Raw genomic sequence first — 71,937 nt, 5'->3', positions numbered from 1 at the left:
TCACAGGTGCTTCTACCCGAGTTGACAAATATACCCGACAGCGTGCATAACGAGTTCGATAGCTTCGAGGATGTTCTTGACCTGTACGAAGGTGGAATCAAGCTGCCAAATGACCATCTGCTAAATGATACTAACAACCCCTTGGAGTTTCTCAAGGAGTTTCTGCCCACCGACGGCGAGGGACTCTTTAAATTTCCAATGCCGCAGGTGATCAAAGGTACGGTATTCAAATATTTACTCAGAAAATTGGTCATTAAGTTGTCATGTTTTTAATTTTCGTCACCTAAACTTGTCACAGAGGATAAATGGGCATGGAGGACGGATGAAGAATTTGCAAGAGAAATGCTGGCAGGAGTCAATCCTGTCATAATCACTCGTCTCACGGTAATTTGTTACCTTAAACAAATCACTCCCTTTCAATAAATTTTCGTATCAGTGTGTAATTATATTTTGTCCGTATGAAATTGATAAAAATAAATTAATCTTTGCTCTCTATATTTCAACGAAATCTTTTTGATGTTTGCAGGAGTTTCCTCCCACAAGCAAGCTGGACCCAAAAGTCTACGGGGATCAAACGAGTAAAATAACACCAGATCATATTCGTGATCAATTAGATGGGCTCACTATCGATCAGGTAATATTCAAATAGATGGAAATTGAGTCTTGTGAATCTATCTGTTTGCATTCTTGGAAAAAAAAGTACGATGAATTTTGTGTAATTTCACAAACAGGCAGTCCAGGCAAACAGATTGTACATCCTGAATCACCACGACTCTCTCATGCCGTATATAAGGCGGATCAACATGACCACGACGAAAACGTATGCAACGAGAACTCTACTTTTCTTGCAAAGCGACGGGCGTTTGAGGCCGTTAGCGATTGAGCTGAGCTTACCACATCCTGATGGTGACCAGTTTGGTGCCATTAGCAAAGTATGCACTCCAGCTAAAGATGGTGTCCAAAGTTCTATTTGGCAATTGGCCAGAGCCTATGTCACAGTTAATGACTCCGGAGTCCATGAGCTCATCAGCCACTGGTAATATACAATCTTTGGTGAAAAATTAACAAATGAAAAATATATTTTTTAGTATTTTTTGATGTGAAGTAATTTGTTCCTATATATTTATATACAGGTTACATACACATGCTGTGATCGAGCCATTTGTTATTGCTGCAAATAGGCAGCTAAGTGTGCTTCATCCCATCTACAAGCTTCTGCATCCTCACTTCCGTGACACCATGAACATCAACGCTTTCGCGAGACAAATCTTGATCAATGCCGGTGGAATCGTTGAAACCACTGTTTTCCCAGCCAAGTATGCTATGGAGATGTCTTCTGTGCTTTACAAGGATTGGGTTTTCCCCGATCAAGCCCTTCCAGTTGACCTAGTGAACAGGTGAGTGTAAAGTAATCGACAGCTTTTTAAGACAGAACACGCAGAGTCAAATATTATTTTATTATACTACTCTAATCGAGCGTGAACATAGTTTTAATACATTTTTGAGCCGTTTGAGAATTAAATTCGAGCTCAAAATAAATCTCTAAGCTTGACAAAATTTACGCTTAAAATCGTTTCATTTCGAGCTTCAAGACAGGTTTTCGATTCTTTACATGACATGAGCACTTGCATTTACTGCAGAGGAATGGCAGTGGAAGACACAGATTCACCACTCGGCATTCGTTTATTACTCGAAGACTATCCATATGCCGTGGATGGACTCAAAATCTGGTCAGCCATAGAATCATGGGTTGAGGAATACTGCAACTTGTACTACGAATCAGACGAGGCTATTCGGAAAGACACCGAGTTACAATCATGGTGGAAGGAGGTGAGGGAAAAGGGACATGGCGACAAGAAAAGCGAGCCCTGGTGGCCTAAAATGGAGACTCGAAAGGAGCTTATAGACTCCTGCACCACCATCATATGGTTGGCATCCGCCCTTCACGCGGCCACAAATTTCGGTCAGTACCCTTATTCCGGTTACCTCCCTAACCGGCCTACCATAAGTCGACGTTTCATGCCCGAGCCGGGAAGCCCCGAATACGATGAGCTGTGCTCCAACCCTGACAAGGTATTCTTGAGAACGGTCACGGCTCGGCTTGAGACATTGCTCGGTATCGCGATCATCGAAATTTTGTCGAGGCATTCCTCGGATGAGATATATCTTGGACAGAGAGACAACCCCGAATGGACGGAAGATGCACGCGCTCTCGAAGCTTTCGCGAAATTCGGCAACAAGTTAACTCAAATAGAGAAGCAAATCATAAAAATGAATGAAGATGAGAGGTGGAAGAATAGGGTTGGACCCGTGAACATGCCATACACTTTGCTCTACCCTACTAGTGAAACCGGAATCACTGGCAAAGGGATTCCCAATAGTGTGGCAATTTGAAAGTTTGTCAAAAATGGAGCTCATGCTCTTGCTATATTAATTAGTTCAAATTTGTATGTCGAAATCTACTTTCAAATTTATTTGGAAAATTGTTGATAACTGCATTATTGTATTTATTTCTTTGTAACTTATCACTTGTATCTATTCGTTTAAACAATAAAATAACGTAATAATATTTAATTTTATAATGTTATAGTCAATCAAATTCTGTCACGCCCCGGGACGGGGTTGGTTGACACCGGCGTTGCTCTCAAATTCACATTCGAAAACAACAAGCCTCAAAAATACAGAATTCAAAAACCAGTCTTTTATTCATAATACTTTATATTCAATGTCTGATACAACTCAATTAATAATGTTTTACAGCGGAAAGGTAAAACCAGAAATATAATGTCTGAACAGATGCAGCGGATATAAATTATAAATCAGAATTGAAAACAACGATCTTCATCACCAGCCCCAAAATTGAATCTGCTCTTCTTCTTCTAACTTTTCTTCATCGTTCTTATCTGAGATGTGTTTGGTGGGTGAGTGATATGGTTGTCACTCAGTAAGCAGGGGCGGGAATAACTCCCAGTTTTCGAAATCGTTTTCAACAGAAACAGTAATACAATAATATACAGAAACTTATATTTTCAGAACAGTAATCAGAACTCAGATATCACAGGTTTCAGAACAGAAATCACAATTAGTAAGCACTGAGCACGTTAGTGAATTTCATGGCTAAACTGATATAAGTCCCCTATATGTTCTCTCCTCTAAGGGGTGAGGCCAGAATCAGAATCAGAATTCAGAAGTGTTCAAAATATATATTCCTACCATTAGTTCACTAGGGAGTTTAAGTGCTTCAAAATCATATATCAGAAATCAAACATACAGAACTGAACTTTAAAACAGAATTATCAAACGGATTTCAAGATATTTATATATAAGCCCACTTACCGTAATTTGCTAGAGTTTTTCGGTTGAAGTCTGGAAATCTGCTTGCCTCGCTACTGGATTTTACAGCTTCGAAAAATGCATTCTCTTAGCTCTAATTTCAAGTGATAACTCAAGATTTTGGTAACATCAATTCAGAGATTGAGGGTGCTATTTATAGGCCAAAATATGACTGTTAGCCTTCCAATTAATGACCATAATCTGCCATTAACAGCCTTTATTCCATGTTAAATGCTTCAGTTACAAGTCCTGAGCAGAACCAGTAGCTATCTGCTTGAATCTCGCTACTGAACTCTTCTGCTGCTGGAATTGTTAGCTTCTGCTGAAATTTGCTAGCTGCTGCTACTGCTGGAATTTCAGGTTCTCACATCCCTCCCTCCTTATGAGAAGTTTCGTCCTCGAAACTTGGCTATGCATGATCTTCAAAGAGATAAGGGTATTGTGCTTGCATCTTTTCTTCCAACTCCCAAGTAGCTTCTCTTTCGGTATGGTTGGACCATTGTACTTTGACATATGGAATAGTTCGTCGTCTCAGTACTTGGTCTTTGTTATCCACAATTCGAATTGGAATCTCTTCATATTTCAGTCCTTCATTTAAATTTCCCTCAACCAACAGTGGTCCAGCTTCAAGAATATGAATAGGATCAGAAATATATCTCCTCAGCTGCGAAACGTGGAATACATTGTGAATTCTTGACATGTCGGGTGGAAGTGCTAATCTATAAGCAAGTGTTCCCACTTTCTCAAGAATTTCAAATGGTCCGACGTATCTGGGATTCAGTTTCCCAGCCTTATTGAATCGGATTACACCCTTCATGGGTGACACTTTCACATATGCCTTTTCTCCAACTTCAAATTCCACGGGTCGTCTTTTCTGATCAGCCCAGCTTTTCTGTCGATCTTGTGCAGCTTTTAATCTCTCCTTGAAAAAAAGCGACTTTATCCACTGTTTCTTGGATCATTTCGGGTCCAACAATGGCTTTTTCCCCTACCTCATCCCAATACAGTAGCGATCGACACTTTCGTCCATACAGAGCTTCGTATGATGCCATTTCAATACTGCTGTGGTAACTATTATTGTACGCGAACTCAATTAAGGGCAGATGTTCGCTCCAATTACCACTGAAATCTAGAGCACATGCTCTCAGCATATCTTCTAGAGTTTGAATTGTCCTCTCTGTTTGGCCATCGGTCCGAGGGTGATATGCCGTACTAAGAGTAACCTTAGTCCCCATAGCTTGTTGAAAGCTCTTCCAAAATCGAGATGTAAATTTATGATCTCTGTCTGATAGTATGCTAGCTGGTACTCAATGTAATCGCACGATCTCGTTCATGTACAAGGTGGTTAGCTTGTCCAAATTATAATTCATGCGGACATGTAAGAAATGCGCAGATTTTGTGAGTCTATCTACGATTACCCATATTCCGTCATGACCTTGTCTCGTCTTTGGTAAACCCACTACGAAATCCATAGAAATATGCTCCCATTTCCATTCTGGAATTTCTAGAGGTTGCAGAAATCCTCCAGGTCTTTGGTGCTCTGCCTTGACTTGCTGGAATACGTAACACTTGGAAACAAATATCGCCACGTCTTTCTTGATTCCAATCCACCAAAAATTTTTCTTCAAATCTCTGTACGTATTGGTACTGCCAGGATGGACTGAAAATTTCGACTTATGTGCCTCAGACATTATTTCTTGCCGAAGGTTATCGATGTTTGGTACGCACAATTGTCCTTTCATCCACAAGATTCCTTTGTTATCCGATTCGAAATCGGGTGATTTCCCTTCTTTAACTTGCTCTTTTAGTTTCATCAAAGCGGAATCTCTATCATGACTTATCTTGATTGTCTCTCGAAGACATGGTTTTGCTGAAAGTGAGGTCAGGATTGCCTTACTCATATTCTTTCGACTTAAAGCATCTGTTACCTTGTTGGCTTTGCCTGGATGGTAGCTTATCGTCAAGTCATAATCCTTCAGGAGTTCAATCCACCGTCTTTGTCTCATATTTAGTTCTTTTTGAGTGAACAAATACTTGAGACTTTGATGATCGGTGTAAATCTCGCACTTGGCTCCATAAAGATAATGTCTCCAAATTTTTAGTGCGAATACCACTGCAGCTAGTTCGAGGTCGTGTGTTGGGTAATTCTGTTCATACGGCTTCAACTGCCTTGACGCGTATGCAATCACCCTTCCCTCTTACATGAGTACACATCCTAAACCTTCTTTAGATGCATCACTGTAGATGGTGAAGTCTTTGCCTTCAGTTGGCAATACCAACACTGGTGTAGAGGTAAGTTTCCTCTTCAAAGTCTCGAAGCTTTTCTCACAATCTTCACTCCATTGAAATTTAGAGTTCTTCTGTATGAGTTTGGTGAGGGGTATTGCTATTGAAGAGAATCCTTCAACAAATTTTCGATAATAGCTTGCTAGTCCCAAGAAGCTTCGAATTTCTGTCACATTCTTTGGTCTAGGCCAATCTGAGATTGCCTCTACTTTCTTAGGGTCCACAGATACTCCTGCTGCTGATATTATGTGTCCCAAGAATGCGACGCTATCTAGCCAGAATTAACATTTTTTAAACTTGGCGTAAAGTTCTTTTTCTCTCAGCGTCTGGAGGGTGAGACGAAGATGTTCTTTGTGGTCTTCCTCACTTGGCGAGTATACCAGGATATCGTCGATGAATACCACAACAAACTTGTCAAGAAATGGTTTGAACACCCTATTCATGAGATCCATGAATACTGTCGGAGCGTTTGTTAACCCAAATGACATTACTATGAACTCATAGTGTTCATACCTTGTTCTGAATGCTGTCTTCGGAATATCATCTTTCTTGACCTTGAGTTGGTGGTAGCTTGATCTTAAGTCGAGCTTGGAAAAGACTGAAGCTCCTTTGAGTTGGTCAAACAGGTCATCTATCCTTGGAAGCGGATACTTGTTTTTGATTGTGATCTTATTCAGCTCTCTGTAATCAATACACATCCTCATGCTTCCGTCCTTCTTCTTTACAAATAGGACATGAGCTCCCCACGGAGATGCGCTTGGTCGGATTTGCTTCTTATTCAACAATTCTTGAAGTTGCTCTTTGAGTTCTTTCAACTCTGCCGGAGCCATTCGGTATGGTGCTTTTGAGATTGGTGTAGCATTGGGCACTAAATTAATCTCGAATTCCACCTCGCGGTCGGGAAGTTCGCCAGGAAGTTCTTCGGGAAATACATCCGGAAATTCTTGTACTACCGGAATCTCTTCTAAGGTAAGTGTGGTTTCTTTCTTTACCTCGCTTAACATAGCTAGGTAAACTTCTTCTCCACTTTTTATGGCATTCCAAGTTTGAGACGCAGAAAGAAGAGTCTTTCGTTCTTTTGTCTTACCATGAAATAAAAGTTTCTCTTGGTGTGGAGCTTGGATGGTTTCCGTCTTTCTATGACAGTCTACTAAAGCATGATTCTTGGCTAACCAATCCATTCCAAGAATTACATCGAATTCCACCATGTTTAGTTGAATCAGGTTTGCCTTGAAGTTCTGATCTTCTATGAGAACACTAATATCCCGATATAGAGTACGAGTTTCTAAAATTTGATTTGCAGGAGTTGCTACTCTATATGGTTCTTCTAAGTCATCAGGCTTAGCTCCTAACTTCTTGGCAAATCTTTTAGATATGAATGAAAGCGTAGCACCAGAATCAAATAACACATAAGCAGGTATATTATTGATTAGAATGGTACCAACTACAACATCATTTGAGTTGTCGGCCTCTTCTTGAGTGATAGCATAAACTCGAGCATTTGGCTTGTTCTCCTTATGCTTGTTTGGAGTTGTTCCTCATGCTGGTCCATTCCTTGGATCTGGAAGAGGACATTGAGCAATGCGATGGTCCATCTTTCCACAACGGAAACAAGCTCCAGAATTCCTACAACATTCACCGGTTTGTGTGAATCCGCAAGTTTTGCACTTGACTCCTTCTTTGCTTGGTTGAGAAGAAGTGGTTCTTTTGGATGAGGCACTGGTAAATTGATTGCTTGAAAACCTAGGCCTCTTGAATTGCTGGCCCGGTTGGTACTGAATTGGCTGAGGACGTTTGAGTTTGTTCTCACCTTCACGCCTCTTAATGTCATTCTCAGCTCTGATGGCGGCTCCCATCAATTCATCAAAACTAGTGGGCTCGATAACGACAAGAGCAGATTGAATACGGGTGTTCAATCCCTTCTTGAAGCGATGAATCTTCAAGGCCTCGTCTCCCATGATGGTTGGGGAGTAAGTTCCCAATGAGTGAAACTTGGACGAATACTCCACCACTGTCATGTTTGGTTCTTGAACCAAGCTTTCAAATTCTGACAGCTTCTGCACTCGAACTGCTGTCGGGAAGTACTGCCTCGGGAATGCCTCTTGAAACCTTTGCCAGGTGATAGGTCCTGCCCTTATCATAGCTGGTGAGACTCATTCCCACCATTTGACTGCTTTATCCACAAGAAAAGGTGTAATCACATCTACCTTGACCCCTTGTGGAACCTCAAGTAGTCGAAGATGGTTCTCCACCTCCTTCATCCATTTTGTCCGACCTCAGGATCGGAGCTTCCATCGAAGTTAGGGACTCTTGCTCTTCGGAGAGCCTCATAGTGCTGTTTCGTCCCATTCTGAGCTGGAGGTGGCGGTGGTGGCTGATTAGCATTAGGGTTGACCAACCCTTGTAGCGTGGTTGCCACAATCGTGGCTATAGCCATCAAGTCTACTTGACTGAGGCCAACCGCTGATAGTTGCTGTGCATCTTCGTCATTACGGTTGTTGTTACGGTTGTTATAACGAGGGTTGCGGTTGTTTCTCACAGGTCGTCCGTCCATTTCCTACAATTATGAAAGTTCTAAGGTTGATGACAGAATAGAGACTAAACAAAGGAAGCACGATGATAGAGTAATTGTTCAAAATTTAAATAAGAAACCAATGGATAGAATAAATTTTATTGATTTCTACAAAAGTGCAATTACAACTGAATTTCGAAAATTAGAACAGAAATGCAAATGGAACAAGTGTCATTACAAAGAAAACTACTACTGAAGTTCTAATCTATCACTTCTCCTAATCCCAAATCCATAGGATCCTCTTCGATTTCTTCATCTTCTTCGGGATCATCCTCAGGTTCATCTTGGTTGGCTATTACTGCTTGTAGGTGTTCAATATGACCATGCAGAACTACATTCTGTTCACTAATAACTTCAACAGTACTCTGCAACTCATGAATCTGTGCATCAGTCTGTACACTATACTGATTATGCTGGTGCACGAGTTGGTATTTTGATCCTTGAGTATTTGGATCTTCTCAACTAGTGTATCACGTAACTCGATGAATTCTGCCACAGTCTCTTGGGAGGTCTCAAACTCTTCTTGAGTCTTTCTATTTCTCTCTTCTGCTTCATGCAGATAGTGAGCATAACGTTGAACATCAATTTTGAAGTGTTCTGCTCGACGTTCTAAGTCATCTTTGTCCAGCTCTAGGCAGTAGTTATGTTCTTTTAGTTTCTCTAACTTCCTCTCTAAGCTTTTAATGTAGCTACTCTGGTCAGCCATATCCTACATCCTAAAACAAGAGAGTGAAGGCTCAGAAACGATATCAAGAATACAAGTCGAACTATAGACAATTACTGGAATTAACAGAATCAGTATGCCTATAACATTTAATAGAAGAAAATGGCTCAAAAATTTTCGGTCTCAGAATGGCGTGAAAATTTTACTAAAAATCCTTCACATCAAGAACATGAAGTGTACCAAATTTGGTGCAAAAATATTGAGCCGTTTGGAAATGAAAATTCCTCAAAGTTTAAAAAATCTGGAAAATTTTACGGAAATGATGATATCCCTATCTAAACGAAGGATTTTGAGGTTCGTCGGCAGGTGCTAAAATGATTAAATTGTTCTAGGATAGGTTTTCCTCGTCGAGATCTTTTCAACACCTACTTTTAATAGTAAAAATTCCTCCTGGATCAAAAGTTATGGCCGTTTGAAGTTTGCGCGAAAAACACCTCAACTTCCATGCCCTTTGCAAGGTCTACTGCATGCGCCTGCTGGAATACACTATCTACTGCAATTCTGATGCTTCTGCAATCAGTCTGCTGCTTTTCCAGCACTGTTAGAACCAATTTGCTGCATTCCGAGTCTACTGACCCAGTCTTCCGCATTCATATCTACTGGTTTCCCTCTACTGGTTATGGTTTCGGGCTACTGGTTTTGGGTCTACTGATTTTTTTTTTCTACTCATCTCGGACATGCTGCTTATTTCAGACATGCTACTGAAACAATCAGAGCTCTACTGTATTCTGATTTGTTTCCCTACTGATTTTTCTAATTGTACGTAGTCAGTCTATCATTTCAGTAGTCTATTACAGTATTTTATTTTCAGTAGTCTATTACAGTAGTTTTCAGAACTTATTTTCAGAAGTCTATTAGAACTTATTATTTCTAGTTCCTCCTCCCCAAATTATGAAACCTGGTTTGCTCTGATACCACTTCAATGTCACGCCCCAGGACGGGGGTTGGTTGACACCGGCGTTGCTCTCAAATTCACATTCGAAAACAACAAGCCTCAAAAGTACAGAATTCAGAAACCAGTCTTTTATTCATAATACTTAATATTCAATGTCTGATGCAACTCAATTAATAATGTTTTACAGCGGAAAGGTAAAACCAGAAATACAATGTCTGAACAGATGCAGCGGATATAAATTATAAATCAGAACTGAAAACAACGATCTTCATCACCAGCCCCAAAATTGAATATGCTCTTCTTCTTCTAACTTTTCTTCATCGTTCTTATCTGATATGTGTTTGGTGGGTGAGTGATATGGTTGTCACTCAGTAAAGCAGGGGCGGGAATAACTCCCAGTTTTCGAAATCGTTTTCAACAGAAACAGTAATACAATAATATACAGAAACTTATATTTTCGGAACAGTAATCAGAATTCAGATATCATAGGTTTCAGAACAGAAATCACAATTAGTAAGCACTGAGCACGTTAGTGAATTTCATGGCTAAACTGATATCAGTCCCCTATATGTTCTCTCCTCTAAGGGGTGAGGACAGAATCAGAATCAGAATTCAGAAGTGTTCAAAATATATATTCCTACCATTAGTTCACTAGGGAGTTTCAGTGCTTCAAAATCATATATCAGAAATCAAACATACAGAACTGAACTTTAAAACAGAATTATCAAACAGATTTCAAGATATTTATATATAAGCTCATTTACCGTAATTTGCTAGAGTTTTTCGGCTGAAGTCTGGAAATCTGCTTGCCTCGCTACTGGATTTTACAGCTTCGAAAAATGCATTCTCTTAGCTCTAATTTCAAGTGATAACTCAAGATTTTGGTAACATCAATTCAGAGATTGAGGGTGCTATTTATAGGCCAAAATCTGACTGTTAGTCTTCCAATTAATGACCATAATATGCCATTAACAGCCTTTATTTCATGTTAAATGCTTCAGTTACAAGTCCTGAGCAGAACCAGTAGCTATCTGCTTGAATATCGCTACTGAACTCTTCTGCTGCTGGAATTGTTAGCTTCTGCTGAAATTTGCTAGCTGCTGCTACTGCTGGAATTTCAGGTTCTCACAAATTCGATATGATATTTAATATCGAAGTGTCAATATATATTTATATATATATGTGTGTGTGTGTATTTTAATAGTTGAATTATTACAAGTTGGACCTATAAGTAATTTTAATAGAATAATATGTGTATTTGAATAAATATTTCATTGATAATTTCTAAATATTGTGAAATTTCTTAATTTACTAAGGTCAAACGTTGTGTAGATCCACTTATTATTTCTCAGCTTTGTGAAATTTCACAATGGTAAATGATTGAGGAAACACTGCAACATTAGTCTCATATATATGTTTCTTTTTTTAGATTTTATCTTGGGTTTTTTTTTTACCATCATGATCATTTTTCTGAGGTGTAACTGATGTAGCACATATATAAATCCTACCAGTTCCGACATGACATTGATATGTGTAATAAAATATTAATATCCCGACAAAAAATTACTGAAAATCCCATAAATAAAACCCAGAAATAAAAACACATTACTAAGATTATGTCAAAAGGGTTTGTTATTGGATAAGAAACCGGCCCATGTTTGCTTGCTTCATTTGTGCAAAATTTGAGATAATAAATATAAAAATAAAGAATAAATTGGACACCAAATTTATGTGGAAAACTCCTAAAAATTATTAGGGTAAAAATCATGAGAAAGATGAAAAAAATTTCACTATAATATTTTATAGTGTACAACTCATTCACCGTTTTTCCAAAACGAACACACACTCTCTTAATACAGGAGAACAAACACCTCACAAATATTATAAAATCAAACATTCAAATGCTATAAGATGAGAAAAAACTTGAAGAAGAGGCAATAAAATAATCGAATTATGTCTCTTGTATAATCAAATTTTGACCACATGCATTAATTGAATTACGTACGAAATTTCCGCAACCAATCATCTGCTACCAACTTTCGAATTTGACAGCACACACATTTGATGCATTTAATGGAAAACACGTTTCTTTGCCTACAATATATATATACGGCTGACTTATAAAAATATTTTTAAATAAAATTTAAAAAATACAAAGTGGTATAGTTGGATGTTATTTAGAAACATAATTGCTTGCGAGCTGCACATTCGTGTATAAAGTCAAGTAGTCGACCCTTTCTCTACCTCTTACTGGAAATGGGGAGAGTGACCAACCAAACCACGGCGGCGCCACTACCTTCTTTAACGATCAAACACTTCAGCCACCCCCATGACCTCCATCCACTCCCATCCAACTACCCACAAAATCTCGCTGGCCTTTGTTCAGCCTGCAAACTTCCATCCAGCGGGATGATGTACACATGCCCACCATGCAACTTCATCCTCCACCAATCATGTGCTCAGCTCCCGAAGCTCATCACCCACCCCGCCCACTGCAGCCACTGCAGTTATGATCTCCATGTCCGCTGTTCTATCAAGCCACTCAAGATCAGACACCGAGCCCATCCCTGCGATCTCAATCTCACGTTTCAAACTCCTTACGCTAATTCCAAGGGATTCTCGTGCGATATTTGTCGCATGATCGGAGAAAAGCAGTGGCTATACCGATGTGATTCATGCCAGTTTGATGTTCATATGGACTGTACGGCATCTCAGCTGCAGATTCTGCATCACCACCAGGCGCTACCAAGTTCAAATACTTCTCATTATCATAGTCAACTGATGCACAGCGCAAGTACCGCTGGGATCCCCAGTCACCATGGGTTTAACCAGTTCCAGGGCCCAGTAAATCCGGGTGGATTCAATGGACCTGTTCCGGCAAATCAACACTTGATGCAGAACAATCAGCAGCCGATTGGAGGTGGTTTTGGAAGCAATTTGTTGATGGATGCGATGGGTCGAGTGGTGGAAGGAGTGATGCAGCAGGTGGCGGCGACTGCCGTTCAAGAAGTCATCGGTGCGGGTGATGTTGGAGGCGGCGATGCCGGAGCCTTGTCCGGTGATGTATCTTCATATTAATTTGGATGGTACTGTTTTCGTTATTTTTTATGTATGTTTTTTGAAACATATGTTTTAAGGATTTTCGACGCAAAATAATGATTTTTATTTTTTTAAATTTTCAGTAAAAACTATGGTTTTGATCATAGAAAAAAAAAAGAACCGTTTCGTTCATCCATATAAATGTTTGTTCATTTTTCAGCAAGTGTTCTATTATATACGTTCCAACTTTTCATGTTCTCTCTTTTTTATTTAGGATTGGAAAAATGTTTTTTTTTTTTCCATTAACTTCTTTAATTTTGAGTTTCGACCCACATCAATTTTAAATTTTGGTTTTAGTGCAGTTGTTTTTAAATTTCAATTATTTTGATTCAATGACACCTAAAAATATTGATATGTCATAAAAAAATACTGATATGGCATAAAAAATTGCTGACTTATCAGATGTGACATAATTAATTATATCAAAATAGCAGAAAATAGGTGACAATATTTTTATCATTAATATAAATATTTTATAATTATACTTTTATTTATAAAAGACAATAAATAAGTCAGTACGTTAAAATATTTGAAACTTTTTGTATTTTTATAAAATTTAAATATATTTAAATTGTATCAAATTTATATCAAAATAGCGATGGCTGGAGATGATGGATTGGGACCTGGTATCAACAAGTTTAACGGTACAGATTTTACGTTCTGGCGACTACAGATTATTGATTATTTGTATAGCAAGAAGTTGCATCAACCTCTATCTGGAAAGAAGCAGGAAAAGATGGAGGATGATGACTGGAAGCTTTTTGAGCGACAATTGTTAGGTGTAATACGATTGACCCTAACGAAGAACGTGGCACATAACGTGGCGGAGGCAAAAACAACGGAGGAGATGATGTCCATTTTGTCGGACATGTACGAAAAGCCATCGGCAAATAATAAAGTACATCTCATGAAAAAGTTAATTAACTTGAAGATGAGAGAAGATGCATCTGTGGCTAAAGACATCAATGAATTCAACACGATTGTTTCACAGCTAACATCGATTGAAATTAAATTTGATAATGAGATTCGGGCACTTATTCTTTTGGCGTCTTTACCAAACAATTGGGAACCGATGCGGGCAGCGATTAGCAACTCTGTTGGAAAAGAAAAACTAAAATTCAATGATTTCAGAGATCAAATTCTTGCCGAAGAAGTTCACAAGATGGATTCTGGTGAAGGAACATCATCAAGTTCTGCTCTAAATCTCGAGAATAGAGGAAGGGGCAGGAGTGGCGAAAAGAGTTTTAACCAATGGCATGATAGATCCAAATCAAGAAATGGAAAAGACAATAACACATTTGAAAAGAATGTGAAGTGTTGGAGCTGTGGTGAGACTGGTCACTTGAAAAAGAATTGCAAATCAACAAAGAACGACACTAATGTTGTTACTGAGGAGGTACATGATGCTCTATTACTATCCATGGAAAGCCCGGTTGATTCTTGGGTTATGGACTCGGGAGCTTCGTTTCATACCACTGGTAATCGTGATGTATTCGATAATTACATAGTGGGAAATTACAGAAAAGTTTTCATGGCTGATGGAAAACCTTTGGAAATAATTGGTATGGGTGATATCCTGATGAAGATGACAAATGGATCTGTCTGAAAAATCAACAAAGTAAGGCATGTACCAAAATTGACACACGATCTAATTTCAGCGGGACAGCTTGACGACGAAGATCATAAGGTGACATTTGGTAATGGTTCTTAGAAAGTGAAAAAGGGAGCCATGATTGTTGCTCGAGGAAAGAAAACTGGAACACTTTATGTGACTTCCAGTTTGAGAAATAAATTAGCGGATGTGGATGCTGGAGCTAATTCAAGTCTATGGCATAGTAGGCTTGGGGATACAAGTGAGAATGGAATGAAAATGCTTGTTTCAAACGGAAAGCTACCGGAATTAAAGATCGTTGAACACAAGCTGTGTGAAGCTGTATTTTTTGGAAAGCAGAAAAAGGTGAGCTTTTCAAAAAAGGTTAGAGAACCGAAATCGACGGATTTGGAGCTGGTACATACTGATGTATGTGAACCATCTCCTGTGACATCCCTTGGAGATCACTCAAGATATTATGGCACTATAGTTGACAATTCGAGCAGGAAATTTTGGGTTTATTTTGTGAAAAATAAATCTGATGTTTATGAGACCTTTAAACAGTGAGAGTTAGCAATGGAAGATGTGATAGATTCATTGTCTTCCAATCACATGTGGGAGTTGTCAGAACTTCCTGCAGGTAAAAATGTTTTACATAGCAAGTGGGAGTACCGGTTAGAACATGACGGTAGCAAGCGGTACAAAGAAGTACTTGTTGTAAAAGGTGAAAAGGAAGTCATTGGTTACACTGATATTTTCTCTCTGGTGGTAAAGTTAACTACTATCAGGACTGTACTTGAATTGGTGGTAAAAGAAGATTTACATCTGGAACAGTTAGATGTAAAGACGACGTTTCTTCATGGTAAGCTAGATGAAGAAATGAATCAATCACAGGGATTTGAAGTACGAGGGAAAGAAAAAAATGGTGTGGAAACTTCAGAAGAGCTTGTATGGTCTCAAACAAGCTCCAAGACAGTGGTACAAGAAGTTTGATGGTGTAATGAATAATAATGGTTTTCTGAGGTATCAGGCTGATCACTGTTGTTATGTGAAGCTTGATGGTTATTATATCATACTACTGATATATGTAGATAATATGTTGATAGCATGAGCTTGTTTGGAGGAGATTGATAAACTCGAGAAAGAGTTATCAAAGGAATTTGCTTTGACGGATTTGGGTGCTACAAAACAAATCCTTGGAATGGAAATCCTTAGAGATCGGGTGAATGGAGTCTTGAAGCTTGAGAATATTCCTGGAAGCAAGAATTCAGCTGATATGCTCATGAAGGCTGTTATCATTGAAAACTGAAGTTGTGTTTGACTTCAGTTGGTCTCCTGGACTAACAAAGGAGGTATGAACTGCTGCACTGATTGTGTGAAGACATGATTGAAATCAAGTCTTCAAGTGGGAGAATTGTTAGGGGAGATTTATTAATGGGGTGGAGCCCACATTAAATAAAATAATATTAAATCACATATCCCACATCGAATGTTTACAAAAATTGCAGTAGGGAATTAGTTATAAATAGAGCTCAATTCCTTCAGTTATTGCATTCCAAAATCAAAAGCTTTTCAGCTTTGATAAAAAGAGCGTGCATAGAAAAATATAGTGTATTTTTTTGAGTGTGGGAATTTTCTTGTGTGAGTTAGAGAAATTATTTTCTCGGTATACTCGGGTTTGGGAGTGAGAAAATATTGAGTGTATTGGTGTATACACTTGTTGTAATATTTCTTCCAGTTATAAAAGTTGCATTGCTCCGTGGATGTAGCCTATATTAGGTGAACCACGTAAATCTTTGTGTTCTTGTTGGTTATTTTATTCTGCATTTTTGGGTACTATAATATCATCGTGGTCGGCATCGCTTCGGTATAATTTCCCAACAATTTTGACCAAGTTCCCGTCGAGCTTGAGCAGCATGAAAATCATTTGGAGATGGGCTCGAGTTATTGTCTTACAATTTCAAGTGTTTCATGAGGCCAATTTTTTTGCTACATTTAGTGTTTTATATCGTATTACATTTTGCTCAAAGAAGTTTTGTTTGCACAAATTATTAAAAATTAAACATATTAAATATAATAGATGAACAAAATACAATTGAATCATTAATAAAACATTTGATTAATCTCTTCAGTGCTCCATCCCGAATTTTCATGTTTTCTGAGTGGATCTCTAATAAGATGGTAGTAGAGTTTGAATTAGCTTTGATTTCAAGCATTGATGCTATGATGTCCGACCGATATTTTGCATTAAATCTTTGTTTCTTTCTATAACGACATCCACATTGATTTTCAAATCATGGCAAAAATTTGTGTGAGACGGTCTAATATGTCGTATTTTGTGAGACAGATATCTTATTTGGCTCATCCATGAAAAAATATTATTTTTTATGCTAAGAGTATTATTTTTTATTGTGAATATCAATAGTTTTGACTTGTCTCATAGATAAAAATTCGTGAGACCGTCCAACAAAAGACATGCTCTCGAATCAATGTGCCACATTCAAACCTCAAGGATTTTTTAAAAAAAAAAAACTCAATTAGGCACGTGCAAGCATGGGTCAGACCACATGGTTTTTTTTCGTTTGTTTCGAAAAATCTATGAAGATGGAATTAGGTCTCAACGAACAATTTAATGTTTTATAATAAGTTTCATGTTGGACACTATAGATACCGGGGAGTGGGGTTGGCCGACAGGTAGCACCCCACATGCCATCTTTTTCCTTTTTATTTTTTAAAAAATGAAATTTCCAATGTTTGAAATTTATATATAAAAATAACCTTTTTATTTAAAATAATATGAACGGTTTAAATTTTTTTTTTTGTAAATAAGTTAAAAGGCTAAGTAAATAATAAATATATTTAAAAGTATAATTATTATTATTATTTTATTTAAGTAATAATAATTTAAATTGTGTAAATAAAATTGAAAATGTATTTGATTAACGTAAAATAAGAATAAAGAAGAATGATCAGACAATTTTATTTACACAATTTAAGAATGATCAGACAATGAACCATACAAATAACAAGTGATAACGTTAAAATGCATATACGAGAGTGTAAGTATTATATAATGTATATATGACATGAACCTCACGATTTTTTTATGAAGTTTCTATTTGGAACAAGACCAAATATTTGTATATGACTTGATGGTTAGATAAAATCATATATATTTTGTTCTATGGATAGAAATCAATTTCATTTAAAATACATTCAAATTAAAACTTAACAATTCCATTCAATAGATACACATATATATAGACACAAACCAGACAAGAATTCGATAAACGTTGATTTCCAGTTCCGCTTTCTATAGAACCAAAACATTTTTTTTTGTCAAATCTGGACATGTGTGAAACGTCAGCTACTTTTTAAATCTTAAAATCCTACTATTTTTTTTTTGAACATAAAATTCGAAATTTATATTTAAAATAACTTAACATTCAAACATCTAAAAATTTAAAATACATAAAATCTCTAACTCGTTAATTAAGAAAAATCATACATCAACCATTAACATCGTAAAAACTTCCACAATTCAATTTGAACTGAATAGCATGAACCCATGAAAAAGTTGTGAAAAGAAGAATTAGAGACTCTCGCATGTGTTCAAACAAACAAAAATGAGCTGAGCTTATGAGGCACCAAAGACATAAAATCCTTCCGAGATCCGAGAATGGAGCTTTGGGATATTTAGCCATGAGTAGGTCTTTTATGAGATGGTCTCACGAATCTTTATCTGTGAGACGGATGAACCCTACCAATATTCAAAACAAAAAGTAATACTCTCAGCATAAAAATTAATATTTTTTTATGGATGACCGAAATAAGATATCTGTCTCACAAAATACGACTCGTGAAATCGTCTAACACAAGTTTTTGCGCCTGCGAGACAAAATACTCATCAGTTTGTTAACGTCATCTAGTAGTTCCTCCGAAGGTTCTAGTAGTTCATGAAAGTTACAGTGTGTTTGTCAACCAGGATTTGGTAAGATTTCATGGTATTTGGATTTTAAAATCCTATTTTTACTGTTTGACAATATGATTCAAAAAAAAGATTCGGATTTGTTTAGAATTTTATGGGATTTCATGGGATTTCAATAAGTATATCCAAATCCCATCAAATTTGATAAGATTTGATGGGATTTGGATTTTAAAAACATACAATTAATTTTTTATCCAACATATTACACATCATTCTCATCAACACATCATTCTCCACCAAAAGTTTCTACATGGTTAGACTTTTTTTTCCTTTTAACTTTTTTTAGAAGTTGAAAAATTTCGTTTAAGTTTTATAAGTTTCTTGTGTTATTTACTGATTAATATAATAAAAATTATAGTAATTACCAAAGCCTCTTTTTACGTTTAATAATTAATTGCATGTTAAAGTTTGAAGTTGTTTGATGATTTTTTAATTATTATTTTATGTGCACTATGATTAATAAATAATAATTAATTTTTGAATTTACAAATACAAATACTAGAGAAGAATTATTAATTTCTAAACTTTTTCGGGTTATTTATGTTTATATGATTTCTAATGGTAGCTTAGTAAAATTTTAAAATTCCAAATTCGAATCTTTTTCTCTCCAAACAAGAAATGAATTTGTAAATATCATTTTTAAATTTTAAACCAAACACCAAATAGAATTTCAAATATGTGAATTTCCAAATCCAATTCCAAATCTCACGTAATCCTCTCAAATCCTGGTTGCCAAACACACTGTTAATATCACTATTAAGAAGAGTAACAATGGCCATACTGAATCATATAGTTAATCATAAATCGAATACCAAACTCAATAAACAACTATGAATAGAATGATATTAGGAACAATTAAGGTCAATTTATCACCACCTTTTTCACTCTCTATATCATCGAATGCTTCAATTATCGCCGCATATCCAAGCCTTACCTAGCTTAAAGAAAGTAAAATTAAGCGTAGAAATTAATTTACAACAACTTAAAACTGAATTTTTTTTTAAAAAAAATGAACACTTCGAAAATTGGGGCAACATTTTGGTTAGATGAGCATACACGGAGAAAACATTGGCGGAGAGGCGAGCGGAGAGGATAAGAGGGAGACGAGAAAATCCTAAGCTAGCTGAAATGGCCATTAAAGTGGCATTCCGATCCCAATTTGGCGTTTATGATTTTATAAAATTTGAAATTAAAATTATTTAAAGTTTATGCAACCCTAAAATCCTCTGGGTTGATGGACAATACGCGCATATTCAAAATGAGTTTTCTTCAATTGATTTATCCGATTTGAGAACTAAATATTCAATGGGTTTATAATTATAAAATAATAACAATAAATTTAATGAATTTAGCGTTAAGTACAAAATAATCCTTGAACTTGGAATACTCCTTTGATGTAACTTTTGTTGGTCCCACGTGCGAAATTTGAGATAATAAAATCTGAAAATAAAGAATAAATTGGACACCGAGATTTACGTGAAAAACCCCTAAAAATTATTAGGGTAAAAACCACGGGCAAGATGAAAAAAATTCCACTATAATATTTTGTGGTGTACAACTCACTCACTGTGTTTCCAAAAAGAACACACACTTTCTTAATACAGGAGAACAAAACACCTCACAAATATTATAGAACTAAGCACTCAAATGCTTATAAGATGAGAGAAAACTCGAAGAAGGAATGATATCAGAATGAAGGGGGGAGCTCTATTTATAGAGCCTCTGTCAGTGTGAAGACGCGTATAAAACGCGTCTTCCATCTTTCCACGAAACCTTGCATCCCACGTTTTATAAACGATTTTGCCAACCATTTTTCTTTAGTCAAAGTTGTCTGCTGCAATTAATGCACCAATTGCCGACATTTCTCCCACTTGGAGATTTGATTGAGAATCAAACACATCTCCACACATCCTTTCAATCTTGCCATTCTTGCTGCTTACGTTTCCGCTAGGCCACTTGAGGATCTACACCACTCAAACTTATCAGTGTTCACTGGCTTGGTCAGAAAATCAGCCATGTTGTCCTTCGTATGGATCTTCTGCATATCCACGCTTCCTTCTTCTACTACTTCTCGTACAAAGTGAAATTGGACTCCAATGTGTTTCGTCCTGGAATGAAAAGCTGGATTCCTTGCGATATGCAAGGCACTCTGACTGTCACAAAACAAATATACTTTCTCTTGTTTGTGCCCGATCTCCTCCAATAACCTTTTAATCCATATTGCCTCCTTGCAAGCTTGAGTGGCTGCCATATATTCTGCCTCCGTTGTAGATAACGTCACAACTGTTTGTAGTTTTGAAACCCAGCTTACTGCTCCCCCTGCAAGTGTAAACACATAACCAGTAGTAGATTTCCTCTTATCAGGATCACCTGCATAATCTGAATCGACATATCCCCTGAGTGTAAAATCCGATCCTCCATAACATAATGCAGCATTCGAGGTACCCTTAATGTATCGAAGGATCCTCTTAACAGTGCTCCAATGCTCTCGTCCAGGATTCGCCATATACCGACTAACTGCTCCCACTGCTTGAGCAATGTCCGGTCTTGTACATATCATGGCGAACATCAAACTTCCCACTGCTGATGTATATGGTACTCGAGACATCTCCATCCTCTCTGCTTCACTGCTAGGACACATCTCGGAGGATAACTTGAAGTTAACAGGAAGATGGGTCGAGATTGGCTTACTATCTTGCATGTTGAAGCGTTGCAAGACTTTCTTCAAATAATTTCTCTATGAAAGCCAAATCTTTCTGTTACTTCTCTCTCGATGAACTTGCATCCCTAGAATCTTGTTTGCTGGTCCCAAGTCCTTCATATCAAACTCCCTAGCCAACTGTGCCTTCAATCTTTGGACCTGATGTTTGTTGGGGCCTGCTACCAACATGTCGTCCACATACAACAGCAAAATAATATAATCATCACCAGACCTCTTGAAATACGTACAAGGGTCTGCACTCAGTCTGTTGTATTCAAGGCTCATGATATAGGAATCAAATCTCTTGTACCAACACCTCGGCGCCTGTTTGAGACCGTACAGAGATTTCTTCAACCTGCAAACCAAGTTCTCTTTGCCTATTTCCGCAAAACCTTCTGGCTGGAGCATATAGATTTCTTCTTCAAGATCTCCATGAAGAAACGCCGTTTTCACATCTAGCTGTTCTAAATGTAGGTCAAACACCGCACACAATGCCAACACCACTCTGACTGTTGTAAGCCGAACCACAGGGAAAAATATCTCATTGAAGTCAATGCCTTCTTTCTAAGCATACCTTTTTACCACCAATCTAGCACAATACCGCTCCACTTGGTTATTGCCATCTCGCTTGATCTTATAGACCCATCTGTTACCGATGGCTTTCCTCCCTCGTGGTAGTGTAACAAGATCTCAAGTTTTATTCATGTCTAATGCCTCCAACTCTTCTTGCATTGCTATCATCCACAAGGATACATCCGAGCTTTGAGTAGCCTCGTGGAAACTCGATGGCTCACCATCCTCTGATAATAGACAATATGCAATATTGCTTTCAGTGACATAATCTGAAAGCCAAACTGGTGGTCTTCTGTCTCGAGTTAACTGCCTCACATTGGAAACCTCAGACTCAACATATTCTTGTTCTTCGTGCTCTGGTACTGCTTCACAAGAAACTTGACCTTCGTCCGTCTTATTTTCCACCTGAAAAATAGTAGTTTCTGAATTCAGTGTGCCTTTGTTTCCCTTTACTTTATCTTCCTCGAAGATAACATCCCTGCTGATGACAAGCTTGTGAACAGTAGGATCCCACAAGCGAAACCCCTTTACTCCATCAGCATAACCCAAGAAGATACATTTTCTGGATTTCGAATCCAACTTCGATCTTTCTTGCTCATTGTACAGAACGTACACCGGACTTCCAAATGTATGCAAATGAGAATAATCTGTCGGCTTCTTAGTCCACATCTCCATCGGAGTATTCAGATCAATCGCCACTGAAGGAGAACGATTGATAATATAACAAGCGGTTTTGACTGCTTCAGCCCAAAATGACTTTTCTAGACCCACAGTCCTCAACATAGCTCTTGTTCTGTCCAACAAGGTCCTGTTCATCCGCTCCGCAACTCCATTCTGTTGAGGTGTGTAAGCCGTCGTAAACCGTCTTTTGATGCCCTCATGTTGACAATATGCATCAAATTTGTCACTTGTATATTCTCCTCCATTGTCAGTCCTCAGACACTTGATTTTCTTTTCATAATAAAGTTCAACCCGCGCTTTGAAATCTTTGAAGACTTGAAAAACATCTGATTTCTTCTTGATTGGATACACCCAACATCTCCTAGAGAAATCATCAATGAACGAGACAAAGTATCTCGCTCCTCCTAGGGATACAACCGGTGCTTGCCAAACATCCGAATGAATCAGCTCCAATATGCTTTTACTCCTGGCAGTAGAAGTGCCAAACTTTAATCTGTGTTGTTTACTGGTAACACAGTGCTCACAAAATGGTAGTGACACTTTTGTAAGTCCCGGCAGCAGCTTCCGTTCTGAGAGAATTTTCAACCCTCGTTCTGACATATGCCCGAGCTTTCTATGCCATAACACTGTTAATTCTTCTCCTGAACCAATTGATGCAACAGCTATTTCTGCCTCTTTTTGTGTTTCTCCCAAAAGTACATACAGATTTGCAGCAACATTTTCCGCCTTCATAACCACAAGCGCGCCTTTCACAATTTTCATGATCCCGTTCTCGATACGAGTTTTGCACCCGATGTCATCCAATTGCCCCAAGGACAAAAGATTTTTCGTCAGTACTTTCACATGTCGTACCTCCTGTATGGTGCGAATGGTGTCATCAAACATTTTAATTTTGACAGTACCGAACCCAGCGATTTCCAAGGCATGATCATTTTCCATGAATACAGATCCTCCTGAGACTGGTTCATAATGATCAAACCATTTTCTTCGAGACGTCATATGTCACGTCGCTCCTGAATCCATAATCCATGTGTCACAAAATTTGTGCCTGCCTTCTGCAACAGTTGCTGCTTCGCTGAATAATATTTCACCACTGCCTGAAGTACTGGCCACATTTCCTTGAGAACTTTTATCGATACTCATACACTCTTTCTTGAAGTGTCCTTTACCGCCACATTTAAAGCAGTAAATATTTTTCTTCTTACTTCTTGACTTTGATCTACCTCGTCTTTGACTCTCACTGGAGTCACGGTCCATAAATCTTCCTCTTATCATCGGTAAAGCCTCTGCCTGCTTCGATGTTACGAACCTATCTTCCTTATTCTTGCGCCGGCTTTCTTCTCCGAGAACCGCAGTTAAGATATCGTCGAATCTTAGAAAGCCCATAAGAATATTGTTGGTAATGTTGATGATAAGTTGATCATATGAGTCTGGTAGACTTTGAAGTAGAAGCTCCGCCCGTTCATTTTCCCCTATTTTATGCCCCATGGAAGTTAGTTGGGCAAATAGAGTATTTAGTGTGTTGATGTGGTCGGTCATCGATGAAGATTCCGCCATCCGAAGAGTATAAAGCCTTCTTTTTAGAAAAATCATGTTGTGTAGCGACTTGACTTCGTACATCTTTGTCAGAGTATCTCAGATAACTTTGGCTGTTTTTATCTCAGAGATACTTGACAAAACTTCGTCAGCTATAGCCAAGTGTAAATTGACAACAACATTATCATTCATCTCGTTCCACTTTTCATCATCTGTAATCTCCACCGGTCTATCTCCAATAGCCGCCGAACAATTTTCTTTTCTTAAAACTGCTTGTATCTTTATTTTCCACAGCATAAAATTGCTTCCGTTGAACTTTGCTATCTCGTACCTTCCCGCCATTATGTCTACAACAATTTTAGTAGACTGGACAAAATAATCCCACCTTAAATAAAAAATCTCAAAAAAAATCTTTTCTGATGTGGAAGATCAGTCTAGGCTGCAACCACAGAGCATACTCAAAATTTTAAGAAATTTTAAACCAAGGCTCTGATACCACTTGTTGGTCCCACGTGCGGAATTTGAGATAATAAAACCCGAAAATAAAAAATAAATTGGACACCTAGATTTACGTGAAAAACCCCTAAAAATTATTAGGGTAAAAACCACGGGCAAGATGAAAAAAATTCCACTATAATATTTTGTGGTGTACAACTCACTCACTGTGTTTCCAAAGAGAACACACACTCTCTTAATACAGGAGAACAAAACACCTCACAAATATTATAGAACTAAGCACTCAAATGCTTATAAGATGAGAGAAAACTCGAAGAATGGATGATATCAAAATGAAGGGGGAGCTCTATTTATAGAGTCTCTGTCAGTGTGAAGACGCGTTTTTCCACGAAACTTTGCATCCCACGTTTTATAAACGTTTTTGCCAACCATTTTTCTTTAGTCAAAGTTGTCTGCTTCAATTAATGCACCAATTGCCGACAACTTTTGCTTGGATTCTTTGGGTAAATGAAGGTATAAGTTTAATACATAATTATTCTTATTGGGCATTTAAAATAATTCTTTGAAGTTTAAAACAAAAATTTTCTATAATTCCCGTATTATTCGAAGTTAAAAATTAAATTTAAATTTATTTTCCATAAGAACAAATATTATTATTTGCTTTGAAAAGTACGAAACTTAAATTCGATATATATTATGAATTTTTCAAAAGTCCAGTTGCTACATCCCTTAAAATATAGGCATTTTTGGCAAATTATGATCTCGGTAAAGTGATATTTGTGTCATTAGACTTGAATTCCCAAAATCATTGTGATCTGATAGATACATGGTCAAGTTTAGCAATAGTTTATGCGTGGACTGGCTTACACACACAAACATTACTTGTTTACACAAGCATCCTAATTTCTTGTCAATCAAATGACGATCATTGGTTTCAAAACAACTAAAAACCAGTAATTTGATCTCTCATCCACTTGAAGAATTAGGACATAAGTCACCTAAAATGTATTTAAAAATTAACATCACCTGAAGAAACCAAGTCTTGTGAACCATACGGATCTCATGAACTACATCATCAGGAAACAAACGCTTGGGTTGCAAAAGTGAGAAATTCCAAAATATATTTTAGAACTACTATTTGATTATCTTTTTAAGAAAAATTTAACAGAGTCAATAGTTATGAGTGTTAGGATCATATTCCAGGCATGCTACCTCTGTGTTGTGAAACAAAAAGTTACTTGTGGAAATGCAGGGTGATATTAGATTTTAAAAACAAAAACACATATTTATGGATTCAGATATAAATAATGTGTTGCAGTTACACAAGAAATGCAGCATGCTACTTACTCCCTGTACAGAAAACAAACAAAATTTCAGAAGACAGTGCTGAATCTCCTTATGGAGACGAGTCAACGATCTCCAAGAAGTCATAAATTTCACTCCAGCTTAATCCTTCCACCTTCCAATGGCTGTTTCGTAGGCTCGGTAGGAAAGTATTTTATGCCAACAAGGTCACCTACGCTGCTGATAACCTGATACGAATTCAAAAAGAAAAGTGAGTTTTAACGGTGCTTCATGGGGAAAAAAGAATTATTTATATATTAGTCTTTCGTCAATGCTATTCTCGTTTTTAGTCCTCTGCAGAGTCGGGCAGGCCAACAATCTGGTGTGTTGCATGTTGACGATAATTTATTAAGACCCTGACCTCTAAAGCTTTAACAAGGTCTTCCTTTGAATGAGCAGCAGAAATGCAAATGCGTGCACGGGCCAACAATAAAGGAGTAGCAGGAAAAGCAACCGTGACCACAGCCACCTGCATAGCATAATAACACGTTCAAGCAATCTTAAGAGTGAAATAGAGTGAAACGACCAAACAAAACAAAACAAAATTAAGCTCGGTGATGGACTGTTAGTCGACTGAAAATAAACAACACTGTGGGAGAGGAGGGGAGGGGGTTAGAAATGCTTACATTCCGTTTGAGGCACTCTCGTGAAAAAGCAGGAATTTTTGCTGGGTTATAGAGCATTATGGGCATTACGGGGGAATCATTATCTCCAAGAACTTCAAAACCCATTTTCTGCAACTCTGACCTGAAAAAGTTGCTGTTCTCACGTATTTTTGCCAGTTTTTGGGCCCCTGCAAGAAGAAAATGCACCGGGTGTAAGAAAAACACACTTGAAAGAGCATGCTAGATGCCAATGACACAGCATGGTTTTACAAGTAACTTAGCAGTAAACAAAATTTCACCTCTTCTTGAACCATCTTCTCCAAGAATAACTTTAATGGAAGAAATAATTTTCCGTGCAGCTGGTGGTGATATTGATGTTAAATAAAGATGAGCAGGGCATGTGTATTTCAAGTAATCAATAAGTTCCTGAAGAAAGTGTTATCATATGTTATAGTGATTTTTGTGGGTGGTTATAAGATGTATGAAAAGTCGAGAGTTATTGCACAAAAACTGTCACACCCTTATTCTATACTTAACATAATTATCCTAATCAAAATAGGGTTTGTATAATATACCTTTATTAATGAAGCAATTCAAATAAGGGGCATCAATTTGACGGTTTATAAAAATTTTGGCATGATGTCCCTATATTTTGTCTATACCAACAACTCAATCAACAACAATAACACGTACATATAATCGTATTTTGACATACAAAATAGATTCTGTATCATTATATACATAGACATAAACATCGTAAAACTTGTTTCAAACCCTGACATCAAATTCATTATAATACATATGCGGAAGCTATACAATAAGAAGTCCCGGTTCTTGTCGAGGTGAGGCACGCGGTCACAAGCATCCATTGGCGAACCGGCATCCTATGTATCTTAATTACCTGATCCTGTAATACATGAGCTACGTGAGTTTATAAAACTCAATAAGTTGGCACTTATACGTATCAATATGCGTAGAAGGAACATACATATCAAGTCGTGAACAACAATGAATCTTTAAACTATGTCATATCATAACATATATTCATGTTCATTTTTGTACTTGAGCCTCATTAGTTAAACTGTACTACCGTGCTTGCTTTATTATATAGCTACTACTGTGTTGGACGTCAGGGAGCAACCTTTGGCAACCCCACGCTCCATGAACATATATTGGCCAATAGCTTTGGTGGACTTAAAACCACCCATGATGTCAACAAGCTCTATATCATGTAAAAATCCATCCTTTTCCTTTCATGTTCATGTTCATGTTCTTAACATAGCGCCCATTTTCAATATTCATGAGTTTCTTTCATATTTAATACATAACAATGGAATATGGTGCTATGTTTTCATCAATAAGATACTAACAATGTACATATAGCAATAATCAATGGGAAGTATTTGAAATCATAATATTACTCATGTATTACTTCAAGAACATGTCAACTTACAGTCCAAGTGTACGAATACTTGTTTGAGACGATGTTTATCAGTCCTATGCTATCAATAAACCAATAGTTCAATTACTATTTCTATACAAGGTGAAAGTTACCCTTATACATGTAGAACAACTAAAGGAGAAGAAAACTTACACCCTTAGGAAGTTCTTGTGATGGAGAACTTAATTCTAACTTCAAAATGATGAAAAAAATGAAGAAGAAAGCATTTGGAGGATGTTTTCTAGGTTTTCTTTCGAGTTTATGCTGTTGGAGAAGGTGAGAATGGTGGAAAGTGCTTAGAAAAGTCGATCCTTATCTTTTTATACATCAGGCAGCGCCCGGGCGGACGTCTTTTACCGCCCGGGTGGGTAACTCTCGGCCCTAACATGTTTATTTTTTGTGCAGGTCCGCCCGGGCGGACATTTACATCGGCCCGGGCGCGTAAGTTTCGGCTCTGCACACTATTTCATCAAAAATCGCTCCAAAAACGTTTCTTCCTTTCATAATCTGAAAAAGTGGTAAACATGAAAGTTGTAGCCCTATGTCTTGGCTTGAATCTCCAACTGGTTTCATGTCATTTGGAGGTCTGAGGAAAAAGTTATGCTTATTCTCCCAACATGTGTCAGTGAAGGAATGACGATACACACGACACACTTCGGGGCACTTTTGGCTTGTCTTCCACAATGATTTGGACAAAACCCAAAACATGAAAGTTGTAGAATTACATCTTAGCTTTCTAATGATTATGGCCTCACATAATTTGGATGCATATTCTAATCATTATGCTAAAGCCCTTAAAAACTGCCATATTTTCATCTCATTTCCAACCAACTTCATTACACTACTTCTACCTACACATCTTACTATCACTATTTAAACACATATTCATTCTCAATACACCATGGACAATCTAAAAGTCATGTTCAATCTCAATATTGATACTTCAATCATCACGTGAAAACTAATGAGCTAAATAACTACATATTAAATGATATAAACGCATTATTATCATTTGTACGAGTATCCGGGCATTACAAAAACTCTCCGCTGATTAGCGATCATTTGAAGTTATTGTCTTCGAAAAAGTGTTCGGATTGATGAATTAGGTGAATTTTTAATCAGTTACCAGCAAATTTACCTTACGAACGTGCTTTGTATGTTATTGTGTTAAATCGAGAGTTTATTCAAGTACCATGTAAAAAAAAGAGCTTTTAAATGTGAAACGAGAACTTACCCTTGAATGAGAATGTCTTATAGACTTCTCTGTGGGTTTGAGATTTGTGGGGAGCGTTTTGGCCTTGATGAAGGTATAATTGTAAACCCAACTCCAGATAATTAAGATACATAATAACCTATCAACTATGTTGGAGTAATTTCTTCCCGATCTAATTTTGTGTCTAGGTTTTTATTTTCATTTGGAATGTATCACTAGAAGACTTCGATAGTATCAATAATTTTTTGTCTAGGTCTTCCCGATCTTATTCTCTTTGGAATGTATCATTAGAAGAATTTGATTTAGACAACATCTTGTACAAATCATTTCGACTTAGAACTTATTTCTTTCATAATTAAAACTCCTAGCATACTCTCGATTGTTGACATCAATCTCACAATCCGCTTAATATTTAACGTCTCTTATGTTAAGACTACAAACATAATCTTTAACGTCTTTGTGCGAAAACTATCACTCAACTAACTTTTGAAACTCATCTCTCTTTGTTTATGTTAGTGATTGTGTGTGTGAGAAAAGTGATCCATTGCATCGTATATAATATCAAATTCATCCTCTCACACAAGGAGAAAATCTCTCGCCAATTTATTATATCTATTTAGAATCCCCTTTTTGGGCTTGCTCTAATTTCAGAAATTTTTTATTTATATAGGTTGCCCACACTTTGAAACTCCATCAAAAACTTGTATTTGATCTTCAAAATGTTGTATTTCTAGGCTCCAAGAATGATATGAACGTTTGAAACAAGAATATAACTGTTTGAAAAAAAATTGTACGTTTTTTGACATTGAAATGATATTCTTTTTTTTTACATTCGGGACACTTTTTGATATCAAGCCATTTTTTACTGTTCATCAAGCCATTTTACTGTTCATCAAGCCGTTCCATGTGTAGCAAGAAAAAGTCCAGCGACAAAGTCTAGCCACCGCTTTCTCTTGATAATAACTTTTGATTAATCGATTTTTGGGAAAGTGATGAACATAAAAGTTGTAATCAATCTCTTAGTTTTCAATATAATCAAGAGTCACTCAACATTGAGTTTGTATGATAGAGATATGCTAGAAATACAAGAACTGCTCGAAAAACATCTCGCTATCAAGCACGAAGTTGTGATGTCTTTCTGGTGATTATAGATCTTGATTCGTTGAATTTTTGGCAAAGTGGTAAACATGAAAGCAATATGCTCGAAATACTGGTACTGCTCATGTCTATCTGGCAGCGGTATCCATGTTGCAGAGCTAGCAAATTTCTCGCGATTTATTATCTTCTTAAGCTCTGATTCAAACTTTGACATTGATAGATGATTTGTAGATAATTTTATTAGCTTTCTAACTCATGTTGACTCATTTAATTACAATAATGTGACTAATAGATATGACCAAAATAACATCACTGCTCAAGTCTAGTAATTTGTTAATCCGTGATTTCCAGGTGATATTGCAACCATTATTTCGCTTAAATAACATCCGAACTAGCTTGAACGGCCTGAAATATGACTTGTATCAAATCGAGTTTTATGTCCATCCGTTTTGCCCATTGTTCATTTCGATCATTGAATTATGATATACCATTGAAATACTTCAGCTCACAAAAGCCTAGTTATTTCTTAAATTCGAGTTTCAACTTCCACATGTAGGTAGCAACTTTATATTTTGAATAAATATGTTAGAAACACGATAACAATTTTTGTTATCATTATAGTCAAGATTGTTAGTGTTTCCACAACCTAAAAAATCCCAAATAATCATATGAAAACTAATTAAAAGTTTTACAAAGTAATTTAACATGAGTAGGTATATTGTAAGATGTTCACACACACATATATAAATATATATGTGGACGAGACGATCCGGTCCATACCTATAGTAAAAAAAAAATTGTTTTTGACGGAAGTGTTCATTCGAACCGAGCCAAACTAAACCAAACCGAATTTCACCAAAATCCAAAATGAATTTCGTGGTTTGATTCGGTTAAAAACTGAAATATTTTCAATTTTTTGTTTTAACTGAATTTTTATTTTTTAAAAGTTTTTATTTATTTATTGATAACCACAAATAAAATATGATTTTAAAACTAAAAAAATTATAAAATTAAAAAATCGATTTTCAGTTCGGATTGGTTCGGTTAACTGAGATAAAGAAAATCAAACCGCAACTAAAATCAGAAAAATTACTAGAAAAATATGTAAATCGTTTACATAAAAATAATACTAGTGAGAATAACAAAACCAAATTTCTTGACACTCCAAGGAATTAAAATGTATCAAAAACTCAATGTAAATACTAGATGCATTAAACAAAAAGAATCGTATTGCTTAAATCAGACGAAGCCACTTTTCACGCAACACTTCACGCAGTGTTGTTCTTGAGCGTCGTCAACATTAATCAGCAACACGGTATATGTGAATCAATCACACAAATTCTTCAACATAAAAATCTTTAACTCTGAACTTTGTGTAGGTTCAGAGAAAAACTCCAGCAGCTCTCGTGGTTGCAAAAGTGATCGTCGTTCTTCTCCCAATATTTTATATATATAGATATCCATATATTGACCTCATTATCACATGGAAACAATAGTTTATTAGAAATAAGACTCTATTCAAATCTAAGATATTATATCTTAGGGATAAATACCAAAAACAAATCGTGTAGGATAAATACAAAGAATAAATTATTATGTACTAAATCTCATTATCAGCTCAAGTCAAATTAGTCTAGAAATACAAAACATGGAATGCCAGCATCCGATACTAGAAGAAGGTTGAAATAAGTAGAGTTTTTGTCTTTTTGGCAGGCCTAAATAAAGAACTGCAGGATGAGGTTAGAGGCCGGATTTTGGGGTGAAGCTTTTTTCTGAAGTTAGGAGAGAAGAGGCACGCCGATCGGTGATGCTCAAGGAAACAACAGATCAAAAAATTGATTTTGAGGGTTCCAGCCGTTGTAACTCTTGGGAATGGACAGCAAAGAGACCGAAGAGGAAGCAATCAAAGACCAACATGATGTGATGTGTGCAAGAAACCAAACCACACTCGAGAAACATGTTGAAAAATCAATGGGAAGCCTGCGAATTGGAAGAAAATTGCATGAATATCGATCGACCAGCAGAGGAATATTCTCATGCTTTCCAGGTCAAAGCAACAATTTTTTTATTTTACAGAACATCTATTGCTTGACAACTCTTGAAAATTTAAGCAAATAAGTTTTCAATTACCTAATAGAAAAATAAACATATTATATACATTAATTTAAGGAATTAGAAGTCACAAATACTATTAATTTTCTACCAACTATCGAGTTTGTCTACGGGAAAAAAAAATCATTAATAATAATAATAATAATAATTTAATTAAAGTTAACTCGAATAAATATGAAATTTGTAGAATTATTCAATTCAAACCCGTGTCGAAAAAGAAATCATATGAAATTAAATAAGAGATTAACAAAATGGCTTTGTCGACCATACAATTCAGCAAAACCAATATTCAATTAATCTGAAAGCAATCTTCTAGATTTTATAAAATCCTCTTGGATACGAATATCGAGTCGATGTTGAGCTCAAAAATTAATACTCAAACCGAGTCGAGCTTGAATTCGAGTATTTCAATTTTTTTTCGAGCTGAGCTCGGGCTTAAGTATCTTATATTCATATCACGGATGAGTAAGTCTCATGCGAGATGATTTGAAAGATCTATATTCGTGAGACGGTCGACCCGTTCTATACTTAGAGCGAAATGTAATATTTTTGGCACAAGAAGTGAGTACATATTTGTTTTATAAAATTGATATGTAAGATAATTATATATAAGTTTTTTTCTCATGAATATAAATACGTGAAATCGAATATATTTTCCGTGAAAAGTCCAAATAAATTAGTTTCTATTAATAGAACAAGCGTAAGCGAGGGAAGGACCAACCAACAATTTTGTTTGAAACGCTGCCATTTCCGACCAATTCCAATTTCCTCGGACCTTTAAATGTCCTCTCATCAATTCTTGCCAAATTCATTTTCATCACACTAAAAATCCATTCTTTCCTTCTTCCAACTAAAGCAAATTGTTTCAAGAAAAGTTTCGAAAAATGGGCTTCTCTGAAAAATCACCAACGCAGTCTTTGATCCCAGGTTTCCTTTACTCTTCTTCGATTACATCGAAGAGATATGTGAATTTGGAGCAGAGCCTGGTGCCGGCCGGTGTCAGTTATACATCTGGGCCGTCTGATTCGGCGGCAGCGCCGCCATCAATGGCTGGGATCAAGCAGAACTTTTTGATCCCGGCGCCGAAGGAGAGCAGGATAGAGATGTTCTCGCCGGCTTTTTACGCAGCTTGCACAGCCGGAGGAATCTTGAGCTGTGGCCTTACTCACACGGCTGTCACCCCTCTTGATCTTGTCAAGTGCAATATGCAGGTTATATATACACACACTGACACACTGACACACACATATAGATAATATAGATATGTGTATGTATATGATTCAGGCGTCCTCGCATTATTATAATTTTTCTACAAAATTTAAATGTTCTTTTGTATTAAATATATTCGAGCTTCAGTTTCACCACTAAATGGAATTCCTGGCTCCTCGGCAATTCTTTCATGTTTTAGTTCAGAAAATGAGTTGTTATTTTTTTTTTTTTACTTTTATCGATACTACAATGTAGTAATCATTTGATATGATTGTGGCTCGAGTTAGAGATTTTTTCATGTTTAAATGCAATCTGAGCAGGATGGAATTAATTCTTTTTTTCCTTCTATTCATTTGCTGGAATTTTACATGTTATTTAGGAATCATTATCATCATCAAATAGATTAAGAGGGTGTTTGTTTAAAAACTTCTTTAGATATTTAATGCAGCATCTGAGATTTTTCTATATCCTATGACTGCCTGTGATACATTTTAATTCAAAATGTGATATTTGGGTTGTACAATTTAAGGTTCTGGTTTTTCGGGTTTAAAATAAGATGATCCATTTCAATTTGAAGATTATATCTTTTTGCTATGTTCAAATATAATCCAATATTGTTAAATTTGGACAGCACAATGATCTAAATGACAGTGTTCTGATTCAGAATTCAAAAGATAATATTGTGATATAATATAGTGGGACGTGCATAGTTTTCTTTGGTATGGGAACTTATAAGCTACTACTATTTTTTTTTGGGAGCCTACTTTCATACATAGATTTCTAGTTTGTGATTCGAAAGATGATTCTTTCTTATATGTTCAAATGTCTTCTTTTGCTCCTTAGATTGATCCGGTCAAGTACAAAAGCATTTCCTCCGGTTTTGGAATTCTACTGAAGGAGCAAGGAATCAGAGGTATTTTCAAGGGTTGGGCACCAACCCTGCTCGGATACAGCGTTCAGGGAGCATGCAAGTTCGGTTTCTATGAATATTTCAAGAAGTATTACTCAGATATCGCTGGTCCTGAATATGCTGCCAAGTACAAGACCTTGATCTACCTTGCAGGATCCGCATCTGCTGAAGTAATTGCTGGTGTTGCTCTCTGTCCTTTCGAGGCGGTAAAAGTTAGAGTTCAAACTCAACCCGGATTCGCTAGAGGTTTATCTGATGGATTCCCAAAATTTATCAAAGCTGAAGGAGCTTTAGGGTATGGATGAAACTCAATCTTTTTTCATACTATTTTTCCTCTATCATTGTTAGACGATTTTGAATGCATAAACACTTGGCTAGAAAGTGTTCTATTAAACGGGGGATTTTCAACTATTATTTTAGTAAAAAGCAGAAGCAGCTTTGTGTTTGAATACAGGGAAAAGTAGCCATAAAAACTACATTTAAAAGCTTCCTGATTTTAAATGTTTAATCGCAACCAAACATAAGTTTTTAAAGAAAAACATTTTTTTAATACAGTTTCTCCATCCAAAGATACTCTACTCGCTGATATTATGAGTCAATTATGATGAATGGTTCTCTTTTCTGCAGGCTCTACAAAGGGATTGTTCCACTCTGGGGACGACAGATTCCATGTAAGTTCAATGATCTCCACCATTTTAGAGTTTTTTTTAAAAACAAACACTTCTTAGGCTGAGTGATTTGATTGAAATAATGATCATACTGGGATCAATATTGTAGATACAATGATGAAATTTTCGACATTTGAGAATATTGTGGAAGCTATTTACAAATATTCCATTCCGACTTCTAAGGATCAGTGCAGCAAAAGCCTGCAACTAGGTATTAGTTTCGCTGGTGGGTACCTGGCCGGAGTACTCTGTGCTGTTGTTTCACACCCTGCTGATAATCTCGTCTCTTTCCTCAACAATGCCAAAGGAGCAACAGTGGGCGATGTAAGTATCGATGACAACTTAAAAATTGTGTGTTATTGACAGCTAAATTTCGTCATCAGTGTTTTTCTCTATCTCCACAGGCCGTGAATAAGCTCGGTTTATGGGGTCTATGCACTCGTGGTCTGCCTCTACGTATTGTCATGATCGGCACTCTCACGGGAGCGCAGTGGGTCATTTACGATGCATTCAAAGTTTTTGTTGGGCTGTAAGTTTATGCTACCGTTGATGTTACATCTTTTGTTGCACTAATTGGTGATTGACATCATTTCGAAAGGCGGAGTTACCCCTGGTGTAAGAGAAGATTATCTCAGATATATATCTTGGCCAAAGTTTTCACCGTGGAATCTGTTCTTCTTGCAGGCCTACTACTGGTGGTGGAAGTCCGGCTCCTGCACACAAGTGAGATGAAAGCAACAAAATGTTTTCTCAACTGTAGAGCTACAGATGGGGTTTGATTATGTACTATTTTTACGAAGTCGTATATGTTCGAATCTTCTAGGAAATTTTGCAGGCATTGTTGATTCATTTTGATTATTACAATAATTGTAACAAGCTAGCTCGACTCGAACTTCACCATTTTGAGATCGTGGAGATTATGAAAGTGTTGATGGTGGTTAATAAAAACCTACCTCATCGGAGAAATCTTTGTGTGCTTGCAGGATAGGTTTTAAGACAAGTACAGACATATGTAACGTATTATACCTCCTGGAATAAAATTTGCATTTGCGTTAGGAAAAAAAAAGGGCTGTCTTGCATTATGCAGCTGTATAAGCATTGCCTAGTTGGGGGGAAAAAAAAATTCACCACAAAAACTAAGCAATCAGACCTGCTGGAACCGATACCAAAACTGATTGGCTACTTGTGTTCAGCTGTGTAGTACCCCAAACTGCTTCCTCTCCAGGCTTATCCGCGGCTGCTGATAATCCGACTTTGAGCGGGTGGCCCAAATTTTGGCTTAGTGGTGTTCTCTAGATGGTTTGAGAAAGGCTTTGCAGGTCCATTCATGGACGAACGACCATGTGAGGTCCTTTCAAGCTCAAATTACTTTTTTCATGTTTTAACCAATCAATTTTGACTCAATAGTATCAAAGATCACTCTAGCAAACACATGTCGTACTTCTTTCAAACTTCCCAATGCTAGTTCCTCATAATCGATCTTACTTACTACCAAGATTTTTGACGCATTCAAAAATCTTGCAAACCCTTGGATACAATGCCAGAGAAAAGAACACCTGCACAGATAAAAGAAAATGGTAATGAGGAATTTCATCGAGTTGAACAAATGAAAGGTGCACAGACCTACGTGACCAACTAAATAGTTCAGCATCATGCGTTTGGTTTTCCAGGGCATAGCTTTTCAATCATATGTGAATGAGAAGTTGGAAACATGCCATGACTTAGTATTTTGATATATTTATCTTGATATCTAAAATCAGAATTAGTCTTTTCCATATGCAACACATCATTTCCACAATTAAATTTGAACTGAATAGCATGAACCCATAAAAAAGTTGTGAAAAGAAGAATTAGAGACTCCCGCATGTGTTCAAACAAATAAACAAACAAACAAACAAAAATGCGCTGAGCTTATGAGGGGCCAAAGGCATAAAATCATTACAAGATCCGAGAATGGAGCTTTGGGATATTTAGCCATAGCCTGGGAGACAAAATACTCATCAGTCTAACAGAAACCCCCAAGCTCATAACGTCATCTAGTAGTTCATCCGAAGGTTCCAGTAATTCATGAAAGTTAATATCACTATTAAGAACAGCAACAATGGCCATACTGAATCATATAATTAATCATTAAGAAGAGCAACAATGGCCATACTGAATCATATGATATAATCATAAATCGAATACCAAACTCAATAAACAACTATGAATAGAATGATATTAGGAACAATTAAGGTCAATTTATCACCACCTTTTTCACTCTCTATATCATCGAATGCTTCAATTATCGCCGCATATCCAAGCCTTGCCTAGCTTAAAGAAAGTAAAATTAAGCGTAGAAATTAATTTACAACAACTTCAAACTGAATTTTTTCAAAAACAAAAAAAAAAAAAGAACACTTTGAAAATTGGGGCAACGTACATTTTGGTTAGATGAGCATACCTGGAGAAAACATTGGCGGAGAGGATAATAGGGAGACGATAAAATACTAAGCCAGCTGAAATGGCCATTAAAGTGGCATCCCAATTTGGGGTTTATGATTTCATAAAATTATTTAGGTTCTCTCAAGTAAAGATAAATGCGACTCTAAAATCCTCTGGGTTTATGTACAATATTCGCATATTCAAAATGCGTTTACTTAAATTTGAGAACTAAATATTCAATGGGTTTATAATATATTATATATAACAACAACAATAATAATAACAATAAAAAATTAATGAATTTAGCGTGAAATACAAAATAATCCTTGGACTTGGAATATTCCTTTGATTTAAATTTTGCTTGGATTCTTTGAGTTTGGGTTAGAGACCGTTGCTAAAGATGAAGATATAAGTCTAATTATTCTTATTGGCCATTTAAAATAATGCTTTGAAGTTTTAAAAAGACTTGAATACCCAAATTAAAATTATTGTGATCTGATAGATACATGGTCAAGTTTAGCAATAGTTTATGCGTGGACTGGCTTACACACACAAACATTACTTGTTTACACAAGCATCCTAATTTCTTGTCAATCAAATGACGATCATTGGTTTCAAAACAACTAAAAACCAGTAATTTGATCTCTCATCCACTTGAAGAATTAGGACATAAGTCACCTAAAATGTATTTAAAAATTAACATCACCTGAAGAAACCAAGTCTTGTGAACCATACGGATCTCATGAACTACATCATCAGGAAACAAACGCTTGGGTTGCAAAAGTGAGAAATTCCAAAATATATTTTAGAACTACTATTTGATTATCTTTTTAAGAAAAATTTAACAGAGTCAATAGTTATGAGTGTTAGGATCATATTCCAGGCATGCTACCTCTGTGTTGTGAAACAAAAAGTTACTTGTGGAAATGCAGGGTGATATTAGATTTTAAAAACAAAAACACATATTTATGGATTCAGATATAAATAATGTGTTGCAGTTACACAAGAAATGCAGCATGCTACTTACTCCCTGTACAGAAAACAAACAAAATTTCAGAAGACAGTGCTGAATCTCCTTATGGAGACGAAGTCAACGATCTCCAAGAAGTCATAAATTTCACTCCAGCTTAATCCTTCCACCTTCCAATGGCTGTTTCGTAGGCTCGGTAGGAAAGTATTTTATGCCAACAAGGTCACCTACGCTGCTGATAACCTGATACGAATTCAAAAAGAAAAGTGAGTTTTAACGGTGCTTCATGGGGAAAAAAGAATTATTTATATATTAGTCTTTCGTCAATGCTATTCTCGTTTTTAGTCCTCTGCAGAGTCGGGCAGGCCAACAATCTGGTGTGTTGCATGTTGACGATAATTTATTAAGACCCTGACCTCTAAAGCTTTAACAAGGTCTTCCTTTGAATGAGCAGCAGAAATGCAAATGCGTGCACGGGCCAACAATAAAGGAGTAGCAGGAAAAGCAACCGTGACCACAGCCACCTGCATAGCATAATAACACGTTCAAGCAATCTTAAGAGTGAAATAGAGTGAAACGACCAAACAAAACAAAACAAAATTAAGCTCGGTGATGGACTGTTAGTCGACTGAAAATAAACAACACTGTGGGAGAGGAGGGGAGGGGGTTAGAAATGCTTACATTCCGTTTGAGGCACTCTCGTGAAAAAGCAGGAATTTTTGCTGGGTTATAGAGCATTATGGGCATTACGGGGGAATCATTATCTCCAAGAACTTCAAAACCCATTTTCTGCAACTCAGACCTGAAAAAGTTGCTGTTCTCACGTATTTTTGCCAGTTTCTGAGCCCCTGCAAGAAGAAAATGCACCAGCTGTAAGAAAAAAACACTTGAAAGAGCATGCTAGATGCCAATGACACAGCATGGTTTTACAAGTAACTTAGCAGTAAACAAAATTTCACCTCTGCTTGAACCATCTTCTCCAAGAATAACTTTAATGGAAGAAATAATTTGCTGTGCAGCTGGTGGTGATATTGATGTTGCATAAAGATGAGCAGGGCATGTGTATTTCAAGTAATCAATAAGTTCCTGAAGAAAGTGTTATCATATGTTATAGTGAACCATAGAGAAAAGGTGAAGCAAAATCATAGTTCTCTATGATATTAATCCAAACATGTGAGAAAGGATTGGTTTTTACTCCGACAAAATCTTATCAAGCTACTAAAATATTTATAAATTCGCATGCACATTATAGCAATACATGAATTTCTTTCTCTAGGGTGAACCCTACAAGGCAATTAATAGATCAATTGGATATGAGATCTACCGTTTGACTTTTCGCTAGCAAGCATAGTGATTTAAAAAAAAAATAGAAACTATTGAGTAATTGCTAGCAACGATGGATCAATATGAGCAAAGTGTTCCCACATAATTTAGGTGAAAGTTGTTTGTCTTAAAAATAACCCTATTTGAAGAATACAGTCCGACTAAATTCTGAGCCACATTCCATGTTGCCTTATTAGAGTCATAAACCAATTTTTTTCTTCCATACACACAAGGTAATCACGTAAGTAAAAAATGTCATTTCAGCAAATTCAATATAAATCATGCATAATAATAGAAACTCAAAATAAAATAAAAGTTGTTTCCCAATACTAATTCACTCTGCAATTTATCACGGTGTAATATTCTTTTTGCTTGTAGATAAAGACGTATTTATAACCACATACAAAAACAGTACTCATGAAACAAACCTTAGATCCCGCTATATAACCACCACATGACCCAAATGATTTTGTGAAAGTTCCCATCATAATGTCCACGTCTGCCGTGTCAACTCCCAATAGTTCACAGACACCCCTCCCGGTTTTCCCAACAGCACCAATGCTGTGAGCCTCATCCAGATAAACATATGCCTGTCGTGAAAGGGAAATTAGATGGCACAATAGAGGAAATACTGAAAACCATAAAATTAAATTGCATAAATTGGCACTCTGCATCATAACTCATATTTCTTTCTTTCCGTTCCGCTTTTTTTTTTGGGAAATAAAATAGGAACACCTGACGAGTTATACAAGGTCAGAATTTTCATAAATAGGCTAGTTCAAAACAACATGCCAAACAACTATCAACCATCAAGACTAATATAAGCAAAATGTATTAATCACTTCTATGCAAGTTACAAAATATACCAGAAGAATAAGATAAGAAAGAATACGAGAGATGATATATAGCGTGAAATCTACCTTGTACTTCTTACATATGGAGACAATTTCGGGGAGCTTGCACAGTTCCCCTTCCATGCTGTAGATTCCCTCCACCACAACAATTATCTTCTTCCAAGGTCTGTGTGTTCTGGGCTGTCCATCTGCAATTTGTTCCCTCAAAACCTTCTCCAGATGAGATGGAGCTACAGAAAAGTAACATTTAACTGCTTAAGATTAACTGTTTCATCATTTATCATGATATTTAGCTATACAAAAGAAGAAAAATTTAACTAACTGTTATGCTGAAAGACTCGAACAGTTGCCCCAGATCCCCGTGCGCCATTAACTATAGAGTTATGGTTCAATGAATCGCTGATAATCAAACCTCCCTGCAAACAACTGAAAGTTAGAACAATGCACAACTGAAAGTTAGAACAATGCACAACTGAAAAGGATCAAAGTCAATATCAGTCCTGTTAACTGCTGATACCTTCCCAATTAGTACAGGAAGAATGGCAGAATTAGTCACATAACCCATGCCAAAAACTATGGCAGCTGGCTTTCCTATGAAATTTGCTACACAGTCCTCCAATTCAGTATGCAATCTGGTTGTACCTGGTTACAAAGTTTCTCAAATCTATAGTCAAAATTTGCAGGACATGTCCGAGAATAGGGTATAGATAAGACAAACAAACACATTTACCTCCATCAGCCCGGGTACTACAGGTGCTCGGGAAAAAATATTTCAAGGACTCGATTACCCGAGGTGTGCAGTATTCATCTGCTGCAGCAAATCCCAGATAGTTATATGACCCCAGGTTTAGGCACCTAGTAGATCTTGTAGTTCGCCTACATTAAATGCCATTAAGTGAGGATTTTATTTCCAATTACAGAGGCTCTAAAGATGAGAAACCTTGTTTCTGAAAAAAAAATTGCATATGCTTTAGAATGATGCAAACAGCATGCATGGTCATTCAAAACCAGAAGCTTAAGTTCTGGGATTCAAAGGAATTAATATTATGTTTCCCCACAATTAACACCCGCTAATCATGTCAAAATATCAGGAAGATGCAAATTCACAAAATATGTAGCGGACACTTACTGCAGAGTTTTATTATTGTCCTTGGAGACACGCTCCACCACATCAAACCAAGCATCAGGAGGGCTTGATATTGGTCTGTTAAAGCAATCCTGCATCAATTATCATGTGAACCACATGTTTCTTTATTGAAAAAGAAAAGGACGAGGAATTTCACCAACTCCCAAAATGATTAATCTTGGTGTTTAGTCATATTTAAGATACAAGAAACTATTTTCTTGATTACTTTTGGTGTTTAGTCATATTTAAGAAAGTATAACTGACAATTCAGGAACCCCAAACACAGATCAGGCCAAAACTAATCGAAACATTCCAACTAAAAAGAAAAGCAACTTCAGATAATGAAGCTGAAATTAAAAAAAAAAAAACCTGAATCCGTAAATACAGCCGCCGAATGTAGAAATCCTCAAGCCCCAAACAGATTGGCGCATAACCCTTCCACGACAATGAAACAAATGATCTCACAACACAACTCAACCACACACATACACCATTCGTAAGAATGTGGATACGACGCTTATATAAGAAAAGGTCACCTGAAGGCTGCTTTGAGACAACCGATCGACAATCTTCCGGAAAAAATCGCGCAACTGGCCGAAAGCGAAAAGGAGGCCGTAGCTGAAATAGGTGGTCAAAGCGGTGACGTAGGGGATGGTGATCATCTTCGAATCGATGGCGGCGATCGGAAGAGCAAAGTATCGGAGCCTGAGATCCGCGGGGAGAGAGAAGAGTATGGAGAGTGGTCCGAGAAGGGGAATGGGTCTCAGATTGACCAATCACCTCAATGTTCCACTTGGGCACTCACCAGGATGGAATAATCTGCGATGGACTGTAGGATAATGAAAATTCCATACGCGGTGGATTATGATCCTTGGATCTATTGTCCCCGTTCGAAGGATGATGCAGCCGGGTCCGCCATCCTACAGCCGCTGGCTCATGCTAAGATCAAGCTTAGATTTTTATATGAGCTCGGACGATCTTGGGAAAATCAGGGAAAAGGGTCTCTAACTTTATTTTTTTCTAAAAAAGGATCCATAGGTATATTTACATTTCTGTCCCTAGGTTTTAAGTTTAAATTCTTTAAACAATCGATTAAACAGTCCGTTGCGTTAAAATTTCCCTCTCCCTCACCGTAAACCCTCCGTTCCAGAAGAAAAATATTTCTCTCAAAGGCGACACTCAAACTCATTCGATTAAATGACAAACGAAAATATGGTAATGTTAGCGTTTATTTCGATTTGTTTCTTCAGTGTTTATGTCGAATTTTTGTGTTTTTTTGTTGCTGTGTGTGCGTACTGATTTTGTGCGAAGGTGGTCGACCATAAAGTTGGTCGACCAAATTTGTTTTTTTTATGGTTGACCAAATTTGTTTATGGTTTTGTGGTCGACCAATCATTTTGGTCGACCAAAATGATTGGTCGACCACATGTGGTCGACCAATGTCATGTGGTCGACCATAAACATTGGTCGACCACAATATTTATAGTAAGGTTTTTTTTTCCGTAACTTTAATAACGTATTTATTTTTTGTCACATGTCTATTTGCCGAGGAAACTAGGTAGAGATGCAATTTTTCGATGCAAATTGACAATTCAATCGAGATACAAAGAGATTGCTGAGAAGATTCATCGCTATTTGAACAACGAAGAGAGAACCCATTTTTTCGAGCAGTCACCGTTTGGTAATTTGGTTAGGTATTATAGAGATTTTAACATTTCCAGTCAAATTATATGGTATTTAATGAGTAATCAGACAGATGATAGTAGTAGTGATGATTTGTAGATGGTGGTGCGCAAAAGGCCAGCTAGATTTTCTTTGTTAGAGTATTGTTTAATAACTGGTCTGGATTGCGCTCTAGAGCCCGAAGATTTACCAGATAGAGGTGTATTTGGCACTACACATTTTCCCGGTAAGTCTGATATTGTTTTGAGTGATTTGGAGGGAAAGATTATTGTCCAAGAGCAGAATGAGACGGGTATAGACGTGGAGAAGATAAAGATGGCTAGTCTATACTTTTGTTGTGCCGTATTCGGTGAGGCAACTAGGAAAAAGACGACAAAGATCGACCCTAAATACTTGAGTCTTGTCGATGATTTGGATAGGTTCAACCATTATCCCTGGGGTAGAGTAGCCTATCGGGATGCGGTCCGATGTTTGAAGAAGGACCTTTCAGGACGATATAATAACCTCACCGAGGCACAGGGCCGGAAAGAAGTTGAGGGCAGTTTCCTTGTCGGTGGTTTTGTTCTCCCTCTGCAGGTATATTATTTTTTGAATGTTAAAGTGGATTTGTTATCTTTATTTGTACCAGTAACACTGTTTGAAATTTATGTTACAGATCCTCGCTTATGAATGTTATCCGAGCGTGGCACAGAAGATTGCAAGGAGAAGAGATGTGAACGGTTCGATGTTGCCCAGGATGTTTCAGTGGGTGACTAACACATGGCCGTCAAACCGTGTCCCAACTGGTGCTGCAGTCGCTGCAGCCTTTGGTGATTGTGCTATAGATGTAAGTAATATGAATTGATTTGATAAAATAACTGTGGATATTAATTTTAATTAATTTGATCTTTTATTAATTATATGCAGGATTGTCTTGGATTTTTGACTCCTACTCCTGAGGAGCTAGTTGCGCTGTATTATACGACCGGACTTTTTGTTGATTCTGTGCCTGATGCGGTGATCACTCGGGTACTCGAGCTCTGGAGGCAGGGTCAGACAATCATATGTAGCGAGCACCCTCTGGAGTCTCCCTCAGTCCAGCACATGCATTCGCACATTCAACTCCCTCTGTCCAGCACACGCCTCCTGCACATGCATCTCCTGACGTTTTCGGCAACCGTCTTGGTGATCTCAATAGATCCAGCTCTAGCACCAGTTCTTCTATGCGTACGGGTCCTAGAGTCCACTTTGGACTCAATCCTTCCCGCCGCCCATCACCCTTGGAGCATCGTTTTGAGCGGCGATTGACTGCGTTGGAGGATTCTGTTACGTCCATGCATGTTAAGATGTCAGCAGAATTTCTTGAGATCAGAGCGTTTATCGGGAGTATAAATCAAGCTCTAGTTGACTTGAAATCGAGTTTCAATCTTGGTATCGATGAGTTGAGATTGAGTTTGACTGAACAGATTAGAGCTGGTTTTGCTGAGATGAGGTCTAACATGCCAGTGCAGCAGACAGAGATTATAGCATAGCCTATACCAGAGGGCGGAACAGGAAAGCATCCAAGGCAGATTTTGGTGAGTTAATTTTATTAATTATGTTTATGTAATATAATGATTTAGTACAATTCTCATAATTATTTTAATTTGTTTTAGGGTTGGATGATAATATGGCCAGGGAAATTGGCAGTACTAGCCAAACACTACATATATTTGAGCATAATCTTCTGGTCATTATAGAGGAGTCCTCAGAAGGTGAGTTAATGCATTTTTTTGATTTGATATTTATGTATAGTATATTAAACAATAATTTTTTTATTTTTAGATATTCAAGTGACTCCGGATTCGCGTAAGTCAGGTTGCGAGGCGACCACGTCGAGAGGTTATTACACTAAACCTTGTCTATTCATATTTGTATTAAAGTTCTTATTATTTTAATTTGTTGAATGTACGCTGTTAGGTGTGGCTGATAATATAGGTATGGAAATTGGCAGTAGTAGACAAACCCAACAGATATATGAGCCTAACCTTCAAGGCATTCCAGAGGAGTCCGCAGGAGGTGAGGTATTGCACATTTTTTATACTTATATTTATGTATAGTATATTAAACAATATACTTTATGTTTTTAGATATTCAAGTGACTCCAGATGCGCGTATGTCAGGAGGCGAGGCGACCACGTCGGGAGGTTATTAAATTATACCTTATTTATTGTTCATATTTGCATTAAAGTTGTTACAATTGATCATTTTATAGATGACGGTGTGAGGCCACTTGCGGAGACCGTGACACTGAAGGTAAACAACTCGCTTGCGCGAGTTAGGGAATCGATGCTCGACCGTTCGCCTAGTAGGATTCGATGTTTTTACGCCGAATATGAGAAGTCTTTCTACGGACCCATGGCGATCGCAAACTCGCGTGTCACTGCCTCTGTAAGCTTTTAAATAAATCTTTTATAAAGTTTAAATTTGTAGAGAATTTCTTTTAAAACATTGAAAACCTTTTGTTATGTTGAATTCAGCACTTCGGCGAAGCTCTCCGTGGATTGCTTGAGATGCAGATCCGACATCCTGAAGTGATGTCGACAGATGATTCGTTGATGGACGGACATTTCTATGGTGCGATCTCAGTTTTGGCCGAAGATAAAGATATCGATTTCAAAATAAATCTGGCACGGATTGTGAGCAAAGTCAAAGGTAGTGATCCAGAATGGCCGTGTCTCTCGTGGAAAAAGGCACGAAGAATTCTCATCCCTGTCTACACAGATCGGCGCTGGTTTTTGCTAAAACTCGTGACAGGGGTGAATAAGTGCATTATATATGACTTGCTGCGAAGGCACGATCCCAAATTCAAAGATCTGAATGGAGAAATAGAGCCTATATTTATAAACGCTGCTCGTCTGTTATCCATTGTTGGGAACAACCCACACCCCGAGAGACCATGGAATATAAAACTACATGATGAATTCCGTGCCAAGATCATACAGTACGTTGTCAACTTTCTATTTAAAATATAATAACTTCATTATTATTATTTTTAATGTTACAATAAATATTAACTTCTCATTTTTTTCTTTTTCACAGTGAAGATTCGGGAGCATTTGTGTTAGCTGTTGTTGGATACTCTTTGTCTAGGAAGAGTGCGCAAGTAGTACTAACTTTAGATGATAGATTAGTATCTAAGTTTAGATATTTTTTAGCTTGTAATATGTTCCTTAATGATTGGTGATTATTGTGATGTATCGGACAATTTTATGTCATTATTTGAATCACTTAATCACAATCTCAGTATTTTGTTACATTATAAAATACACGATTATGTTATATGTTTTAAGTTAAATGTGAATCGTTGAATCGTGGAATCACAATCTGATAGTTTTTTGGTTGACCACTCTCCTTTGTGGTCGATCATTCTCATTTTTTGGTCGACCAATAACTTTTTGGTCGACCACTCTTAGCATTTTGGTCGACCACTAGTTTTTTGGTCGACCACTCTAGCTTTTTGGTCGACCATTAGGTTTTTTGGTCGACCACCACTGTCCTTTTGGTCGACCAATGTGTTTTAGGTTTTAGGGTTTAGGGTTTTAAGGGTTTATGGTTTGGGATTTACGGTTTAGGGTTTAGAGCTGTTAATTCACGATTTAAATTATGTGTTTTAAATTACAATCTCAGTATTTTTTTACGTTTTAAAAAATATAATTATGTTATATGAACAGTGTAATCACAATCGAACTATTTTGTTATAATTTAAAAAATATGAATCGTAATTTCACGATTATGTTATATGTAATAATTGAAATTTGTCACGATCTCACAAACATGTTACATTTAATTTAAAAAACCAAATGAATCGTAATTTCAGGATTATGTTATATGTTTTAAATTACATATGAATAACAGAATCACAATCTAAGTATTTTGTTAAATATGATTATGTTATATGAACCGTGGAATCACAATCGAACTATTTTGTTATATTTTTAAAAATATGAATTGCAATTTCACATTATATGTAATAATTGAAATGTGTCACGATCTCACAAACATGTTACATTTAAAAAACCAAATGAACTGTAATTTCAGGATTATGTTATATGTTTTAAATTACATATGAATCACAGAATCACAATCTCAGTATTTTGTTAAATATGATTATGTTATATGAACCGTGGAATCACAATCGAACTATTTTGTTATATTTTTAAAAATATGAATCGCAATTTCACGTTATATGTAATAATTGAAATGTGTCACGATCTCACAAACATGTTACATTTAAAAAACCAAATGAACCGTAATTTCAGGATTATAATATATGTTTTAAATTACATGTTAATAACAAAATAACAACAAAAATATGAATATGAATCGTAATTACATATAAATCACGGAATCATAATCTTACAGATTTCTTAATTTCGAAAACTATTAATATATATACAAAAAAAAGTAATGGTCGACCATCAAGCTCATGGTTGACCATTAGTTTTTTTTGGTCGACCACTCTAGCTTCGTGGTCGACCAAAAAAACTAATGGTCGACTATTAGCTTGATGGTCGACCATCATTAGCCTTTTGGTCGACCACCAAGCTGACGGTCGACCATCAAGCTAATGGTCGACCATTAGTTTTTTTTGGTCGACCATTAGGACAATTTTGGTCCACCATCAGGCTATCTCTTGCTGAATTCACCGATTGAAGGAATTTTATTTTGTTTTCTTCTGCCAACTCTCTTCTCGAACAAAGGAGGCAACACGAAAGGAAAATTAATGTTGCGTGGCCATTCATTTTCTTCCGGAATGGGATACACGGTCTCTGAGTAAGCCATGCACCATGACATTGTAGAATAGTACTTTGAACACGTATCATATAAATCAATCTTGGCTAACCAACTGGCTGCGATGGCATGAGCACATGGGATTCTATCAATATCAAAAACTCGACATGTGCATCTTTTTGATTCCAGGTCCACTATGGCCGAATGTCCACGACTCCTAACATCAAACTCTAAACGTCCTAATTCAAAAACTTGCATTCCCTGGGCATCTGTGAACCTGCTACGAAGAATTCCCTCGATCGTAGGGGTCATATTACTGTTACTTGCAATTGATGCGTGGCGATATCGGGCAAACCATGATGAGGTCAGTTTCTGCAAAGAATCTAAGAGTGCAATGATTGGCAGCTTCCTTTCTTCAAGTAGTCTAGCATTGATCGACTCAACCCCGTTTGTCGTCATGATATTGTAACGGGTCTTTGGACAATATGCTCGAGTCCATCTATCAAGTGAGTCTCTCTCGTCCAAATATTGCGCTGCCTCAGGATATCTATTCCTAAATTCATTGTATGCAATATCAAACTCGATACCCTTATAAATTTTTGCAATGCGCAAAAACATTTCGGTTGCACCCTTTTTTTTGCATCTAGTTTTCATGTTTTGAGATAAATGCCACGTACAATGACCATGATGCGCATTCCTATATACAGTAGAAACCGCATTAATGATTCCTTGATGCCTGTCTGAAATTATCACCAATTCATCCTTGTCTGGTACTACTTCTAACAACTTCGTTAAAAACCAACTCCACGAAGAAGCACAATCGACATCTACGATTCCCCACGCCAAAGGATATTGGTGATAATTTCCATCTTGTGCCGATGCCACAAGTAAAAACCATTATATTTGCCCTTCAACCATGTACCATCAATTGATACAACTTTTCGCATACTTCGATATCCTCTAACGCATGCACCAAAAGCAAGAAACATATACTTGAATCGATTTTTCTCATTGACAAATATGTCTGTTATGCTTCCTCGATTCATCTGCTCAACCATGTGCAAATGACAAGTCAATTTAGTAAAACTCTACGTAGGATTACCTTTCAACATATTGTCTGCTAGTTCTTTCCCTTTCCAAGCATTGTAGTATGATATATCAGCATTCATACTATTGCGCATCATCGACATCACTGCTTTCGGTACAATTGGCACTGGATGACCTTGGAAATTATCCACCAACATATCACGAATAACAGCAGAACTCGCTCCACGGATTCTCTTTCGTCTCCCTGTCAAACCACATGTGTGTGTGTTGCAATATGTCCGGACAGAGAATGCATGTGAATCATTTTTAATCTTTGAGGTCCAGATTCTCCACTTACAATCAGACACTACACATTTTACGGTGTACACTTTTTGGCTACTTTTAACCGTCTCAAATTCAAAGCAAGCTTCCAAACTTATTCTAACTAGCTCTTTTTTCACCGCTTCTCGGTTTGGAAACTCTTGACCAACAAACAAGTGTGAACCATCCGTGAATGAAAATGTGTCATTATCAATATCCACATCCGCAACCAAATTTGCGTCATTAATTGCAACCACATTTGCCTCGACCTCATTTGCATCACTACGTGCTTCATCACATAACTCGACTGTGTTACTACGATCCACATGCATGACATCCACATTATGTGCTTCGTCAAAAAAGTCACTGCTACTATTACGATCCACAAAAACAATATTCAAGTTAAAATATTCATCAAAATGCCTCTGTTCGTTAATATTGCAATTGTTTTCATCAATACCATATCCGTGCACATTATCAAAAGAATCAAAAGAAGCAACACGTTCAATTTCAACTTGAAGCACTGGCCTACTTCTCGGACAACCAAGATACAAATATGCTTTCAAATCATGGTCATTCTCTATATAAATTGGTTGAATGTTGCACGGCAAATCTAGAAGATAACTCAACCTCAAGTTGACAGTGTCTTCTACTTTCCCAGCTTTATATAGTTCACTTTTTAAATTTTCAAAATAACAAATATCATCATCCACTGGAATAGCGACAAACTTCGCATTGGGCCCTGGATTCCATTTATATACTAGCCCCTCCGTCACTTCCCATTTCCCGTCGAAATGAACAACAATAACTGTTGGCATATCTACAAAATGCACCAACAAATATGATAATTAAAGTGGGCAAATTTTTTTAATAACAAAAAAAAGGCAGCACATGGTCGACCAACAATTTTATGGTCGACCAAGAAAATTTCTTGGTCGACCGCTATTATGTCGGTCGACCAAGATGAATACATCACGGTCGACCGACTTAATAAGAGTGTGGTCGACCAAGAAATTCACTAAACATGGTCGACCAATAAGATTTTGGTCGACCACGAAAAATTCTTCTTGATCGACCATCTTAATTTTGGTAGAACAAAATTCTTGATTTTTATTTGGTCGATGAAGAAAACAATAAACGACAAGTATTATTGATCTTAATTTTGGTCGATGGATTCAAAGAAAATGGAGAAAACTTACTGTGATTTGTCTTCAAATACAGACTACAGACAAATTGGTCTTCAAATACAGAAGAATGAGGCAAGATCTGGATCTGAGGAATGAAATTCAAATACAGAAGAATGAGGCAAGATCTGGATCTGAGGAATGAGCACAACACCACCTGAGCACAACAACAGGGAAATGTGGTCAATTTCGATTTAATGTAACGCGGAAGCAGCAGATGCGGTAGATGAGTTATTTAAATTTGGGAAGCCGATAATGGGGGAAAATGTGGGGAAAATGTGCGTGAAACGAGAAGAAAGAGAAGATAACAAAAGTTATAATGTTAAGTAAGGTTAAATGTACTAATCAAGAGTCAACTCCTTCTTTTTTTAAAAAAAAAGTCAGACTCCTTGTTTTTTAAATTCTTCTTGTATTAATCCTATTTTTTTAATTGCCCCGACGATCTTCGCACGTGAAAATGTAATTTTGACAATATATATAAAATCACCCAATTTGAGAAGATTTGATTGGACAACAAAGAAAGTGTTCTGATCGATGAATTAGGTGAATATTTAATCAATTATCAGGAATTCGATTTCTAATATCAACATCTTTTCGAGTTAGTCTTTTCTACAAGACTTGTCAAATATAATTTATTTACTAACGTGATTTGTATGTTATTGAGTTAAATCGAGAGATTATTCAGGTTGCATGTAAAAAAAAAAAAAGAGCTTTTAAATGTGAAACGAGAACTTAGCCTTGAAATGAGAATGTCTTATAGACTTCTTTGTGGGCTTGAAATTTGTGGGGGCCGTTTTGGCCTTGATGAAGTTTTAATTGTAAACCCAACTCCAGGTAATTAAGATACATAATAACCTATCAACTATGTTGGAGTGATTTCCTCCCGATCTAATTTTGTGTCTAGGTTTTTATTTTCATTTGAAATGTATCACTAGAAGACTTCAAAATTATTAATAATTTTTTGTCTAGGTCTTCCCGATCTTATTCTCTTTGGAATGTATCATTAGAAGAATTTGATTTATACAACATCTTGTACAAATCATTTCGACTTAGAACTTATTTCTTTCATAATTAAAACTCCTAGCACACTCTCGATTGTTGACATCAATCTCACAATTCGCTTAATGTTCAACGTCTCTTATATTAAGAATACAAACATAATCTTTAACATCTTTGTGCAAAGACTATCATTCAACTAACTTTTGAAACGCATCTCTCTTTGTTTATGTGAGTGATTGTGTGTGAGAGAAAAGTGATCCATTACATTGTATATAATATCAAATTCATCCTCTCACACAAGGTGAAAAGCTCTCGCCAAGTAAATATATCTATTTAGAATCTCCTTCTTGGGCTTGCTCTAATTTCAGCTATTTTTTCTTTATATAGGTTGACCACACTTTGAAACTCCATCAAAAACTTGTATTTGATCTTCAAGATGTTGTTTCTAGGCTCCAAGAATGATATGAACGTTTTACGTTTGAAACAAGAATATGACTGTTTGAAAAAATTTTGTACGATTTTTGACATTGAAATGATCTTTTTTTTACATTTGGGACACTTTTTGAAATCAAGCCATTTTTTACTGTTCATCGATTCGTCGTTACTGTTCATCAAGCCATTCCATGTGTAACAAGAAAAAGTCCATCGACAAATTCTAGCCACCACTTTCTCTTGATAATAACTTTTGATTCATCGATTTTTGGGAAAGTGATAAACATAAAAGTTGTAGTCATTCTCTTAGTTTTTAATATAATCAAGAGTCTCTCAACTTTGAGTTTGTATGATAGAGATATGATGGAAATACAAGAACTGCTCGAAAAACATCTCGCTATCAAGCACGAAGTTGTGATGTCTTTCTGATGATTATAGATCTTAATTCGTTGAACTTTTGGCAAAGTGGTAAACATGAAAGTTGAAATTATTTCTCTTATATTTCCATAGAATCAAAAATCACTAAATTTCAAGGTCATATGAAAGCGATATGCTCGAAATACTGGCACTGCTCATGTCTATCTGGCAGCGGTATCCATGTTGCAGAACTAGCAAATTTCTCGCGATTTATCATCTTCTTAAGCTCTGATTCAGACTTTGACATTGATAGATGATTTGTAGATAATTGTATTAGCTTTCTAACTCATGTTGACTCATTTAATTACAATAATATGACTAAGAGATATGACCAAAATAACATCACCGCTCAAGTCTAGTAATTTGCTAATCCATGATTTTCAGCTTCATATTGCAACCATTATTTCGCTTAAATAACATCCGAACTAGCTTGAACGGCCTGAAATATGACTTGTATCAAATTGAGTTTTATGCCCATCCATTTTGCCCATTGTTCAATTCGATCATTGAACTATGATATACCATTGAAATACTTCAGCTCGCAAAAGTCTAGTTACTTCCTAAATTCGAGTTTCAACTTCCACCTGTAGGTAGCAACTTTATACTTGAGTAAATATGTTAGAAACACAAGAACAATTTTTGTTATCGTTATAGTCAAGATTGCTAGCGTTTCCATAACCTAAAAAATCCCAAATAATCATATGAAAACTAATTAAATGTTTTACTAGTAATTTAACATGAATAGATATATTGTAAGACGGTCACACACATATATATAAATATATATGTGGATGAGACGACCCGGTCCATACCTACAGTAAAAAAATAATGTTTTTTACATAAGTGTTCATCCGAACAAAACAAAACCAAACCAAACCAAACCGAATTTCACCAAAAATCCAAAATGAATTTCGTGGTTTGATTCGGTTAAAAACTGAAAGTTTTTCAATTTTTGTTTTAAATGAATTTCTGTTTTTTAAAAGTTTTTATTTATTTATTGATAACCACAAATAAAATATGATTTTAAAACTAAAAACAATTTATAAAATAAAAAAATTGATTTTCGGTTCGGTTTGGTTCGGTTAACTGAGATAAAAAAAATCAAACCGCACCGAAAATCAGAAAAATAAAAACCACAAAACAAACCAGATTAATAGTTCAGTTTTCGTTTCAGACTGAATTTTCAGTTAGGACGGTTAACGAACCGTGAATATCTATTCTCTATATAAACAATAATAACCTTTTTCATGAGTCAGATAAGGTCGAGTCAGATATCCGTATGACAAATTGTTCTGTGAGACAACCTCACTCTAAATTGTTCTGTGAGACGGCTTCATAAGGTTTATATGATTTAACATATGCAATTTCAAAGAGTATAATTAGAAAAAACGTAAATGGCAAAGATAAATAGCAAAGAAAATGCAATTTTTTTACTATAAATGGGGGATCTTATGTCGGCAAAGTAGGGGGACCAATAAAATAAAGGAAAATAAAAACGTGGGAGGAAAAGTATGATGCGTGGTTGGCTATGCAATTTCATGGCAATTTCGTGGAAAGTTTGAATACGCGTTTTTAACGCGTATTCACACGGTCAAGAGGCTCTATAAATAGAGCTCCCCTCTTCATTCTGAAATCATCCCTTCTTCGAGTTTTCTCTCATCTTATAAGCATTTGAGTACTTAGTTCTATAATATTTGTGAGGTGTTTTGTTCTCTTGTATTAAGAGAGTGTGTGTTCTCTCTGGAAATACAGTGAGTGAGTTGTACACCACAAAATATTATAGTGGAAATTTTTTCATCTTGCCCGTGGTTTTTTACCCTAATAATTTTTAGGAGTTTTCCACGTAAATATCGGTGTCCAGTTTATTCTTTATTTTCGAGTTTTATTATCTCAAATTGCGTACGTGGGACCAACAAGTGGTATCAGAGCCTTGGTTTAAAATTTCTTAAAATTCTGAGTATGCTCTGTGGTTGCAGCCTAGACTGATCTTCCACATCAGAAAAGATTTTTTGAGATTTTTTATTTAAGGCGGGATTATTTTGTCCGGTCTACTAAAATTGTTGTAGACATAATGGCGAGAAGTTACGAGATAGCAAAGTTCAACGGAAGCAATTTTATGCTGTGGAAAATAAAGATACAAGCAGTTTTAAGAAAGGAAAATTGCTTGGCGGCTATTGGAGATAGACCGGTGGAAATTACGGATGATGGAAAGTGGAATGAGATGAATGACAATGTTGTTGCCAATTTACACTTGGCTATAGCAGACGAAGTATTGTCAAGTATCTCTGAGATAAAAATAGCAAAAGTTATCTGGGATACTCTGACAAAGATGTACGAGGTCAAGTCGCTTTACAACATGATTTTCCTAAAGAGAATGCTTTATACTCTTAGGATGGCGGAATCTTCATCGATGACCGACCATATCAACACACTAAATACTCTATTTGCCCAACTCACTTCCATGGGGCATAAAATAGGGGAAAATGAACGTGCGGAGCTTCTACTTCAAAGTCTGCCAGATTCATATGATCAATTTATCATCAACATTACCAACAATATTCTTATGGGCTTTCTAAGATTCGACGATTTCTTAACTGCGGTTCTCGGAGAAGAAAGTCGGCGCAAGAATAAGGAAGATAGGTTGGTAACTTCGAAGCAGGCAGAGGCCTTACCAATGATAAGAAGAAGATTTATGGACCGTAACTCCAGTGGGAGTCAAAGACGAGGTAGATCAAAGTCAAGAAGTAAGAAGAAAAATATTTATTGCTTTAATGTGGCGGTAAAGGGCACTTCAAGAAAGAGTGTACGAGTATCGAGAAGAGTTTTCAAGGAAATGTGGCCAGTACTTCAGGCAGTGGTGAAATATTATTCAGCGAAGCAGCAACTTTTGCAGAAGGCATGCACAAATTTTGTGACATATGGATTATGGATTCAGAAGCGACGTGGCACATGACGTCTCAGAGAGAATGATTTGATTATTATGAACCAGTCTCAGGAGGATCTGTATTCATGAGAAATGATCATGCCTTGAAAATCGCTGGGGTCGGTACTGTCAAAATTAAAATGTTTGATGGCACTATTCGCACCATACAGGAGGTACGACATGTGAAAGGACTGACGAAAAATATTTTGTCCTTGGGGCAATTGGAAGACATCAGGTGCAAAACTCGTATCGAGAACGAGATCATGAAAATTGTGAAGGGCGCGCTTGTGGTAATGAAGGCGGAAAAAGTTGCTGCAAATCTGTATGTACTTTTGGGAGAAACACACAAAGAGACAGAACTAGTTGTTGCATCAATTGGTTCAGGAGAAGAATTAACGGTGTTATGGCATAGAAAGCTCGGGCATATGTCAGAACGGGGGTTGAAAATTCTCTCAGAACGGAAGCTGCTGCCAGGACTTACAAAAGTGTCATTACCCTTTTGTGAGCACTGTGTTATCAGTAAACAACACAGATTAAAGTTTGGCACTTCTACTGCCAGGAGCAAAAGCATATTGGAGCTGACTCATTCGGAAGTTTGGCAAGCACCGGTTGTATCCCTAGGAGGAGCGAGATACTTTGTCTCGTTCATTGATGATTTCTCTAGGAGATGTTGGGTGTATCCAATCAAGAAGAAATCAGATGTTTTCCAGATTTTCAAAGATTTCAAAGCGCGGGTTGAACTTGATTCAGAAAAGAAAATCAAGTGTCTGAGGACTGACAATGGAGGAGAATATACCGGTGACGAATTTGATGCATATTGTCAACATGAGGGCATCAAAAGACAGTTTACGACAGCTTACACACCTCAACAGAATGGAGTGGCGGAGCGGATGAACAGAACCTTGTTGAAAAGAACAAGAGCTATGTTGAGAACTGCAGGTCTAGAAAAGTCATTTTGGGCAAAAGCAGTCAAAATTGCTTGTTATATTATCAATCGTTCTCCTTCAGTGGCGATTGATCTGAAGACTCCGATGGAGATGTGGACTGGGAAGCCGACGAATTATTCTCATTTGCATACATTTGGAAGTCAAGTGTACGTTCTGTACAATGAGCAAGAAAGATCGAAGTTGGATTCGAAATCCAGAAAATGTATCTTCTTGGGATATACTGATGGAGTAAAGGGGTTTCGCTTGTGGGATCCTACTGTTCACAAGCTTGTCATCAGCAGGGATGTTATCTTCGAGGAAGATAAAGTAAAGGGAGACAAAGGCACACCGAAATCAGAAACTACTATTTTTCAGGTAGAAAATAAGACGGACGAAGGTCAAGTTTCTTGTGAAGCAGTACTAGAGCACGAAGAACAAAAACATGTTGAGTCTGAGGTTTCTAATGTGAGGCAGTCAACTCGAGACAGAAGACCGTCAGGTTGTCTTTCATATTATGTCACTGAAAGCAATATTGCATATTGTCTATTATCAGAGGATGGTGAGCCATCGAGTTTCCACGAGGCTACTCAAAGCTCGGATGTATCCTTGTGGATGATAGCACTGCAAGAAGAGCTGGAGGCATTAAACAGTAATAAAACTTGGGATCTTGTTACACTACCACGAGGGAGGAAAGCCATTGGAAACAGATGGGTCTATAAGATCAAGCGTGATGGAAATAACCAAGTGGAGCAGTATCGTGCTAGATTGGTGGTAAAAGGGTATACTCAGAAAGAAGGCATTGACTTCAATGAGATATTTTCTCCTTTGGTTCGACTGACAACAGTCAGAGTAGTGTTGGCATTGTGTGCGGTGTTTGACCTACATCTAGAACAGCTAAATATGAAAACGACGATTCTTCATGGAGATCTTGAAGAAGAAATCTATATGCTCCAGGCAGAAGGTTTTACGGAAAAATGCAAAGAGAACTTGGTTTGCAGGTTGAACAAATCTCTGTACGGTCTCAAACAGGCACCGAGGTGTTGGTACAAGAGATTTGATTCCTATATCATGATCTTTGGATACAACAGATTGAGTGCAGACCCTTGTACGTATTTCAAGAGGACTGGTGATGATTATATCATTTTACTGTTGTATGTGGACGACATGTTGGTAGCAGACCCCAACAAAGATCAGGTCCAAGGATTGAAGGCACAGTTGGCTAGGGAATTTGATATGAAGGACTTGGGATCAGCAAACAAGATTCTAGGGATGCAAGTTCATCGAGACAGAAGTAACAAAAAGATTTGGCTTTCTCAGAAAAATTATTTGAAGAAAGTCTTGCAACACTTCAACATGCAAGATAGCAAGTCAATATCGACCCCTCTTCCTGTTAACTTCAAGTTATCCTCTGAGATGTGTCCTAGCAGTGAAGCAGAGAGGATGGAGATGTCTCGAGTACCATATGCATCAGCAGTGGGAAGTTTGATGTTCGCCATGATCTGTACAAGTCCGGACATTGCTCAAGCAGTGGGAGCAGTTAGTCGGTATATGGCGAATCCTGGACGAGAACATTGGAGCACTGTTAAGAGGATCCTTAGATACATTAAGGGTACCTCGAATGCTGCATTATGTTATGGAGGATCAGATTTTACACTCAGGGGCTATGTCGATTCAGATTATGCAGGTGATCCTGATAAGAGGAAATCTACTACTGGTTATGTGTTTACACTTACAGGAGGAGCAGTAAGCTGACTTTTAAAACTACAGACAATTGTGGCGTTATCTACAACAGAGGCAGAATACATGACAGCTACTCAAGCTTGCAAGGAGGCAATATGGATTAAAAGGTTATTGGAGGAAATCGGGCACAAACAAGAGAATGTTCCTTTGTTTTGTGATAATCAGAGTGTCTTGCACATCGCAAGGAATCCAGCCTTTCTTTCCAGGACGAAACACATTGGAGTCCAATTTCACTTTGTGCGGGAAATAGTAGAAGAAGGAAGCGTGGATATGCAGAAGATTCATACCAAAGATAACATATCTGATTTTCTGACCAAGCCAGTGAACACTGATAAGTTTGAGTGGTGTAGATCTTTAAGTGGCCTAGCGGAAACGTAAGCAGCAGGGAATGGCAAGATTGAAAGGATGTGTGGAGATGTGTTTGATTCTCAATCAAATCTCCAAGTGGGAGAAATGTCGGCAAAGTAGGGGGGACCAATAAAAGAAAGGAAAATAAAAACGTGGGAGGAAAAGTATGATGCGTGGTTGGCTATGCAATTTCATGGCAATTTCGTGGAACGTTTGAATACGCGTTTTTAACGCGTATTCACACGGTCAAGAAGCTCTATAAATAGAGCTCCCCTCTTCATTCTGAAATCATCCCTTCTTCGAGTTTTCTCTCATCTTATAAGCATTTGAGTACTTAGTTCTATAATATTTGTGAGGTGTTTTGTTGTCTTGTATTAAGAGAGTGTGTGTTCTCTTTGGTAACACAGTGAGTGAGTTGTACACCACAAAAATTATAGTGGAAATATTTTCATCTTGCCCGTGGTTTTTTTACCCTAATAATTTTTAGAAGTTTTCCACGTAAATCTCAGTGTCCAGTTTATTCTTTATTTTCGAGTTTTATTATCTCAAATTTCGCACGTGAGACCAACATCTTATGCATTTGTCACTGCTATAAAACATCATCCTTGGCCCATAAAACTAATGCCTTGGAGAATTTTTTTATTAGTTTGTATAAAAAAGCATCCATCGAAGTTTTTCTCGTAGAAAATAACAAAAATGGTGGCGTAAACAACTATTATTCCTTTTAACTGCCAACTCCATTCAGCTTACTACAGACGAAATTGTCGAACCAACACCCCCACAATAATAATATCATTTATTACTACTTATTCGAATGCATCATATAAAAAAAATATTTTGTTATAATATAATTAAATTCATCTTTTTGTATATCATAATTAAAAGATTCTTATTTTATTTTTTAATTTAAGTGTTTGAAATAATAAAAAAAGATTTAGAGAAGATAAAAATACGATAATCAATACCCAAAAATAATTTGATTTACATAATATCATCTTGATTATTTTTAATCAATAATTACTTTCCACGTATCAATAGGACGTCAATAGGTTAGGTTTGAGTAGCATTTCATATCATTCGTCTCAATCCTTATTTATTATATTTATATGCGTCATTTTCCTCATCGAGAATTCAATTTCATCATCGTGATCATGTCCGTCCGAGAATTGGATATTAATATCCTACCCAAATATCATATTATCACGTATAATTGCATTTTCTCAACTTTGAATTATTTTGAGTAAGCTATGAATATTTACTATATTGGTGAGAATAATAAAAAAAAATATAAAAATTAGCAAACTAAACATTATATACAAAATAACAAAATATTGGAAACAATTTATCATATTATTATCCATCTTCTTCTTCATTCGGGTTTGATATCGGATTCTCCATCGGATCGGGACAAATTGTCATCCCAAAATTCAATTGAATTTTCAAATCCATAGTTAAAAAATTTCAAAATAATTATTGTATATTTCAAATACATAAAAATAAATATCATTAGAAATTCATTAATCAAATATTAAACTAATCAAAGACAAAAAATTATGTGAGACGATCTCACAGGTCGTATTTTATGATACAGATCTCTTATTTGGATCATCTGTGAAAAAGTATTACTTTTTATGCTAAGCGTATTACTTTTTATTGTGAATATCGGTGGGGTTGACCATCTCATAGATAAAATTCGTGAGACCGTCTCACAAGAAACCTACTCCTAATCAAATATCTTCTTTCAAATAAGATGAATCAATTCACAGACTAACATAAAATTATTCAAGCATTCTATAAGGTAGATTTTATAGCACACCGATTATATAATCAGGTGAACCCACACCAGATGAATTCTGCAAATCCACCCCGTGTGATACATCCAGTGGATGATAGAATCTCTTCACATAAAGATGTTAAATCAACTATCTACATATTTAAAAACGAAAATATAAAATATTTTATATTTAAATTATGAATTTTATATTGTCGTTATCACAAAAATTATTTATGAGATGATATCAAAAATCAATTTTATGATCAAACAGATCTTTAAATCGACCTTGTTCATATAAAAATCAACTGTGCAATTTTTTTATTGTGATCATATACTCAATCGACTTTACGTCTGAGACCCACCACTATCATATATCAAATAGTAAGAAATCTTATAGAATCTGAAACGTCTGCTGTTCGTTTTACTTAATAAGTACTAGAAATTTTTTTTCCTCCTGAATCTCCATAATTCAAAATATATATATACAAACTTTAAAATACCTTGACAATATTTTAAAATAAAACACCAAACTAGTATTTGAAAATTCAAAGAAAATCGTCAAAACATGAAATCGTTAAACGTCTTACCAAACCTAAAAGGCAATAATTTGAAAAGTATAGCTCATACTAAACCTCTCAAAAATCTCTCAAAGAACATAAATAAATATTCTTAAAAATCTTTAACGTAAATCATAAACATAAAATCATAAGTGCGAAAAAATAGAAATGCTGGTCCTCGGGTCATGTGCACCTCCAGTCCAGTCAAATCAGACATCAAAGCCTCCCTCAACATTATTATCATATTCACCTGCGTCAATCACACCTAGTGAGTCTAAAGACTCAACACATCATATTCTTGATACCAAATAATACGTATAAATCCACAAGCAACAATGAAAATACTTTTACGTAAAAATAACATTTTCATGACATGCATAAACTTCAAAACATGAAAATTTTCATAAACATTTTCATATCATCCTCAACATATTCATATAAATATTATCATCAACATATACGTATTTCTTTTCATTTTCGTTGAATTCAGATCGTTAATTGTGACTTTCGTATTCATCTACGTCTACGTGTTGGGCGATGGATCCATCTACATGTAACCACAGTACTGGGTGGCAGGGACATCAGCAACACTCTCACCGGTCAACTGAGCCCTAGCCTTACGTATTAACATATCATCGTATACATATTCGTATCCACAGAAACACGATCGTCGGGCTCCCAGTGGGACCATAACCCTCATGATATTTCCAACATATCATTGTATTAGTCACAATTACTTCACTTCCTTCAACGCTTCATATTCTCATCACTTCATAAAATTTACACATGCATATAACGTTTTCCTTTTAAACCAAGCATGCAACATGTCTTTTAAATGTCCACGTTAACTCTTGAAATCCATAAACATTTTAAAAATAACATTTTAACATATAAATTAAATATTCATGAACATTTAAAATAATCATATTAACATATAAAACAGCAATCAGAGCACTCCCATGACGTTTACTATTTTCGAGTGTAAAATTATCGTTTTACCCCTAGACGTAAAATTCCACGGTTTTGACATTTTCCTAATTCCGTCGACTCTAACATGTTCCAATAATTATTTAAGCTTACATAAATTTTTTTGTATTTTTATTTAGATTAAATCGATGACTTTTAAATTAATCTTTAAATGTGGCGTATTAATGCATTTTAATCTCGAATTAAACCAAATCTTAATATAAAATTTCCAAATTACAAACTTAGACTTTTAATAATTATTTGACATTAAATATAATTTTCCATAATTTAATTAAGCTTAAATCTAGGCGTTTCAATTAATTCTTTAATTACAGTTTCGTGAGTCGATTAAATCCCAGATAAATCCAAAACTCGTTATTTTCTTTCCAAATTTTAAACATAACATTTTTATTATTTATTATACCCTTCCAAATCATGAGCCACACCCGTGGACCCATGGATTCAATTTTTGTTATTATAATCTCGTTTTTGACCCTTCGAGGAACACACCCCACCTCCCAAAATTCTCGAGCCACACCCGGGCCACCTTGAGCCAAACCTGAGCCAATCCATCTAGGCACCCTACTGACCAGGCCCAAGCCCCTGACCAGCCCCTTAAACCCTCAAAAAGCCTGATGTCCCTGAACACGATTGCATGTATGTGAGTGTGTGAGTCTCCTAGCATATCTCGGACTCCTAGCCAACCTAGGACACTACCAGCTGTTAACCACTTGACCACCCATGACCCTAACCATCCCTGGAACACGTCCAAACTCAGCCCAGAAAAGCTCAGCCACTAAAACCCAAGTTGCGAACCACTGAACTTCATGACAGCAGCCGCGTGCTTGTGCCTCTCCCGCTCCCATGTTCTCCTGTGTTTGGCTCGAGTCACGTCAAGCCACCCTGCACCAACCCATGACCCAACCCTTGGCCAACCTCCCTCGGCCCTGATGGACCAACCTGGCTCGTGCGCAGGCCAGCCCCAAGCCCTTCTTTCCCGAACAGTTCTTGCTCAAGCTTTGGGGTAGAGTCCCACTTCACGTGGACTCTTCCCCAGCCCAAGGCTCCAGCCCTAGCCCTCCTAAGACCCTTCCTAGGACCTAAACATGACCCCTACGACCCAACCACCAAGCCTGATCGAGCCACCTGCCCCCATGTATCAATTTCCCTACAACCGATCCCATAATCTACAATAGTGATCAATTTGGTTCCAGCTTTGTTCATGTGCATGTGCAGCTTGTTTGTGCGTGTCTAGGCCCTTAAACTCGTGTAAAACATGTCTTATATCATCCTAATTCATGGCAGCCCCTTTAGTTACATATAAAACTTGTTTTTGGATGAAAACTCAAGCCTTAAAAATCAGTTATGAAGCATATACGAAAATATGTCATGATGCCACTTGATTTTCATGCAAAACACAATTAAATAAATAATATGGTGTGATAGATTATTGAAAGAACGAATATGGCGTGCCTTTGTGTTTTTAACGCACGATTTTACGTTGACTAATCGAAGAACGATGACGAACAACCTTGGCTTGACTATCCTAGCAATTTTCGAAACTTTCTTCATTTAAATCCTTTTGTTTGTGTCGTGTATTTGGAGAAAGGAAAAGTTTTGTTAATTATTGGGGGAGGGAGGCGTGAGTTTGTGTTGTGAATTGTGGTGTATTTTGCACTTTAAATATTAATTAACAGACTAACAAAAGCCTTGGCCCATTAACAAGTTAATTAGGCTCATTAAACCCATTAGTGCTTAACCAAAATATTGTGTTTAATAAAGTTTGTGAATTTATTACCGGGGTTGCCAATAGGTTCGCATTTTTGTTAAAAACTCAACACCGATAAAAATTATGTCTCGGCATATAAAATCAATTCAAAACTCCTTATTTTCAAAAATAAGAAAAAGTATCAACCATATTTTAAATAATTAAAAACAATTATTTAATAAAATCATTTTCTATTTTTCAGCCCTCGGTCTCCGTTCCTCGATCGCAACTCGGATACCTTTAAAATACATTTTAATGCAACCATGCAGAAAAGTATATTTTAAACATGTCAACATGCACAACATATTTAATTTATGCAAATAAAATAATTAATTAAAATGCACAGGAATTTAATAACTTGCGTGCATGTGGTTCGCGTGGACCTTTAAATTTTCGAGACGTTAGAGAATCAGTGCTGTTAAAAGCTGATATAAATTCATTTTATTTTATTATTAATTAAATGGGAAACATGGTAAGGACTATTAAAATATTTGAATCCAAATATCATATATAAAAGAGTAGTATAGGCATACACATGTAATTCCGGATTTGGTTAGTATTGTTTAAGCAACTCTCAATTTAGTCATTTTTTCTATGTCTTTATTCAATCTCTCTTGTTTAGAAATGTTTTAATGTTCAGTCTTTATTCCCTTTTACATTTGTTATCTATTTTTATTTACTATTTTTTAGATTTGAGTAAGTGAAATTGTTATACTTATCGAGCTGTCCAAAAGCATAATACTACACAATGTTTTCAACCTATATATCATATATCTTTTATGGCACATCATTCTTTTGTATAATAAATTAAACATTTTACATCTTTTACAGGAGTGTCGTTGTGTCGTATCCATCGGGTTTTATAGACTGCTCCTCACAGCATAACCACATAGTCGCAACTGATGGTTCCTAAATAGATCCCTTCAACAACACTTAATACAATCTTGTATAGTTTCCTACCTCAGAGTGTATAACAAATAAGTTTAATTTTGAAAATAATGCATGAGAGACATAGCCTTGCTTCATTTGTTCAAACATATATAATATTATTACATAGTAAACTACTGTAGATGATGAGAAACTATTTTAGCTACCCATCGTAGCTAGAAATATCATACACTTAAACTAGAAAGAAAAATATTAAAAATTTATTTGAAAAAAAATTAAAGAAATGGTCGATGGCTTCAACTTCCTTATACATTGTATTTATAGAAATCTATCTGGATCTAAAACCCGTACTTCAAAACTTGTGTATAACTTTTGAATTATTCTTTGCAAGTTAATGCGGACAGAGTCTTGTAGTGAGTGGTTGGGTGGTCTATTATTCCACTAGCTAATGGTCTGATGTTATATTAATGAGTGGATATGTCTTTTGTGATGGTTCGCCTTCTTTATTTCTATCGGGGAGTCTTTCGCTTTTGAAGCCCTCAGAGGAAATTTTTTGTGTGTGGTCCCATACCATTTGGTCATGTATCTGCAAGCTACTTTCAGTAAGTTTTTGGTCGAAAACCTTTACCGAATTCTGGCTCTTTTTTGTTTGGGCATTCTGGTTAGATCCACATTAGCTATGTTACAGAAATTTCGGCGAGTTTCTTTGTTCCTTAACAACTTATTGTTCCATGGAAGATTTATTTTCTTCTCAAATATATCTTCCGTAAAATTTGTATTTTTTTCATGTCATAGTAATTAATAGAAAAGATCCATTTACAGAATTTTGACAAAACTTAAATATAAATTTTACTTTGTCCATCTCTGTAATACAGACCAATAGACCACATGCTCTTCTAGCAGAGATGTTATCTTCAGGGAATAAAGCAACAAGGGATGTTTCTTCTGCTAAACAACGTAGAGGAAGAATGAAGGGAATGGCTTGGAAGTCTTTGATAAATTTTTGAATATTTATATATTGCCTCCTTAGCTTGATAAAATGAAAGACTTCGCATAAAGCTTTCACAGCTGGTTCTGGTATTGTTTTGAAAAGGTATAGCTCCAGAATATCTCATATGTACAAACAATCGTTGTTTGCCTTGTTTCATGAACAACTTCATGGATCCACTTTGGTAGTGGTGATATTTATGAGAAGTTAGATAATGTATTATAAACCGAGACTAGAGCCTCAAATTCATACGATACCTTGACTTCCTTAGGATATGAATTTGGTTTTATCCATACCCTTGGAAACTTTCCCTGCTAAATCAACACGAATTGTGGATGGGTTGAGACCTATTATTGTTTTCAATTTCTACAAGTTTTGTTTATATACCTGAAATGAGAAATTATAAGCTCGTTAGTACCAATCTTAGATTTATCCCTTGTGAGTTTGAGCTATAAAATTGATCTCTCCATCTTCAATCTCTGAGGTAAAGGGTTGACTTGAAGGCTCGAAATAAGAATCAGGAGCTTCGATTTTTGCTTGGGTGGACTCATATAAGGATGATCCCGACTTAGCCCTTGTTCTAGGAGTACTTGAATCCCATGCTCCAGTTATATAGCCTTGTACTCGAAAACTCTTCTTTTAAGAAGCCGGTGCTTTCTCATTAGCCTGAAGGATCGAATTTTGTAATACAGTTCATAGTTGAGTATAAGCATGTGAACATCATATGATTCGATCAGAGACAGTGCTCTTATCAACTTGTTGTAGCCTATCTGCAACTTATACATTTAGGACAAGCTTGTTGAACTCGATTTAAATATTTTAAGGTGTTCCTAAAATACCTTCGTATTTTCAAGATGACATCGACATTAGCATTGTACATATCTTGTTAATACATCTATAAGAATATTTTCATGAAAGTTAATAACAATATCAAAAATATAATTTTGACATAAAGTATGATATCTTACTAATCTAGCCTTATCGTGTTTAGATTTGCCAAATGAATCGAAATATTTATATTTGGTTTGGAAGGGGATTATAGAAGTTTTCAAATGAACAGAAATATATACTACTTTCATTAAGTGATTCTATTTTTCAAGAAAACTTTTACACGTGTACTATCAACTTTGAAGGTAAATTTCTTTGCAAGTAAAAATAAGTGTCATTTTTCAAAAGCTCTTTTTATTGCATAAAATTCATTTTCATTGATATGTCATCGTATAGCTTCTGCATCTGAGAATAGTCCACTACAATACATGTATGATTGTTCTCCTTCTAGTGGAAGCTTTGTAAGAACCTCTACCCTCCAATTATAACCGATATCTGTATATAATATGAAATCATCCTCATCTTGAGTAAAATTCAGTTTTGAAAGATTTTTGCAAATTTTCTTAAGTTGATGAAGTCCCTTGGTGTGTTCTCTATCCATATAAATCTTGAATTTTTTAAGTAATAGACTAAAACTTTAATGTGTTTTGTTAGGTTCTTAATGAACATTTCAGAAAAGTTAACAACTCATAAGAAACTTTGAAGTTGTTTATTCTTTTTTAGTTCATCTGAAAAATTATGCACCTTCTCCACTATGTGTTCTTGCAAAATTATTATGACTCATCTATTTCTACTCATAGAAATTCAATCTTTCTTGTAGCAATGACTGTCTTCTTTATAGATAGGAATAGTCCTTTTTTTTTTTACAAACTTTAGAGAAAACATCTAAATTTTTAATATGTTATTTCATATTTTTAGATGCTATTAAAATATCATCAATGTAAACAAACATAAAATCAAAATAATCTTTTAATAGATTATTCATTTCTCTTTGAAATATCTTGGGTGCATTATCCAAACCCATAGGTAGTGCATATCAAATATAATGATCTTGCGATGTGGATAAAGCTGTGATTTTTATTTTTTTCATTCATCTGAATCTGAAAAAATACAGACTTACAATCAAATTTAGATAACATTTTTACATTACTTATAGAATTGATTGAATGATTTATACAGGGTATGAAATACCCACCAAACTCCAGAACTTTATCAACTCTTGATAATTAATAATTAATATGGTTTTTTCCTTTGATTTCACCATAATTTCTTATCAGAAATCATGGACCATTGTATGGCCATATTTCTGTTTTGATTAAACCAAGATTTAAATATTCATTGATAATAATCTGCATATCATTGTATCATTTATGTTCATGGGGATAGGTTTACATATGACGAACTTATATTCATTGTCTTCTTTTATTTTAAGGCTGACTTGGATTTTATTTCTGTTCTACCATGCCAAGGGATCTTCATTGTAGTTTTTTTTTTTATAATTTTCTTGACATCTTTAAATGATAATTTTGATTCAAACTCTACATTCTTCTGGTATAAAGTTATCTTCTTGTTGGAGGTTTTGATATGCTCTTAATTGGTGGATTGTTTTCCCAAACCGTTTAGAATATTTCATTTTTGGATTTAGAAATTTTCATTTATCACCACGCTTGCAGCAAATATAGACTAAAAATTTTCTGTAAAATTTCTATCTTAGTCTCTATATTATTAATATGTGATCACATTATATTGTGATACTAATCTTCTAGTCTCATTTTCTAGTGTATAAGATTTAAACTTTTGTAATAAATTGTTTCTAAACAAAATGTCAGCTCTTGTCATGAAAATAAATCGATGGAGTTTTCATCTTGTACCAAGGTATCTGTCCAGAAACTCCGATTAATTTTTATTTTTTATCCCTTTACAGAAGATCAAGATTAGTCTGGAAAATTCTCGTCCATCAAATTGAGGTAATTTTTCTTCCAATTTTTTTGGAAAAATTCATCTTTTTGCTCTAAAAATTTAAGCCCTCGAATCAATGTGAGTAACAAATATTTTGCCTTGTATTGTTCATATAACATTACTACTGGGATGTATATTGAGAATGTGCTTGTGTTTATTGGATTTCTCACATTCTATCATCTACCATGAAATCCATTTCATTCTCTAGATGTTTCCAAGATTTGTATTTCTCAAAAAACTCTAATCCAATAACCAATTGATCTGGTTATTTCCTGGAATTCTTTTGTTATATACTTCCAGTTCCCCAATGTTTATCAGTACTTGGTAAGTCTCTATCATATATTGTTCCAAATAGTGTATAGTATTACAAAAAAATTGATTTATTTGTCTGATAATATCAAATATTATTTCTACGTCTCTCCATCCCTCTAGACATCTAAGATTTCTTATTGTTGAATTTTTAATACATGTTGGGCTTCATAGACATGTGTTTTTACCCACCCGTGACTTGTGATTATATTTCCTTGAAAAGATAGTCTTCTTGGTTCTAGTCTAAGACTTTGATTTCTCGTCGGAATTGGTTTGTCTCGGATATGGATATTTATTTCATGCATTAAAGTGAACTCAATTCTCTCTGGATAAATTGTCTGAGCAACTTTTCCAAATATTTATATTATTTCAATAAACTCATTTCTAATAAATAATTCTGAATGTTGCTAGACAGAGCATATAAAATTGATAGGTAATAAAATATGCTCTATTCTCTTCTTTCATTAGCCTTTTTTTTTTAAGTTTTAATGCAACGTCAAAGCTCAGCTAAAATCTCAATTTGTCGGATTGTAGGAAATTCTTGGATAAATCACTCCTACAGTTTTTCCTTCACATAGATTTCATGAGATAGTTCCCGACATTGATTCTTGAAGATTACACATTATTTATCGCATATAGAAATGTCGATAGGTGAATCTATCTCTTATTTAAAAGTAGCTCTTATTATAATTTGAATTGCACCGATGTAAATCCAAGACATAGTTTGTGCTACTTCTATTTTGATTTTTTATAATTCCTAATTTGTTTATTTAGAAAGAATTAATTGTGTAAGGCCCGAGAATTTTATCCTATTAATCGAAAATGATTTGGGGATAATTGATATGATTATAGACGGAAAGGATCGGATCGGACCGGAAAAGACGAGATAATGCATGGAAATGTGCGGGGAACATCAGCCCTCGCGCATATGCGCGGCACCGAGGCGCGCATATGCGCGACATGGGCAGAGGACCTCGCGCATATGCGCGAGCTGCCGAGAAGCTTATTCACGAGACCAGTAGGTCTCGCGCATATGCGCCGATATTAGTCGCGCATATGCGCGAGACGTGCAGTATGAGAGATGAGCCACTTGCCCTCTTGCATGTACGAGATATATATATATATATATCTATATATCATGAATTCGTTCAGAATTCATTAGAAAAGGAGAAGGCTTCAGAGAAAAGGTGAAAATCCTTACGCCTTTATATTTCAATCCGTCCGTTAGATTTTGAATCCGACTTCGGTATTATGTTCCTACCGACGCAGGCTACAATTGGACGTAAGTTTTGTTACGTTTTGATATGATTTGAAATTATGGTATTGTCAGAATCTGATATGATTCATATATGATGTTCTTGTCATGTTAGACATCGTATAATCGAAACCGGACTGAAAAACAAATATCATATGGAATTGTTATGAATTTCGGAGTTGATTGGATATCAGAATTGAGTCGTTATTGATTATGATATGTTAGAATTGATATCTGATAAATATGATATGGCTGGGTATATTGAGATTATGCCATTATGCCGTTGGAGCGGAATTTGATTTGGATTCTGATTGTATCCAGTATTGATTTGAACGGGTATTGATAGTATAATCCTTGATATTGTCATTGCCAGATTGATATTGACAGGCTTTGAGTTCGAGACTTCGACAGAGTCAGAATATCAGAAACAAAGGTATAAATTAATGTTGAGTTGGGATTGCACAACTCGAGTGAGGTTTGACTCGAGTCTCCCTAAATCACATACTTAGTTTATTGCATTGATATTTGTAATTGATGAGATTGATGTTTGTAGTCTATTGATTTATAGCCACTGCATGTATTGACTACTGATTCGTTTAGTCATTGGCTGATTCGCCTAGTCATCGGCTGATTCGTCTGGTTATTGGCTGATTCGTCTAGTTATCGACTGATTCGTCTAAACTTTGGCTGATTCGCTTAATTACTGACTGATTCGTCTAATTATTGGCTGATTCGCTTAATTCTTGACTGATTCGTCAATTCTGCGGTTGTTTCGCTCAAACACTGGATATATGAATTATATCGATGCCGTTTAGAGTTGATTCATTCCTATCGACTGAGATTCGATATAATTATCAATATCCAGACATTGGGATCCCTAGGTTAGAGTTGAGTCGAGTCTGGGACGACGCGTTGTTTGAGTTGAGTCTGTGATGACTAGTTGATTTACAGTTTTGATATTATACATGTTTGTTGATTGGCTGCATGTGAATGATATTTGTTATATGCTTTTGTATATGTTTTTATATGATTGCATGTTTACATTGTTTATACTGGGATTTATTCTCATCGGAGTTATCCGGCTGTTGTCTTGTTTTGTATGTGTGCATGACAACAGGTGGGACAGGTTCAGGGTTGAGAAGATGAAGAGAGATCGTGATTGAGTGGAGGCTCCGGACTTAGATTAGAGATAGGGTTGGACATTTGATAATAGCTGTTAAACCTTAGTTGAGTAAATGTATGTAGTACATGACTTGTAATTTTATACTGAGATGTATATATGTTTTATTTCACTACGTTCCGCATTTTTAAAAAAAATTAGACCATGTTTTATAATTGATTAATTAGTCCCAATTATGATTAAGAATATGATTAGCGTCCGGGTCCCTACAAATTGCATCTCCATTTGATTTTTCGTAAGTTCCATTAGATTGTCATTTACCTTCTGAACTTATATATTAGATGAGCTTTCTGTTTTTAGGTCAAGATTTCATTAGAACTTTAATTTTCTACCTATCCTATAGAGAATCTTTGATATCTTTGAAGACTATGATTTTTTCTCATGATCTTTTGGACCATTTTATGAGACATAATTGTCTGGTAAAGAAACCAGGTAAATCTTCATATGTTTCGCGTCGAAACACTTCATCTTCAGTCAGATTTTGGTTATGTTCCATCAGATTCTCCCTGGTGTATGTCTCATGCTTCAAGATGAGTTCGATGCTTGAGATGACATCCTAATTTTTGATGGTATACTTTTTTTCCCATATTTATAAGATCTGGCTTTTTTATACCATAATGTCCTTGGTTTCCAAGAACCACATCTACTTCTTTCACTTATGACATAAGGATGATATCTAAAGTTCTTCTTTTTTTGCCTTTGGGACATACTTCCAATAATCATTGGAAGATAATTTTCTTTACAACATAAAGAAACACGTTTATTAATACCTTTTGATCTTTTGTAATTCTTTTGTAATGCTATTATATGATATCATTCTGCCAATTTTCTTTTAAGAAAAAAGGCTAAACTAACCTGAGTATCTGGATTGTCAGAGATGTATTCCATTATTAATATTTCTCGGCAGGGACTTGACATTTTAAAGAAGAAAAATTGAATTGCTATGTTTTTACAACATCTGAATTTTATCTATATTTAGTGA

The 71,937-nt window shown here is 36.1% G+C and overlaps 6 protein-coding genes and 2 long non-coding RNA genes across 10 annotated transcripts in view; 5 read left to right on the top strand and 3 right to left on the bottom strand.

The window, feature by feature from the left end:
* Positions 1-2,495, top strand: part of LOC142540897 (putative linoleate 9S-lipoxygenase 5) — a 5,411-nt gene extending 2,916 nt beyond the window's left edge. The window contains exons 4-9 of the mRNA XM_075647354.1: positions 1-217; positions 299-384; positions 527-634; positions 732-1,036; positions 1,134-1,397; positions 1,641-2,495. The exon at positions 1-217 is cut by the window's left edge and continues 119 nt beyond it. Of these exons, the coding sequence (XP_075503469.1) occupies positions 1-217; positions 299-384; positions 527-634; positions 732-1,036; positions 1,134-1,397; positions 1,641-2,394 (1,734 nt within the window). The 3' untranslated portion in view covers positions 2,395-2,495. The remainder of the gene's footprint in view (positions 218-298; positions 385-526; positions 635-731; positions 1,037-1,133; positions 1,398-1,640) is intronic.
* Positions 2,496-12,066: 9,571 nt separating this feature from the next.
* Positions 12,067-12,888, top strand: LOC142538534 (uncharacterized). Its single transcript, XM_075643851.1, has one exon. The coding sequence runs from the start codon at positions 12,067-12,069 to the stop codon at positions 12,886-12,888; it is 822 nt and encodes a 273-aa protein (XP_075499966.1).
* A 12,781-nt stretch (positions 12,889-25,669) lies between these two features.
* Positions 25,670-26,806, bottom strand: LOC142539052 (long chain base biosynthesis protein 2b-like). The gene is made up of 4 exons (XM_075644346.1): positions 26,684-26,806; positions 26,406-26,572; positions 26,141-26,248; positions 25,670-25,967 (listed from the first exon to the last, which is right to left on the bottom strand). The coding sequence occupies exons 2-4, from the start codon at positions 26,508-26,510 to the stop codon at positions 25,872-25,874; spliced, it is 309 nt and encodes a 102-aa protein (XP_075500461.1). The 5' UTR covers positions 26,511-26,572; positions 26,684-26,806; the 3' UTR covers positions 25,670-25,871.
* A 6,161-nt stretch (positions 26,807-32,967) lies between these two features.
* On the top strand, positions 32,968-35,994 carry LOC142540895 (mitochondrial phosphate carrier protein 3, mitochondrial-like). The gene is made up of 6 exons (XM_075647353.1): positions 32,968-33,459; positions 34,301-34,662; positions 34,995-35,038; positions 35,145-35,359; positions 35,440-35,564; positions 35,720-35,994. Exons 1-6 carry the CDS (start codon positions 33,133-33,135, stop codon positions 35,760-35,762), a joined length of 1,116 nt encoding a protein of 371 aa, XP_075503468.1. The 5' UTR covers positions 32,968-33,132; the 3' UTR covers positions 35,763-35,994.
* Positions 35,995-36,130: 136 nt separating this feature from the next.
* On the bottom strand, positions 36,131-37,582 carry LOC142540896 (uncharacterized). Of its 3 annotated transcripts, none has more exons than XR_012819177.1 (4): positions 37,479-37,582; positions 37,287-37,344; positions 36,978-37,145; positions 36,131-36,591 (listed from the first exon to the last, which is right to left on the bottom strand). It is a non-coding gene; the product is annotated as an uncharacterized LOC142540896 (long non-coding RNA). The 3 variants fall into 3 exon arrangements; XR_012819178.1 differs by having other exon boundaries at positions 36,978-37,118; XR_012819176.1 differs by lacking the exon at positions 36,978-37,145.
* A 791-nt stretch (positions 37,583-38,373) lies between these two features.
* Positions 38,374-42,699, bottom strand: LOC142540894 (long chain base biosynthesis protein 2d-like). The gene is made up of 12 exons (XM_075647352.1): positions 42,269-42,699; positions 42,102-42,167; positions 41,736-41,824; positions 41,337-41,482; positions 41,124-41,248; positions 40,929-41,022; positions 40,673-40,836; positions 40,181-40,342; positions 39,389-39,515; positions 39,111-39,277; positions 38,846-38,953; positions 38,374-38,672 (listed from the first exon to the last, which is right to left on the bottom strand). The coding sequence occupies exons 1-12, from the start codon at positions 42,392-42,394 to the stop codon at positions 38,577-38,579; spliced, it is 1,470 nt and encodes a 489-aa protein (XP_075503467.1). The 5' UTR covers positions 42,395-42,699; the 3' UTR covers positions 38,374-38,576.
* Positions 42,700-44,907: 2,208 nt separating this feature from the next.
* LOC142539182 (uncharacterized) lies at positions 44,908-45,273 on the top strand. Its single transcript, XR_012818850.1, has 3 exons — positions 44,908-44,971; positions 45,050-45,148; positions 45,219-45,273. It is a non-coding gene; the product is annotated as an uncharacterized LOC142539182 (long non-coding RNA).
* Positions 45,274-45,373: 100 nt separating this feature from the next.
* On the top strand, positions 45,374-46,632 carry LOC142538533 (uncharacterized). The gene is made up of 4 exons (XM_075643849.1): positions 45,374-45,452; positions 45,524-45,580; positions 45,649-45,824; positions 45,914-46,632. The coding sequence occupies exons 1-4, from the start codon at positions 45,374-45,376 to the stop codon at positions 46,406-46,408; spliced, it is 807 nt and encodes a 268-aa protein (XP_075499964.1). The 3' UTR covers positions 46,409-46,632.
* The last annotated feature ends 25,305 nt before the right edge of the window (positions 46,633-71,937 follow it).

This window comes from Primulina tabacum, chromosome 3 (genome assembly GCF_025594145.1).
Source record: "Primulina tabacum isolate GXHZ01 chromosome 3, ASM2559414v2, whole genome shotgun sequence".
Classification (NCBI taxonomy): domain Eukaryota; kingdom Viridiplantae; phylum Streptophyta; class Magnoliopsida; order Lamiales; family Gesneriaceae; genus Primulina; species Primulina tabacum.
This window is presented reverse-complemented; position numbering and strand designations above follow the sequence as displayed.

Excerpts from the sequence above, each read along its gene's own strand:
- LOC142538534 (XM_075643851.1), top strand. The coding sequence starts at position 12,067 with ATGGGGAGAGTGACCAACCAAACCACGGCGGCGCCACTACCTTCTTTA.
- LOC142539052 (XM_075644346.1), bottom strand. The coding sequence starts at position 26,510 with ATGGGTTTTGAAGTTCTTGGAGATAATGATTCCCCCGTAATGCCCATA. Across the intron at positions 26,249-26,405 it reads GAGAGTGCCTCAAACGGAAT|GTGGCTGTGGTCACGGTTGC; the intron begins GTAAGCATTTCT and ends TATGCTATGCAG. Across the intron at positions 25,968-26,140 it reads ACCTTGTTAAAGCTTTAGAG|GTTATCAGCAGCGTAGGTGA; the intron begins GTCAGGGTCTTA and ends AATTCGTATCAG.
- LOC142540895 (XM_075647353.1), top strand. The coding sequence starts at position 33,133 with ATGGGCTTCTCTGAAAAATCACCAACGCAGTCTTTGATCCCAGGTTTC. Across the intron at positions 35,039-35,144 it reads CTGGGGACGACAGATTCCAT|ATACAATGATGAAATTTTCG; the intron begins GTAAGTTCAATG and ends TCAATATTGTAG. Across the intron at positions 35,565-35,719 it reads TTCAAAGTTTTTGTTGGGCT|GCCTACTACTGGTGGTGGAA; the intron begins GTAAGTTTATGC and ends TTCTTCTTGCAG.
- LOC142540894 (XM_075647352.1), bottom strand. The coding sequence starts at position 42,394 with ATGATCACCATCCCCTACGTCACCGCTTTGACCACCTATTTCAGCTAC. Across the intron at positions 41,023-41,123 it reads TTCCTGTACTAATTGGGAAG|GGAGGTTTGATTATCAGCGA; the intron begins GTATCAGCAGTT and ends AGTTGTTTGCAG. Across the intron at positions 39,516-40,180 it reads GTTATATAGCGGGATCTAAG|GAACTTATTGATTACTTGAA; the intron begins GTTTGTTTCATG and ends CACTTTCTTCAG.
- LOC142538533 (XM_075643849.1), top strand. The coding sequence starts at position 45,374 with ATGGAAATTGGCAGTAGTAGACAAACCCAACAGATATATGAGCCTAAC. Across the intron at positions 45,581-45,648 it reads CGAGGCGACCACGTCGGGAG|ATGACGGTGTGAGGCCACTT; the intron begins GTTATTAAATTA and ends ATCATTTTATAG. Across the intron at positions 45,825-45,913 it reads ACTCGCGTGTCACTGCCTCT|CACTTCGGCGAAGCTCTCCG; the intron begins GTAAGCTTTTAA and ends TGTTGAATTCAG.